Consider the following 71,824-nt stretch of genomic DNA (forward strand, 5'->3'; position numbering starts at 1 on the left):
TGCAACAACATGGAGCTGTTCAACAACAGAAAAAAAGATTTGAATGTATGTGGCCAGACTCCTGCCTTATCCCAGCTCTGGGCTTTGCAGACATCAAGGGCTATGGAGAAGCAACTGATGTCTCAGTGCTTGGTGCTCCAAGTGATTTGTGGCAGTATATTTGAGGCAGCAGTTGCTTGGAAATACCGTGGTTATTTGGTGTGGAGTCATGACCCATGCCAGTTTTAATAGTCAGTGGTGCACAAGGAATATTCATAGCCATCTCCAGAACCAAGCTAATGAGAGCTTAAATTGTAAAGATTCAGTGTTGAGAGAGACACAAGAGGACTGTCTTGCCAGCTAATCACAGCAGCTTTTCTCAGAAAGGTCCTCTGGAAACTCGATAGGGGTCAGATTGTCAGGTAAGCAAGAATCAAGTGATGGTCATTGTGGAGGACCACAAAAAGGACAATCTTGCAGTAAGCTGAGAGATGAAACTGATTTGAGCTCATAAGAAATGGACGCACCCAAGAGAAACAAATGGTCCAAAACAATCTCACACCCCAAGACAGATGTGGAGCATCTCAACAGCAAGCATGGATCTGCAGGGAGAATGGGTACAGCACCTGCATGTGCCCAAAACAGCACCAAGGAGCCCATGAGATCAAAACACTCTTTGCCATGTTATTTATTTTAGAACAGTTCCAGCTGCTATTTTTTCATGTACATGGGGGAACAGTCTTCCAAAGGACTAAGATTTCCCTTTGAAGCCCGTTCTGATTCAAGCACAGGATGAGAATCCCACTCCCAAGCTCTGGCTGCTGTCCTTTCTGCAGCCCTGGTTCAACCAGGATCACTGGACTCAGTGGACTGTGAAGAAGGCAAACGGGCCTGTTTCACCCCTTGGGAAGTCAGATGTGTTGGACTATAAGCGCTGAAGAGAAAAGCAGAGAGCCGCTACGTTGCTTCAGAGCCATGGTGCCCCAGCACGCCTTGAAGATCCAAAGATCGTCCACTTTGCTCCACAAGTGTTGACCTACCTTTAGGAAACCCTAATTTTAAATCAACAGCTGAGGTGTTGGTCACAAAAGCTCATTAGAAAAGGTAAGTAAATTGAAGTCAGCCAGCAAAATAAAATGAAGATCAAAATATATGAATGGAGGGGAGGTATCACCTCACTCCTGTTCTCCCTTTCTGTAACACAATATGTTTTCAGTTTTAAGGATTAAGAGACACAGATAACATTCTTGAATTTACTACAGAAGCCCTTTTTTATCAAGTCTCATGATAATTTTCTGGTAACAGCATGGGAAACTAAGGTCTGGGATCCTACTCTTCTCTTTGTCTTCAGCTTCCTGAGGAAACGTAGACAAATCACTTACCCTTTGTCCCCATTTCCAATCTTTAACATCAACTTACTGACCATGCCCCCATCTAGTTTTCAATGTCCTATGCATTGTTTTGGAGAAATTCCTTCAACATGGATGCGGTGCAAAAAGAAAATTTCACAGCATGAAAGTTCATTACTGGTAATCGTGTTACCATCCCTGTGAGAAGCACCGAGACTGAATGAACAGCATGTGCTTCTGAAACCTGAAGTCAACAAGTAGAACACTTCACCCTGAGAGATATTTTGGGATGTTTAGAGAACATGTCGCCAGGAAATTGTAATTCAGCTCTTGTCTGGTTTCTCCGCCCCCGATCTCTGTCCTGCTATTCCAAATGCATTTTAAATGTGGGCAAACAGAATGCGCAGATCCCTATTTGGGATCCAAATACGACAAAGTCAGCAAATGGGCAGAAAGAAGACTATTTAAAAAGTTGTAAGCATCATTATGCATCACCTACTGCTCTTGCAACACATACATAAGGGGAAAAAAAGCTAAATGTCTCAGCTAATTTGATAAAAGGTCCTAGTTTTCTTTCAGATTATTTACTCGATTAAAGGAAATATATGTCCTTCAGTGGTATTTTTCACTGTATTCTTTTTCCTCCCCATTGAGTACTGAAGTCAGGCTCCAACAAAACCATTACAGTGCTTCTACTAGTGGCCACCCTGTCCAGAACCAGATTGAGAAGAGCAAGGACATCGTGTTTCCTCCTGCAAGGAACGAGGGCTGCAATTTCTTCTCTCAGATGGCCACATACAAGTTAAATGGTCTGGAATTGTTTCCTTATCCAGTAGGAACATCTCAGTTTTAACAGATAGAAGTCATAGTAACTGATACAAATTGGGTGGCTGTGTGGTTTGTGATTGACAGGATTTTCCAAATCTTCGCAAAAAATCTCAGTGACACTCACAGGAAAAATGGGAATTCTTTGCAGAGAGTTATGAAGTTCTGAATGCTTACTGAAACACACTGGCCATCCCAAACTCTGAGCCACATAACGACATGAAGCCATTATAATCCACACACAGGGTCTTGTCTTTCCCAAGCAGGACAGCAGGGATGAGAGACGGGCTCACCCGAACAAGCAGTTAAACTCACAGCTCCATTGCTACAGCCAGAAACTCAGGAGAGCGGGCAGCGAGGAGACTGCCGCTGCTCCAGCTGTGTTTCTGGGAGCACAAACCAAACCAGCTTCTCGAGCGGTGGCTGCACTGCCCCACCCCAGTGCCTTGCACAAAGGGCAGTGGGAACAGGAGGGAAGCCAGAAGAACGCTGCCCAGAGCATCATCCCAAAGATCATCTGGAGAAAGTAGCGCTGCCTTCAAATGGGGAAGGTACTTCGCAACAAATTGGTAGTCTGTGTGTTTGGTAGAAACCAAAATAGAAGTCTCTTGCTCTCCAAAGACTAGGGCTATCATTTAAGATTTAAATTAAAAGCCTCCACAAAGCTGCTCATTTGATTTTATTTTGCCTTGGTTGTTCTGCAGCAAGTTTGACAACACGAGCACATTGCAGGCCTGCGTGTACAGCACATGTAATTAAAGTCAACAGGAGTTACGAAGTCTTTAAAGCCAAGCCAGGGTGGCTAAAGCCAGTAGCCCAAAATTAGAAGCAACATTTGAAAATCCAGGTCACGTTCTCTGGGTGTTTATGTTACAGCATCACCTAGGGGCTGCGGCTGAGATTGGTGCCTGATTGTCCCAGACCTTATAGCGCTACGTACAGATTTGAGTGTTTCCAAATGTCCAGGCGTACAGCACACATTGTCACTGAGACTACACTCAGCCAGGCCCTGAACATTTTGATGAGATAGTTCATCTGGTAGATATATTTGTACATATATTTACACACGAGTATTTTATGCTTTTTTAAAGCAAGAACCACCAAAATACTTAACTGGAGGGTAAAGCGATCGTAGAACATATTTTGGATCACAGCCATAGGAATGCTACTGCCATAAATTCCCCTACTCCCCTAAAACATTAAATAAGCCATCCAGTTATTTCATGATCATCTGCGAACTGAGATCCATTAAAACTATGAAAATTAAACCCATGTGTATGTTTAACATAGTCTGGCACTTATATCGTTGCTGATTATAGGAATTCAACGTTTACAATTCGCATTCTTTCCCAGACTTTTTTTTTTTTTTTAATTATTTTCTGAATTGAAGTTAAAACTCACTTGTTCTTACCATAATATAACTGGGAGTGCTGAGGGCAGACGGACGGCTCCTTTGCAAGGCACACCTGCAGCTACAGCACCAACAGACAAGCGAGCAGGCTCACAGGTAACAGACCACACATCTCGCTGGGCACAACCTGGTTGTCTTTGTGCATTCAGCACAGAGTATGAAGAGTTTGTGGCCACCCAGTCCTACTTCCTTTAAATAACAATGTACGTTCTCAATTCCTGACCAGCCACACAAAAAGCAAAAGCAAAGTGAGTAATGTGGGGTGTGTGTGTGTCCAAAACATGTTTTCAGATGATTGTGAAATTGCACCTTTCGGTAATGTAATTTGTTAAAGTAGGAAAAGTCCCTGTCAGCGCTCCAGAGAACAAAACTATGTGGTAGTAATGGGTTGATAATGTAGACTAGACCTAGAGATGTAGACAGAATATTGCAGGAGGCATTGGGAGCATATGAGGCTTAAAATAAGCTCAGAGATCTCCAGTTAAACCCCAGCCTGTGATCGTGCAGTCCTTAGTACTCCAGCATGGCCATGTTTCTCCAGAGACACCGGTGGAAAAACAGCAGCACAGCAGAGCAGTGCCCAGACCTATGGGCATGTTGTCTGTGTGCAGCTGAATTGAGTGCTCAGGTATCTGAAAAAGAGAGCACTGTGCTCCTCCACCTTTTCCATGTGAAACAGCACACTGAATGAAGCAGCAGTTCCTCAAACACCGTGTACAAGGGACAACTGGTTTAGTGCTTCCAGGGTAAACGGCCATTACAGCGATAAAAACTGAATGAGCTGCAGATGACACAGTAGGCATGGACATCAATACCTGTTTCAGTCAGTATCATACCAGCTTTTGGCTCTATAATCTAGTCTGTGTCAAATCACACTATCAAAAGGGTGGGCAACCTCTGCTATGGGACAACAGAGCAGAAATGCAGCTGGTCACATCACTCAACCCTACTCTGATCTTGAAGTCAATAAATTAATTTCCCCAAGTTGAGTCTGTTTTGCCTGTGATGGTGATTGCTGAGTGATAAACCCGTAAGCCTTTCATTATATTTTCTCTCCCCTGTCCAGCTGAGGAGGGGAGTGATAGAGCAGCTTTGGTGGGCACCTGGTGTCCAGCCAGGGCCAACCCACCACACTCAGCTCTCCCATCCAATAGAAAACAAATCCAAAAAGAATTATAGAATAGTTTGGGTTGGAAGAGACCTTCAAAGGTCCTCTAGTCCACCCCCTCTGCAATGAGCAGGGACATCTTCAACTAGATTAGGCTGCTCAGCCTGGCCTTCAATGTTTCCAGGGATGGGGCATCTACCACCTCTCTGGGTAACCTGTTCCAGTGTTTCACCACCCTCATAGTAAAACATTTCTTCCTCACATCTAACATGAATCTCCCCTCTTTCAGTTTAAAGCCATTACCCCTTGTCCTATCTCAACAGGTTCTCCTAAAAAGTCTTTCTTTCTTATAGGCTCCTTTTAAGTACTGCAAGGCCACAATAAGGTCTGCCTGGAGCCTTCTCTTCTCCAGGCTGAACAACCCCAACTCTCTCAGCCTGTCCTCACAGCAGAGCTGTTCCAGCCCTCTGATCATTTTTGTGGCCTCCTCTGGACCCGCTCCAACAGGTCCATGTCTTTCCCATGCTGAGTGCTCCAGAATAATTAAGATTAAGACAAGACAGATCCCGTATACTAGAGAAACTTCAGAAGGCATAGTATAACTGTTTATATTATCAGATCTGCTGCTCTGAAATAACAAACTACAGCAAAACCTTTGTGTGCACTGTGGGCTGTTGGGAACCACCACATTTGTCAGCATGCAATTACATAGAATAAAATGTAATATAAAGGCAGTATGTGATCATTTCCTACACCTTGCAGGTACAGACAAACACACATATGGTGACATGGGTTGATTTACTGAGTTATTGCAAAATACAATAATTTGCAATCAGTACAGAGCAAGTCTATTCAAAAACTATTAAATAGATGGTAACATCTGTGTCCTCTTGTGATAACAAAGTAAAAAACACAGTTTTAACAGCTGGGACATCAAATGATGATCTTCACAGAAGAGTAACAAAAGCACTGGTTGAAATCACACTCCAAATATTTAATTAGACGCAGTGTATGATCTATGAGGCTGCTCTAGTACTGGAATCCAGTACTGAAGGCTAGCTCTGGTTGGCTGTATACCTGCATTTGAAAATACCTGCATTTTTATTTAATCCACTAGTTAAAGTTCTTGCCACTACCCTCTGCTTACACCACACTGCCCCAAATCAGCCTCCCTTCAATGGCTGACACCACTGATGGGCAGCCTCTGGAGGGCCAACTCTCACCTCTGCACAGCAGCAGGGGAGATCACCAGAGGACAGAGACAGGAAAGAGCATCAGAAGCAGGAAAGTAGGAATGAGAGGCTGTGAGAGAACAAATACTTAAAACCAGGACAGTGCCTCTGTTAGAAAACACTGTTCAAGCAGCAGAATTTGTACACGGATGCTTGTTGCTCAACAGCTCAGTGATTTGTCATTGTAGGTGTTACACACATACAGAATTCAGCAGGAGCGCACTAAATGATAGAATTGGGATCACTAGTTTTGCAGCAGCGATCAAAAGCACCTTTCCAAGGCCTGCCCGTGCAAAGCTCACATCCAGACGATGGGGCTGAAAATACAGTTGTCAGTCAGCGGAGGACTTGCAAGAACACATGTGAATTCCAGCCAGAACCGCTGACAGAGGACACAAAGTGCCATTTTCCAAGCAGCACATTAATAGTTTACTTAAGTTTCCCCTCTCCCTAGCCATCCCTCTTCTAAAGTATCAAAAACAAACAAACAAACAAAAACCAAAAACACAACCCAAGCAAACACAAAAAAATTAAAGTAAAAAGACTTCATGGGAAATATTTTTAAAGGCGTTGTTAAACAACATTTCTTCAAGGCCAAGCTGTTGTAATAGCATCCAGAACTCAGCTTCAAACAAGATGACGCTTTATATTTGCCTTTTCAATATTTTTAGGGTGCAATTCCACAGGGTGAGCACCAGGTCTGCATTTATTATACAAAATGTGTGCTTGTCCCCACAGGCAAGTAGATATTGTACTTCAGCATCTGCTTACACATGTAAGCTTTGTATACATAGTGAGTGCATATACACCTTGCAAGTAAGTACAAAATAGGCTCTCACCTTTGAAAACAACAGTACTTAACATATCTAAACCATTAGATTTCCAACCTCTTGCTTTGGTATTGAATCAATAGAAAATTTACAATGCCATTCTTCAGCCTTACACAGACTGAGTTATTAACAAAAAAAAATAAAAAAGTAACAAGTCTGAGTATCCAGAGAAATGTACATTCGTCAACATGTAGTACATTACGAATAAAGACACAATACATGGAATTGCTATAGTATGAGAAAAACAAGTAGTTGTAGGAAAGCCTGAAAGTCTTTCTAACCTTTTTTCCCACATACCATTTGATGTCACTGTAGCAATGATGATATAGCAGCTTCTACTAAGTTACTTCCCAAGTTGTAGACTTTATGTTTGATTGAAAGCGGGCTGAGAAATTAAGGGCCTCTGAGGAGTTCAGCAGCGACACTTAAGTGCATTGAAAACATTGACAATCTGTGGCACATTGGAATTAATGGCTTACACAGGATACTTCTTCTATTTACAGTATCATACACTTGTATAAAGTCTCTACTGCATTTTTGTTAGTACTTAGTCTGTGGCAAATCACAGTAACATTATCCATAGAAAAAGGAAATCCCATTTTCTTATGAAGACTAAGTAACTAAATAGGTGTTAGTTATTCTTGCTTGAGCTACCTACCCCTCTGAGCCCCATAAATCCCAAAATCTAATTGGCACAAAAACATTTTGATAAGTTAATACGCGGACTGATTCCTCTTGATTGTTTACCTCCTCACTTAATAATTACATTCACTGCTGGAGAATTATCCACTTTGCTAGATGTCAGAATTAATACATTAAAAAAAAAAAAAAAAACAACACCCAACAAACACCACCACACACAAAAAGCCCCTGCAAAGAAAGAGTGACTTTGCTGTTGAGTATCTGACTGCATGACAGGAAATACCAAAGCAATAGGGTATATCACAGCGATATCATGCTGCCTTTCAGACACCAAAGACTACAGCAAGCCTCACAAATAACTATGTTTATGGCAGTAGTGAGAAAAAAACTGCCTTATCACCAGGCTTAGTAGGGCAGAGCCTTCAAAGCAGTTTCTGATACCAGTCTGAAGACACTGGGATTTCTGGTTCCAGCTGAGGCAAAGGCAAATTACAGGGAAGTAGGAAGGAACATTGTATACAATGTGACACAGCTGAAAAAAAAAATACGTATTTCCTCTTGAAGATGTAAAACACACTGCAGTAAAGAAGGAAAAACAACTAAATGACATGACATTTGTCTCTGAGGGCAGAAAGCACGGCCCTCTACTTTGTAACAGGTTTTTATGTCAGTATTTTAAATAGGTTAAAGAAACAGAATACATAGCAATCAAGCAGAAGGACGATGCAGAACAAAAGAACCATGTTTGAAGGTCAATTTCAAATACTTTACAAGAAACCTGGACTCATTTCTTCACTGGTAAAACCCCGTCACCAGGTCTAAAGAGCCTTTACATAAAAGCAAGCAGCTGGATACAAATATGGAAATATGAAATATTTACTAACTGTTGTACAGAAAAGTTTCGTTGTGAGACTGATAAAGGGCAGTAGCTCTTAGTCAAAGGATTGTGTACTCTTCTAGAGAACAACAAAAACAGTAAAAAAAAAAAATCCAACCAACCATGCCAACTGATTATCAGTTTACTAACTTTTGTGTTTAAGTCCTCAACTGAGATATTAAAAATGCACTTGCAACACCTGAACACAAAACAGGGTGTACCTGCTATGACAAAATTACTTCTCTTTCCAGCATACTCTTCATTAGCTTTTGGTGCCACATGCTGAAGAAATTAGGTTTAAATCAGTGAATGGCAAGTGTCAGCAGGCAATGATTTGCACTACACTGGTGGCTCCACCTTGATCATCGTTTTCTTCAACACCTCCTTTTTTTTAAATTTAAAAATCAATCTTCCATGTGGAAATTCTGATTTTCTTTGTCACCTCTGGTCACACTGTAGGCTGTTGTCAGAGACCATTCTTATTTCTTGCCAATGCCATTTGTTACTTTTGATTTGGAGTGCCGATTCCTTCTTCGTGATGAATGGCTTTCACTATTGGCTGTTTGTTTGGCTGGACTATTGTCAGCACCTGCTGAGAAATAAATATATATTTTTTTACATATACATATTTGACACTGTGAAGCTCTTGTCTAAAAGACAGTAAGGCTTTCTAGAGCTATAATGTGTTTACAGTATGGACTATTTCAAGCGAATACAAACTGGCTGATACTCGTACGCCACCTAGTGGCCTATTCTACTTCTTAAAAAAGCAATTCTTAGGACTACTGTAAAATTCTTTCTCTTCCAAAAAATTCAGAGGTTTGCTAAGACAAAATATAGTGGTGAAACATCCTACATTTTAAATTACATCAATAATTAAACCTCTACATTTTTATTATTGACAGGCACCACTATCAGAAGTTAAGAACAATGGAAAGTCACAGATCCTTGTGAATTTCTTCTTTTCATTCTTTCATATGACAGACCATGTTTGACTCTGAGAAAGAAAAGGGAGACAATGGGGACTGAAACAAGAATACAAGAGCAGAACACAAAGGAGGATGAAGTTTGTAATTAATGAAGTAAAAGATTAGAGAAATATTTGCTTGGCCAGATTTCACCAGCACATATAAATAGGAAAAACATTTTGAGTGCAAGCATTTTTTCTCCAAAATATCAAAATCCACACATTTACTAAACTGAGAATAAATTAATATCAGCATCCAGGAAAATAATGTATGAAATACAAAGAAGCTCTGCTGTAGGTGTTTCTCGAGACTATGACAAATAAGAAATATTTTTAGTGATACAAATACCTGGAGCACAAACTCTGACTGAGATTAACTTCCAGGTGTGAGATGTGGATCTTGATATTGGGTCAACAAGCAAGAACCCACTCAAGAGTTAACAGATGAGGTGGGTAACTTGACTGACCTCTAGAGTAGGGAAAAGAGGTCAGAGAATGAGGCTGCCTTTGCTTATGACAGAGAAAGCTGTCTATGACCACAAGCACTGCATTGACTAGGCAAGCATCAGTAAGAACACAAGGTCCAGGGCACATTCTTGAATGTTTCTTAACAAGTAAGAATAAAGGCACAATTCACTTTCATATGCTTCAAATCAAACATGCACTGTTCAGACAGAAAACCTATCCGCAAGAGTTACGAAATGCATAATGTCCTAAACTCACAATAATGGCCTGGAAGAGAGGCAGAAAAATTCAGGTGCTTCATTGAAAAACAAACATATTTCCAAGAGTTAGAAGAAAAAACATGGTAAATCCAAATAGCTTTGCAGATGATTTATCTGTATAGCTCCTGCAGGGGTGTTTATATAAGTCCAGTTGTCGCCAAGATAAGTTTCTCAAGCACCATTTTCTAGTACTGAGCCACTTCAGGAATATAGGTACAAAAGTGCCAATACCTCTACTGAATTTAGAATGAAGCCAGGAAGCATCTGGACTGTAAGGGCTGTCTTCACTTTCTGATAAGGTCTGCAAAAACAAGAAAGACACATGTCATTGGGATGCTGATTCTTGCGATCAGCACGTCAGTTCAAAATTAGACTTGTAAATTTAAACTGTGGCAGAAGTCCCCATAAAACTCAGCCACTACTGAGGACTTCTCCCTTTCCAGTTAGAAGGTGCAACGCAGATGATACAGTAAGAACTCACCCCTTGCCATGTGACCTGTTGTGTAACCAAGTATTCTTAATATTCCCCTAGCATTCCACCTGTACAATGGGAACATTAGCTAACCATTCATCCCTGAATGCTTTGCTAAAATTACAGCCTCATTTTGAGTAACTAAGAGGACAGCATTCTTTAGAAACCACAGTGTAATTTGGGATCTGTCCAAGGCCTGCTGAATTCAGAGTTCTTTCTATTGACTTCAGTTAGACTCTGGACCATCCCCCTTCACCCCCATTTATACTACTTCTGGTAAAGAATTCTAATATCTAGGAGCATTGCAGTTTTAACACTGGTATTAAACAAAAACAAGCTTCCTAATAAAATACCTTTTCTCGGTGGCCGTAGTATTCTGCATACCAAACCATACCATATAAACACAGGAAAGTTGTAAAGGCCTAAACAAAGGAAGAAAAAGAAAAAAAAATCTGTGAAACTTTTCCTATATTCCTTGCTGGTTCAAGGTCTCAGAGTACCTGGAGATTTTGCATTTGGAAACTTTCATGCTCTGTTTCTCTCTGCATCTTTTGTCAGGATGAGTAAGACTCATGTTTCAACTCCAAGGTACCCATACACTTTGCCACCATGGGGTGTGCAGAGCAGTTCTCACTGGGAGCATGAGAATACATACAGAGGATACATGTCAGTATGATTCCTGTCATCACCCTGTAGATTCAAAGGCAGCTGGCAGGCATTCGTAGGTATATTACGAGGAATAATCAGTCTGGGAAAAAAACAAATTCTCCTTTTCCCTGCCCCATGCTTCAGGCTGCGTTACGTGTTTGGTTTTGTGGTGCTCTGATCTGGGAAGCAATTCAACAATTTTCCTCTCTGAAGTTTTTGGAATAAAATCGTCATGTGAAATAGGAGAACAATAAATTCTGACTCCCTATCACCTGTTTGAACTGTGTTCCCAGCTAAAAAGGAGAAGTATTTATCTGTCAGCCCATTATAAATGCCTTATTTTTCACTGACCATTAAAAATGTGTTTGGCATCAGAGCTACAAGTCTGGCAAGACAAACATGCATTTACTGTTATAAAATGGGCATTTCATGCTGCATTTGCAGTAATCACACTGAAGTACAGAAAGTAGCAGGCTGAGTAAGAATGATTTGCCTGATAAAGCAGGGTTGTGTATGTAGTTATAAGACTTCAGTGTGAAACAACATGCATTACTTACTAATGCTATTCATTAACTTCTGTTCCTGTCAGTGGGCACTATAGCGAGCACCACCAAAGTCAGCCTCAATTGAACTGACATTTTCTCTCATAAAGCTCCCTGTAACTAGTGTTTGTTTCACTGTTAAGCACTGGTTAAGTTGCTATATTCTGCTATGTCAAGTAATAAGAAAAAAAGTAATTTAGTCCCTTCAAAGCGGGTTCTAAACAATCTAGCATTTGCTTTTCCGAGGTCATGCACAATGCTCTTCCCCAGCATTCCCACACAATGATCCCCTGCTGCCAGTGTTACAGGGAGGAAGCTATTGAGATGCCTTCAATGCTTTTGCCATGCTTCATGTTTCACATAAGAAATCTCACTTACCACACAGAGAAGCCAAAACACAACATACAGTATTTGTGTTTTGGAAAAAAGATCCTGTCCAAACTTTATGCACACAATAGCTTCAAGGAAAGCAATAACCCTGTGGTTAAATGAAAGAGAGGGAGGGAAAATGTGGTTACAAATACTAAGGATTTAACTCACATGTTCCCAACGCAAGCTGTTAGCTCTAAACAAGCACTACTCTCTAGCCAGCACACACCTCCCCAACACCACTGTTAACTGAAATTTATTTTTCTTTCTAAACTTTTCTTCAGCATAAACAGCATACAAGAAGTGACCAACTGGCAGTTCACAATTCCACAAGCCTTTGCTTGTCCAGGGAGCAAGCAGGAGCATGTGCCAATAGCTGAGAATTTCTGTTTATACCTATTACTGTGTTTCAGCCCTCACCAGATATAAATTTCTTTTCCATGCTGAACAACCAACAGATGCCCTGTTGGGTAAACTAAAACTGTGCTTTGGGTGTTTCTCTACTGGATGTAAATTTACTAAAATTCTAGGTAGGCTTGCTTCAAATAGATTTTAATGAGAAAATTAACATGAAACAGCATTTCAAATCCTCTGAGAATCCATGCATTTGCTCTGGTTTATGTGTAAACTTAGGTCCACGCCACAGCATCAGATAATTTAAGGAGAAATGAGAGAGGAAAAAATGCAGTATTTACTTTCCCTTCTGGCATTTGAAGAACAAAATCAAGTATCCCCAGCTCCTTCCCTGTAACCAGATGTTTACATCTTTCCAGGCTCAAAGCTAAGAAGGCTTGTGCACCACTTGATGTGGAACAAGGGATTATGAACCCAAAGTTTCCATTACCTTCCATGGAAATATATTTAGTTGGTATAGGTCCTGGACCCAAAATTACATATTTCTAACAAATACAAGCGTAGAAACATGACTAGTGGAGCAAAAATGTAGAAAATTGACTCTTCAAGCTAGAGCAAATAATGAAGAAAACTATTCAATTTCTGCAAGTTTAATATTAAACTTGTTCAGTAGTGACTTTGAGGCTGTGCGTATGAGCACATGCATGAAAACTCCTCGTCAAACACAGGTACACTTAACATTGGGTGAAATGTTCCAGTCTCCCAAGGTTGATGCTGCAGAACACATTCCCTGCCAGCACTGACCACAACCAGGGAGTTGTTAAAACCAGCTCTACTGCCTGACAGACAGGACCCTGCTCCCTCCATCAAAGAGGGAGGAAAGATGGATGGAGGACTTAACCACTGGCATTGCAGAGATGGTCCTGGTGTCAATAATAAATTACAGCTTTCTCTGTCCCATCTAACAGGGTGCTGAGTGGGCCCAAAACTTAGAATTGTGGAGTTAACACCTAACTGGACAATAACGCAAATTAACAAGGTACATATTAGTAAAAACTTGAGAGCAGTGTTACTCTGTTCGGTCACTGACTATTTTTAATTTTGGTTTTGTGTTATTTTCCTGATCCAGCTGCAGATTAAAAAAATAGTTAAACTAGAAGTACAGCAGTAGGAACAGAAAGGCCACCATCAGGAAACAAACATGGGTATGAGGGTATTATATACTCAAAGGTCTAAACAAAACAACAGGCTGTTTTCAGCAAGCACTCAAAAATCATACAGCTGTTTGTGCTGTATTTATACATTCTTACCATTATTCTTGTCAAGAATACTTGGGTTAAGTGCATTGTACAATAGGACAGCTATTACAGCTAAAGAAGTGGTAAATCAAAAGACAGAAGATGCCACCAGTGAAAAGTGTTGGTGTCCTACTGAAGGGTCATGAGAATACTAAACAGAAGACACTGTAAGCTTTTATTCAGTCCAAATGGTCTTGTAACATCCTAACGTATACTCCTTTTTGAAAGGCTTCATCTTAATGAAAATGGTGCAATTTCCAGCAGAGCTGTTGCACTGGCCTTGTTCATGCCTTACATCACTTACTGTCCACCTACTGAGAGGGATTCTAGAATATGTGAAAAGTCACAGAGAACAGAGTTTCATGCTAATGCAAGGCACTAATTTTAATTATTCCCATGGTTTTGCTGTTACATAGTTAATTTGTGCCTTTATAAGTGTTTCTTCATCACCACAGATAGGAATATTCTATATACTTGCTTTTAATTGCTTCAGAAATTAGATTCTGGATAGTTTAGTTACTGGTAGAGTGCTGCTTTTCCAACAAACAACAGGAACTTCTGATGTTGCTCTTTTTTTTCTTGCAGACTACAGATGTAACCAGTATCAAGGGGAATACTTCACGCACATTTCCCACAATTAGATTGGGCTATAGATTAATATTCTATCGCAGTTCTTGTTATATGATCATAAAGAGATATTTGGGCTTCTATTTATTGACAGATATTACACTAATGTGTTTAGGGAGAGCTTTAAACCAAGGATGATTGTTTCTGTAAACTGTAACAATTTTTTAGAGCCAGAAGGCAAACATTCAGCATCGTATTTCCCTAAGAATACATTCACATTCTTTCTCTCAGATGAAACAGGTTACTCTGTCGTGATAATAAAAAAAATCCAATGCCCTTTTAATGATTGTGTACATTACAGACTCTCTTTAGGAATAATAATGCAGGAGGTTTAGGCCTACGGAAAAATATTATCATCTCCTACCCAGTAGCAGTAAAACTAAACAGAGTTACTACCTTTTGTATGTCCACTGGGTGTTACGGTCATGAGTTGAAGACAGTAACAGATCCATTGAGGAAGGTGTTAAATCAGTGAAAGAGGTGAATATTTAAGCCTAGCCAAACCCAAGGAGACACGTGTCATGTTCTCCAGGGTAGATCTAAAACAAGAGTAGAAATACCTGCAATTACATTGCAGCATGCTCTTCTCTAACCTCAAACACTGAGATAAGGGTATTCTTTATGATGGTGTACTGCACCTGGAAACATGCCTTCCAGCCCAGCACTCCTCTTAAAACTCTGTAACATCCCTAAGCCTAACAGTAAAGGTGAGATAAGTTTGCCAGAGCACTGTGTCTAAATTAGATCTGAGTATTTTATGGCTCATTTAAATGCTATTCCAATTTAAAACAGCAATAGATTCTTCTATTCAAGATGAAAAAGCTTCAGACAATTCTGGAAATAAGACAGACACTAATCTTGACAGAGAGAATGAAATGGCAGTTTTAATTTAAAATCATTGCCATCAAACATTAACTTCTTGAATAGTTTCTTAAAATACATATTTTTTTTCTTTAATATGTGATTTAGGATTTTTTATGTTTTCCTGTTTGTAAGCTTCCAAGTCACAAATCAAGAGACACTATTACACTGCTTATTTATAGAAAACTTTTACAATGCCACAACGGGATATGCTTCAAGTTTCCAGAACAGTACATTTGAGTCAAGCCATCTAGAGAAGGAAGTTCTCGACAGAATCAATCATGCAAACTCTTCATTTAAAGGTCTCCTCCAAGAGACTTGTTGAAAGATATTATAGCCCAGGTAACCATTGTTCATAGCGTTACTCTTTTCCTTCTTTGAGAACAGAACAAAAATAGTTGATAACTGCGGTTTATTTCACTGTCTTCGGTTGTGATTCCGCTAACAGTGTCAATGCCCACCTAGATGGCCAAGTAAATATTGCCCCAGTGACAGCTAAGCGGTAAAGGCAAATTTTTTATCCCTCTCACCTGACTGAAAATATGGGCTACAAGACTGCAGCAACACTTACCCGAACACCCAGCACTGAGTTCCCACCCTCTTGCACTGTGTATCTGTGAGGTACGCATAGTATTGCCTGAGAAGGGAAACAAGAAAATTCCTCAGTCACCTTAAAAGTCCGCAGAGTATTTACATTTAGAAAACAAGTTTAGGTTACAAATCTATACCTATACTGAAAATGGTGTGCTGATGGTTAAAATCACATGCAATCATGCTGGGTATCTACCAGATGGCTTCAATTTTAGTAGGACAGATTATCACATAGATCAAGTAGCTTGAAGCAACACAGAAAACAATCCTGAGAGCGAGGACTGGGAAAGTACCCAAACTAGTAAAATAACAAAGTGAATTTGTCTCCTGTCTCTCCACTGAATCTCCAATTCTTTCAGGCAAAGTGCAACAGCTTTGAAAGAATTAGAGAAATTCCCACTTTTTCCACAGTTTGTCTTTAATTTATTAGCAATTGCATTTTCTTGAGAGATGTAGGTTGGAATCTTCAAAGAAACTGAATATAGCTATTCCATATCCTGGCCGAGTGCTCTAACTTCTGGTATGTTTTCCTCTCAAGAACAGAGGAGATTTTCTCACTATTTTGGAAACAGTCTGGAGACTGTTCTGTTCTTCATGTTCTTATGCTCCTAAATTTTAACGGTTTTGAGTGGAATTCTGAAGAATTGGGACCAAAATTCCTTTTCTCAGTCTCTGAATTCCACTAACAGATGGGGAAGACAAGTGTTATTAATCTAACAATACAAGGATTGTTTCAGAATAAAGACTTCTACAGATTAGCAAGTGCCATAAAAATACTTAAAAGCTCATCTATACAGGATCTTAGAAGACGTTTAAGGTGATTTAACTAACAGTGTGGAATCAGCGCACATAACTTCAGACACTAACAGCTGTATTTCAGGAATAAACCAAGGCATGGTTGCCATTTAAGTGTCCAAGGTAACATAACTTTACTCATGAATAGTAAATTCCCTGCCTCTGATTTCAGAACTATGTGCATTCTGTCTACCTCCTGCTAGTTCACAAGAAAATGGAAAAAAAAATAAATTAAAAAAAAAAAAAAATCAAGGGGACTCTGCTAACAATGTGAAACAGTGTGCATGACTAAAAGCAGGTTAATATTTCTATACAACTGTTAACACTGCATATATGCTGTTCAGTCATTCAGAATATGGCAATGCTCTGTCTTTTCCTATAACACGCTAATAGTGCCTGTAGATAAACAGAATAACGGTTTCAGTCAGAAAACCCAACAGTTATATTTTTCCTCATCTACACTTTTGTGAACATCCAACTCATCAACTTCAATACCTTCACATATAATCCTTAGGGGTAACATACGCAGTGAACCCACAAAACAGGGAGGTGCTTTACAAACAGAAGATAGAACAGACTGGTTCTGCATCCCTATGGAAACACAGATGTTTATATACATTTTACTTTATTAGTTCACTTGTCAGAGAATACACTCTATTGAAAAGTGATAATTGTTTTGCTTTTCATGGTAGAGAAAGCATAAACTTCTTCAGATGTGCTCTACTTACTCACAAACTAGTATATGCAGTTCTTGGGTGCCTAGAAGTCAAGCTACCTTAAACCAAAGAAAAAAACACCATGGCAACAAAATTACCTTACAGTGGGTGCTGTAATGATACCTATGAAGAGAATTCTCCCCCAGCTTAAAGGGTGGCTTGCTTGGAACACAAAGATATGTTTCAAAAAGAAAGTGTTCAACTCAGTCAGCTAAAAAAACCAAACCAAAACAAAAGTTAGTGTTCAACTTTGTAACTCTTACGTTCCTACAGTAAATGTGCAAATATTAATATGAGAGCTAAAACACAGAAGTAAAACTATTTATGCTCTACTATAGCCCTACTGGTTAGATCAAGGCTTGAAAGAGTCTGAGATTTCTGTTCTAGGACAAGCAACAAATATACTAGTAAAACAAAGAATTCTCCCCTACAAACCTGTGTTAAAGTATTTGCTCTCCTTCCAGAAACCCATTAAGGGATCAGACACTAATTCACATTTCAGAGGTCTTCTGATAGCTTTAATATCCTAAATCAGGTATGAATGACTAAGGTAAATTTATTAAAAGAGTAGAAAATATCATATTAAAAAAATATATATACCAATATATGTACACTAATGGTTCTCCTTTTAAAAACTAAATTTAGCAAATTAAAAAAAAAGTTTTAGTGAAGTCTGCTAGCATTTGTATGATGAAATACTGATGCAGTTGGGACATATTATGGAGTCTTGCTGGATCAAGACCAGAACTCAGACTACCAGTGACCCATCCAACAGTCACTGGGAAAGAAGAAGAAGAAAAAAAAAAAAACAACAAAAAACTCCAAAACAAGAACAACAAACCCACACACCAAAACTCAACAGAAACAAAACAATAAACAAAAAACCTCCCACCAATGAACCAACAAAAACCCTCATACAACAAAACAAAAAAAACCAAACAAAAAAACCCAACAAAACAAAACAATTAAAAAGCCACTGTCTAGCCATTTAAAAAAAAAACCTATCAATTGCAAAGAGCAATCTGCCACATTTGGTTTTTTTTTTTTTCCCCACAGATTCTGTAATTACACTCCTGAACTATCACATAACTGCCACAAACAAAGCCCTGACCAATCCTGTATTATCAATTCACTTAACTGCGTATTTCAATGATGGACATACATTGCATTAGAATATCTTCCAGCCAAACACAGCCAATAAGTAACTGAGCTGATGGCAGCTTTGATTTCACAGAATTTCTTACCTGCCAAATGATCATGAAAAGGTAGATTCCAGCCACTCTTTGAAATGAAGACTTAGGGTCAAACCAGCGGACATAGGTCCAGCTGGCTGGGGTGAATTGTAACACAGCTCTTTTGATTTTCCCTGTGGTTGTGTGAATGTCCCTAGAAAAAGAGAACGGCTGGAATAAATAAAACGAATATGCAAGAAAAAAAAAAAAAGCAGCACAATAGTCATGTTACTGATGTTTCAGAACAATCACACTTTTCACTGGACAGCAGACATCTTCACAGACGCAGCTGTGTAGCAGGCAAGGGTGAATTAAGAAATATAATATAATCTATTAAGCACTTCAGTCAGGGTGCATTCTGCTATGCAAGTCCACCCTCTGCTATCCTCAGCCAGTAAATAACTACAAAATGTATCTATCATTCTCTCCATGAAGGAAAGAAACAAGGATTGTGATTCTGCACCTCCCTTGGAAGATGTAAAGGATATTTCTTCCTAGTCTAAGCTGCTATTGCTCTTATCCCAAAGACTCTTTGTTCTAGAGTTCACTGACATCAATCCTTCAAGAATCTGTGAGATTAATTATTCATTAATTGTATAAGGGGCTGGCTTCACAGGTTTGAAAATGATGCACTTCCAGCACACACAACACCCGCTGTTCTGATACTAGACGCACACAAATCTTCTGGAGAGATGTGATAGCACTGTTAAAAGCTAGAAAGCTTTTAAATTCCCTTTTGAAAGGGGATATGAATGGAGGTTCATCTGACAGACATGTTACTGGTTCTTGCTTTTGATAACATTAATGCAGATGAGCAACAGCATCCAAAGGACAGGGAATGTAAGAAAAACTCAAGTTTGCTTTTCTGAAGGAAGACTAGCATGGCTACAAGTCAGTTTTCACCCTATTACTTCCACAGCCCTTCTGGACAAAAAAGGAGATTCAGATTTTATTTCTGATACTTGCACTCTTTTAGGCTACTGTGATCTTATGTCAGGAGGAACCTTCTGATCTTTAAGATCTGTGCTTATTCAACAAAAAAAAAAAAAAAAAAAAAAAGAAAGAAGAAGAAAACAAAAGGACAGAAGTAAAACCTTCTAATTCTATGCAGCTCCTCTTCATATTAAAGGACAAAAAAAATCTACTTTAAAATAACATGAGGAAAAATTATTCCACAAAGACAGTAAAGACTAGTCCTGACATAGATATTCTGCTGTTTTAAGTGAACTCTCTAAAAACAGAGGGACCATCAACTCTTTAATGTTCATTATTCTTCCTGAACTGAAATGCAGGAAAATTGAATTAAGACTAAATGTTGGATGTTTCTCAAAGCAAATAACAAATTTGTGAGTAATAAAACAAAGCAGTACTGAAGTTAATGTAGAATACAAATTTGGAAGTCAACATTTGAGCTCCTTTTCCATCTCTCAAGACAACATCCTTTGGCAATTCATTGTATTTGATCCTATTTGATCTATATCATTGGTAACACGCAGATAACCATGCTCGCCAACAGCTGGCAGGGAAGGAGGCAAGATGGGGACAAAAAAATATGGAAGAAACCATATCTGGACAGCCAGGACCTGACACTTGCTAGGCTGCAAGCCGTTGACCTTTTACACAACAAATGCTACTTTATTTTGCAATTACTCCATTTACTTTAGAAGGTCAGCAATGGGGTAAGGCAATTCACAGCACAGGTACAATCAGCCTAATTCCTCTTCAGCAATTACAACTAGCACTGGCAGATTGCCATGCTAATGCCTCAAAGTGAGCCCAAATCTAGTTCAAAAGCATCGTATAATGAGATAACTATTACAATTTGTATTTTTCACAGCCTTCTGCAAACTCTTGCTCATACAAAATAAACTGACAAGGCAAATAGCTTTATTACTTTATATTTTCATTTGGCATCAATGCTTGAAACTTAGATTGCAAAGGAAAATTATATATACATATTTACAAATATATGCTGTACAGTCACATTACTATGAAATGGATTTTTATCATTTAACGTAAATTTACAGCATTGTTAGCACATGTAGATTGCATGCTATTTCTATACCACATGAATTTTACATATTCAAAGAAGAATGTATATTAAATTCATTTCCTTGGGAAACAGAACACCAAACAATGTTTATCAAGCTTTAATTTAGACCTACTTGAAGCTTGCCCAGTGATAGGTCCTCATCTCCAAGAAACGACAAACTACCATGCCCAACCAGATGCCACCCCCGTTACAAAGCAGGATGTCCAAAATGACTTGATCCCACCAGCATTCAGCAAAATTAGGCAGAAGGTGCATGAAGAAGAGCTACAGAATACAGCAAAAAGATTCTGGGTGAGGAACAGAACAGAATTCATATAAATAAACTTTTAAAGTACACATTAAAAAATCAGCTTTTCAGTACTTTTCATACTTCGAGGACACAAGCCACAACCACTGAAATTTGATGGGGATCCTTCCATTAACTTCAGGAGGCCTTGGGCTGAACCACATGAGACAGAGGTTTCCTTCTCATCATTCCCTGTTGGGACTCTGCTGTGTATAAGGATATCACGCAGCTCTTAGCTTCTCAAAGATGCTACACAGAACATTCATAGAAATGCATGAAACAAGCAAAACTACAGCATTTCTTGGAAAAAGGAAGATATCTTGTGCTTTAAAAAAAAAAAAACAAATTGAAGAGAATCTTTGATTTCTGCTAAGTAGTTTTAAGAGGTCTGTTTTCTAAACCAGCAACAAGATGCAGTAAGTAGAATGGATGCATTTGTCACAACTGTCAGTACTAAAGCATATTGGAGTTCATGAGTTAACACTTGCTCTATTTCAAAACCCTTTCTTTCATTTAGTATTCTTAGAAAATTTAGTGACCATAAAAAAATAAAGAGTTCACCAATATTCCAGACACCACAAGCTTTGCTGCTGTGCTTGATCCAGAATGGCTCAAAAAGTTAAGAGGATATTTCACTCTCTCTTCCTACTTGGTCTCTCCTAAGCACTAATGATGAAGGTACTTTAAGGAAGAAGATAATGAAAACTAGGTCAGAAACCAACCAACATCAGACTGAGAAGCTGAGACCATCTGGATATACCAAAACGTATTCAGTCTCTTAAAGATTTCCCCTGGAAAGTGCACGTATCATTTACCTCTGAAGCAATCTTTTCCTTTCCAAATACTCAACTAAGACCATAACAAGGCATTAAGTAAGGCAATCAGATATATTTATAGACGCATTTGACGACTTTACGCTTTTGATAGAGTGAAGGAGGACAAGTGGTTAGAGCTAAGGCAAGATACAAACATAATTTAACTGAGAGCTAGAAATGGATTCAGCACCTCTCATTCTCCTTTACAAAAAAATTGTATTCTCTATTCTAGAAGAAAAATCACAGCAACCCAAAAAATAGACCGAAAAAGTTAGCTGCAGTCTGAAAATCAAGACAGCCATGTGTTAAGCAGTCCCTTTGGAATATTCAAGGAGACACTTAACAAAACACATAGCAAGCTTAAAAATATTCATCCCTCCACAAAAACAGTGTAATTTTTGTCAGTTAATGTACATATGCTGTGTCTGTTGAAGATTATTGGTATAATTTTGTAAAGTATCTTCTGTTAACAGATGTGTAAATAAAATAATGGAAAAATCAGATGTGAGAAAAGGAACAAGAAGAATGCTGTCTGTATACAGGAAGAATGAATACTGGTCCATTTATAATAACCATAGTTGCTTTGAAAACTCTTGCAGAAGTATATCAAAGCAACTTGTTTTTCTTTGACAACGCTATGGGATTTTCAATGTGGAGAAAATTTGAATTTCTCTTCAGGACCCAAGCTCATTACCCTGCTACATTTTCATGTTTTAAATTAATTTAACCTGAAAGGGAACTAGGCTACGAATCTCAATCTGCAATAATCCAAAGACACCAGAAGTTACAAATAATAAGGCAGCAAAAGCCCAAGGACAGGTGTTAGCCAGCCCATCTCTAAGGTGCTAGCTGTTTTCTCAGCATGAGAGACCAAGGTCTGTCTGCATCCCAACTTTAATCCGATAGCATGGGGCACGAGCCAAGGGTCCCATTTCAGAATGGGGAGCCAGCTGAAATCCATTAATGCTAACAGTAGATGCACAACTAAATCCCTGTGTAACTGCCTTGATAACTTGGGTAGGTTTCTAATGACTTTCTTGAATTAACGAATTCATTAAAAATCCATTTGAGTGGTGATAACCTTTCTATATGTTGAACCTTACCCAATGCACTATCTGTTCCAATAATATGCCTTTCAACAACAGGGAATACTAGACACCCCATGCGGTGTCAGGTTGAAGATGATGGTTGTGCGATGATTAACTGAATGATAAGAGTGCGAGTGAAACAAATCCAAATTCATTCTTTTCCAGAGGGAAAAAATGAGTACAATAACTAGTAAAGTTGCTTTTTGTGGATGGGTACTTGTGAAATCCCAATCTTAAGCAGTTTCAAAATAGCTCAGAAAACAGCATAACCTTCAATGCCACAGAACAAAAACATGTTTTGAAAAGGAACTCATGGCACCAGTATTTTCAAACCCTGAAGTTTAATTTTAGACAACTAAATCCTTATCTATGTTCCTGAATTATACATGACTTGTCAGATGAGCCAAGCATTCTCAAGACAGCAAGCTCTACAAAAAACTATGATTTTAAAGACTAAATTCAGGTGTCCACATCTACACTTAGTATTTTAAGTGTGACAAGTCAGTCTGCACTGCTCCAAAAGCGGATACAAATTGGACTTTTTTTTTTTCTCTGAATTGTCCAATCAAATAATGTAATTAAATTAAACTCATTTTTATAGAAACATATCCTTTGATTTTAGGTGACATATATCCTACTAATGAAGCTCTAGGTTACATCCAAATGAAAATATTTAGAGTAGCAATTAATCATCTTGAATTCTTAAAACAGATCTAACAACAATGAGCAGCAGTCCAAGCAAAAATCAGCTAAGTCAAGTATCTGTATTTTTAAAATCCAAAATAGGATTCGAAAGTCCCAACTGTCAAATGACCTAAGCACATGCTTGGGAAAACTGTGGTAAAGCTGGATAACAACAGTAAGTCAGTGGTCCCCCAAAACATGATGCAGGGGACTACACTGTGTGTGAACTAGCTTAGATCCATGCCTAGTAAAAATCACATTTGTATACCAGTGAACATGAATAAACTAGCCTTGTGCAGTACAATTCAACAAAAAAAAAAAAACCAAAGGGGCCTCATGACAGAAAACAACACACCAAATGGTGTCTTGCCATTCCATTTGGAATTCTCCTCATGGGTCCTTACACCTTCCTCAGACATCTCTTAACTTCCTTTCACCGTACAGTATGTACAACTATACACAATATGTAATACTGTTGTATTTGGGGTAGGAAGATCGTGACAGTAGATCACAGATACTGCAAAGTGGAAAAGGAGAACAACTGCTCTGAATCACGGAATATCAGTCAACTTTTGAAGTAGCACAAGCATTGACTGCTATAACAACAGGCTGGCCTAGACTTCCCTCCTATTTGAGTACTAGTAAGTCACTTAGCTAAACCACAGCTTGCTGTTGTCCATTAATGCAACTGCGTCAATTGCTCAGCATCTGATTTATAAGGTTTAAAATGTAAATCTATACCAAGAACTAGTGAGTCATCCTTCTAGTAACGTGCACACTTCCCCTGAAGAATAATTCAAGTCTCATACATTTGCTTAATTAAGATAAATGGGTGGCCTACCTCAGTGAGTTCCCAGGTGATGCTAATAGTCCAGCACAGCCCATAGCTGCGGATCAGCAAAGCCTTCATAGCCCAGCCCCAGAAATGCCCAAACGCAAATATATCAAAGTGGCTAAGGATTCTCTCCCAGGTGATAACATGACAGTTGACAGCATACTCCTGTTAATACAAAAAAAACCCACAAACAAAACCAAACCTCAATGAAAAGGCATCTTCAGAAACACTAGAATGAAGAAACCTCTTTCTGTCCAGTGCAACAAGCCTGAAATTATACAGATATTAAAATATGTTATTCCACTTTTTGTTCCTTCTGATCTTTGTAGAAAAACTTCCAGTGTTAAGACCCAGTGTCTTCGCAGTACAGCTCTAATTCAAAAGGAAATAGAATAGACCTTGGTTCCTGAAGGAGCACGTATTTCATATGTGACAGAGGAACAGCAGGAGCAATAAAATCAATAACAATAAAACCAGCAAACAACACTCCAGAAAGCAGTTATTTGTTTTTCTTTGGAGTCGTGATTTGAAATAACCACCTTTCCTCATTTTCATGCTGTCTGGTGTTCAGATGTGGCTCATGAGTGACTAATTCTCACCAGTTTGTGATATTACGTTATCATCTCAATGCTCATCTGAGTATATTTTGTGTCTCATTTTCCTCACCAAAGCAATCTCCCAGATCACATTCGTACTGCGTAAGTTTGGACACAGGGCTGAAGCGGGGTGGGGGGAAATCAAAGGGAAATTGCAGAAGTTCTGTTACAGATGAGTAGCAGATTCCTTAGGAATATTAATTAGTATTCTAGTCATCAATAACAAAGGAAACATGTTCATAATGTTGTACAGCAAGTGCCAGAAATCACTGCCCAATTAAAAAATATCTGTATGCCATCAGGAAGCTGTACCTGTGGGGCATCTGTGTCTCATTACTGGGCACAAACTGAACTATGCCCAACTGGAAACACAAATTTCTAAAAAATCCCTTCTAAAATATATATATTGCCACCTGCAGGTGACAACACATCACTGCTCAGTGCTGTTGAATTAAGAAAGGATTCTCTTTCAGGCCAGAGCTATTGCTAATCCTGTGTAAATGAACCATGAACAAGTTGAAAAGGAGATGGCAGAGAAACATTTAAATCCTGGTCTCCACACAGAGAAGAATGCACAATTTCACACACACACTCCTCTTATCTCTTACGCTTCCTATCAGGAGGCAGTTAAGTCCTACTGTGAAAATGTTAAGTACCCCTTACTGCTGGTGCTCCCTGAAATGAAAGCACGGTACTGCTTCTCACAGGTGCCAGTGCTGCTGGACATTCTGAGAAAGATGTACCACCTGTCCTAGGGATGGCAAAGCTGCAGCCCCAGTGCACATGCCCTCAGAGATCTGAAACTGGCACGTTTTGCTGTATTCCCAGTACAACTGGGAACACCTTGGCAGAATGGCGGACAAATCCCCACACACTAGAGCTTCCTTCCACATTTCTGCTTCTTTTATCTCATATATAAATGCAGAAAAACATCCAGGTTCAAGTCTCAGGAAGCTCTGATTTGAATTCACTACAGCACCTGGATCTACATGTACACAGTGTTATAGCCACTATGTTCAATTTCCTAACAAAGGCATGAGAAGCACTGAATGCACCATGGAAGGTGCAGGCTCCTAGCTACACCATGATACCTGAAATTCTATGATGAGTGAACACAATGAGGTTACTCCAAAAGTAGACTTTTTTCAGGACTCTTGCTTTTTTGTTTCATTTTTACTGGGGCTTTTTTTCCTCTCTATCTCATCTTTCCAGCTGCAGCTCTTTCAGTCATACAGTGAAATATGTTAAACTTTGTTTAATACTCAAGGAACTTTGCCAGCCCTGTGCAAAAGATCAAGCTGCAGTCTTCATTACAGTTGCACTTTAAAAATTTACTCCAACTTTAAGTGACAGTATCAGGATGGCAAAGTAGTACAACGTGCTCAGTGTCAGGAAACCTGCTGCACTTTGGTTCTGTGCCAGTAGCAATACCAGTCCTCCCCTGACTTGAGTCTACGTATTTCTAACTTAAATGACAGGAGAGCCAGGTGAATCTGACTTGCTTACCAACCAACTCCTCATGTCAGCTCGCTTTTGTTGCTCAGCAACATCACTAACCCCCCTGCTCATGCTCTACTTAGCAATGTGTCCTCCTACCACCTAACAGCAGGCTGCCCACGCCTCACCACCACTGCACAGCTCCTGTAGAACAGAACATCACAGCCCAACTCTGGATGCTGGAGTTGCACAACACGTACTGCTGATCAGCTGAGGTACAACACCTGAAGTATCCAGAGTTTTCCAGGCAGGGAGCCCTCACTATCAATCAGCCAATGTAAGCTTACTGCACTACAAAGATTTCCATTCACTTTTAGGTGCTACACGGCAGGAGTTAGAAGCCACTGGTGATTAGGTGTTGTGTAGGAGTTTGCATATGCAGTAAATTGCTACTTGCCAAAGATAATCAATTATATTTCCTTCCTCTTGAGGCATGAGTCCGATAACAGCACATACTACACAACAGGTGGCCACAGTGCACTGATGCACAAACCCAAGGGCAAGGAAGCACACTGGTCAGGTGTTGGGCAGTAACTTGATGCGATAGAGAAGAGAACAGGAATGGCAACTCTTGCCTTACCCTCTTCTGCCTGCCTTCCAAAATACCCCACATACTTCTCCCAGCCTCCTTTCACTACCTCAGCTTCCTGTGCTGGGAGCCCCTCCTTAAGGGGAAGACCAAGCCTGGCCTTCCACACCACTCCAGATCATGGTCTGTGGAAGTAACTTCCCAATGGTAACAGCACCAGTGTTTAGCTGGGCAAATGGAAGGCAGCAGAGCCCTGCAGTTGCTGTACCTGGATTTCCACATACTCAGTAGGATGCCAGCCATGTACTAAGCTCACAGCAATAAGGCAAGACCGAAGTTATCTGAGTACAGCATCGTGGCATCAAAAAAAACCAAAACAAAACAAAACACACAACTGATCTGGGAGACACATACTGTACAGACCTCATTTAGATACTACCTTGCTAAGTCTATTTTCAGTATCCAGGCTCATATCTGTTAAAGGAATCCAAAGCCATCCCAGTGCAAACATATCTCACACTCCTGACTGCACACTCATCTGAGCCATCTGCATTAGAAAAAAATAGAGAAGACTGTTTTCCACACCAATTGATTTCCACGTAAAGAAACAGCAACTGATACAAAAGGCTCATTGACTCTGTCAAGTAGAGACACAAACTTGCATCACTTATGATTTACCCCTTCCTACTCATGTAAAACATGCCTAAAGGAGCCAAAACCTCCCATAAAGTGCCATAGATACATACCATGATATCTGCTTCCCTTGTGGCATATCGAAGATTAGGATCCAGCCAGTACATCACAGCTTTTACCTGCTCGAAGTTAAGGAAGAGCACAAACACCAGGAACAGAAAATAGAGCACACTGAGACCTGCAAAAAGAAGACCCTTTTAAATCATGTTCACTCACAAATGTCCTTGGGACACAGAGAGTCCAAAAAGCTGTTTTCAAACTGTTGCTCCATACATGCCTGGTTTGCACAAACAAGTTTTCTACATATAGTGGCTACATGCAAAAATGCTCAAGAGACGCGAGTCACATGACAATCTCTGAGCACTCAGCCCTTCATATCACCTCCTGTTTCAAGTGATATATGCTCGACTGCATGAACTCAATCAAAACAAACTCAGTCGTCTTAGTTTAGACACGGTAGTACAGGGCTGTGATCAGGAAGCTCTTTATTAAGAGATACATTAGGACTCTAGGATTGCATTAGATCTTTCCTTTGGCTTTAAGAATTCTTCAACTCACTGATGCAAGTGCCTATGCCTATATGCAGATTTCAACACAAAGATCAATTTAATAATCCCTCCTGACAATAAAGAATAGTTATAAATATAAACTAATGCATGCTTGAATTACTTGTGAGCTAGAATATTTACTGTTGGAAGCTTTTAAAGAGAAAGACAATTATGATTTGTTTTCACATCATTATAAATTATGAAACACTACTGCATTTGGGATTACTGCCTCTCTCCTCCCAACATCTGATTATGGATTTTTTTTTAAAAGAAGAACTCATTAGAAGATGAGTAGATGAAACTGCTGTTGGGAGCATATCTTTATATTATTCACAAGTTTACAGATATCTAAGACCCCATTTGGAAGAGGCATGTAAGTACTTGTTCCATACTCTAGCACTCAAACCTGCTTGTGTCCTGCCGCAATGTCAAGGAAGGCAGAAAGATTAATGTGAGTAAACTTAGAATCTGCCATCCAAAATAAACTACAGCAATTCTAAGAAGTTATTTTAAACTATATCCAGAACGCACATGTTATCAATCTACAGTGTATGCTAGAGAACAACTTCCGTTCAACTACACACACGAACAGGAAGTATATATAGCGTACTCGGCAGTACATCCTAAAAACACATCAGGTAAACAGATGCCAAACTACTACAAGTACAGCCTGCGGGCAAGGGTACATCCTGAAATGTTGAGAACACACTGCTCCTGCCTTCCATCTACTGAACAGGTCCAAGACCTCAAGCATGGCTAAACAAGCAATGCCAGAAGAAGCAGAATTACACAGGGAAAACGTGGCTCTTGATTTTGCATGCAGCCTTTGGCTGAAAGTACAGGGGGGTCCAGCTCTAACAGTATCAACATAGAAAATGACCTTTTAATTTACATTTGCTGAAACTTGAAATGAGCAGTAGGACCTTTGTTTCCCAAACTTCACAAGGAGCAGGAATCTTTAACACGTACTATCTAATCAACAGTATCTTCTCAATGTCAACAGATGAGTAATCAGCTACTTTGGGAGGCTACTTATTTTTAGCTATATAAGGTGGCGGGAGAGAGAAACATTCAGTCCTCTTAAAAAGAAACAGATCAGCTTTTAAATCAAATGTACCTAGTTCTCTGTAAATGTACTTGAAGCCTAGGATATGCTCTGTGAACCCTGAATTACTTAAAAATAAAATTCCTTATGTTTTTGCAATGTAATTCAGATGTCTAAGAAGCAGGATTTACCTCCGTAAGTTCCGTAGTTAATAGAACTGTTTTCCAAACTATTAATGCAACTAATATTTACAGGTATTTCCGCTGAAATTATAAATTACGAATATGAATATATACATTGAGAATATCAATAAATGTATGTTAAGCTACACAATGATACAATTTAATACACAAGCAATAGCATATTTTGCCAATAATGAAAAGAAGCACCCTGCTAAACTGGATTTAGTTAGAATTCAGACAGTAAATGCAGTAGCTATAAAAAATTTTTGGGGTGGGAAGAGATGACAGTAGGAAGGGCACGGGGGAGGAGATTAGGCAGCATAAACACAAAACAGAATTAAAACAGGGTATCAGAATGAATGATCCCTTTCTGCTGATTTAATTTACACCATCCTGACACAGTGTAACTACAATGATATTCTCAAACATAATTAAAAACAGATTATTAGCAACTGCTCAAAAGTGGGAGGGAAGTGACATTCACATAAGTCTGACACACAATTATGTTTCATGACAATTCCATTCATCTGAAAGTTAAAATGGTCAGTCTTGCAGAAGCACTGAAAGAGTCAGAAACACAACTTAAACTTACCAAAAACCATTCTCCATATTGCAGGGTGGGGGCGTGTAAAGGGTCCTGTGGGCAGTAAACAAAAAGCCTATTACAAGACAGTCACTAAGAAACACATAACCTATTTTTGAGTATATCTCAGACAAGGATTTGGCATGGATCAGTTCTCCATCAAACTATGTAATACACCTGAAGACTGGGGCTCTCTTAAAAAAAATATATATATGGCCATGGCAGATTTCAGAAAGGCAAAGAAGGCTGCCTGTTAGTAAGATGTAGACAAAATTCTCCATTATTTTGATGGAGTTGTTTCCAGAACAGTAATATGCTGTTTGCTGAGCAAACAACATCTCAGTTGTCACCTAAGGATCTCTTGATCTGGTTTCTGGCCCACAGCTCACACACATCTTGCTTTCAACTAAGTCATAAAATACAAATTTCCGTGTGTGAGCAAAGCAGCATGGTGCTAAGCCTTCAGGTGACCATGAAATGTTAGCAAACAGGCCTCCTAAAACTTCCAAACTGAGTATCACATCTGACAAGAAGCAAGAAACTTGTGCTCTTTACTTTAGAGCCAGTGATTAAACTGACTTTTTAGATTAAAAACCTCTCCATTAGTGTGAAGAGCAGAGAAGGTAAGTCTGGTGAAACTGGAAAACCTCTAAAAATCAATCATATATTTAGGTAGCAAGAAGTGGCTGAACAAATATTTTCAGCATACACTGTACACTGCTCTTTCACCACTGTGTGCATAAAGCTCATTCTTCTCTGACACTCTTTTCCAGGGATTTCTTAGTGAAAAGTAATGGATTTTTATATTTTTTTAAATGATTTTTAAACTACGAGAAAAATATGTCCCAGCTCTGAACTACAAAGCTGACGTGAGCACCATCACTATTTTTTCCTGAACACTGCCAATCCTGATGTAGTTCAGACTTGCTGCCATCAATAAGTCAAAATTAAAAATGAATAAATAAATGAAAATAGGAAGACAGCATTTTCTCCACGAAGTGTCACACATGGGTTTTTACCTTTTTGCACTTTCTGCTCCTCACACAATTACCAGAACTTTTGTTCAACTTAAATTTCTACTAAGCAACTGTGGGTTTACATTGTAATGCAACTTAGAACATTTCTAACTATCATTAGCTTCTGGTAAGGTGATTTATGTAAGGTGTCGCATCTCTCAGCATTTGTAGAATGACACTTTCGTTAAAACACACTGAGGGAGACTCCTTTTAAACATAATTTAAGGATCTGGCAGTATCATTACTTAGCAACCTGTGCTGAAGCTGCTCACCTGCAAATAGAGACACTGATTTGGAAAACCTGACTTCCTTTTAGACACAGACAAGCTATAAATAACTCGCATTTTACTGTTATCTCTGCTCAGTATGATTGCAGCCCATTTTTAGACTGCTCCTTAACATAAAGGAATTCAAAAGCATAAAAGAAAAAATACATTTAAAAGTGGTACTTTAATAAAAATAAAAACAAATATAGTGGCAATATAAATTCAAATGAAATGAAGTTTAAACAGTATAAACCTTACTTACCATTAGGAAAAGCTAGAACACTGATGATTAGAAAGAAGAAAATCACAGAAAGGATACCCCTCCAAATATTATCCTCCGGGACAGAATCATCCCTGAAAAGAGAGACATCAAAGTGTTAAAGACCACTATAAAGATGGAGTTAAAAGGCTCTGAAGATATGATGCTATTTAAATAAAGACTATACAGAAATAAGTATAAGAAATGAGCATGCTGGTTGTATAACAAGTCAGGATAGTAGCTGCACTGAATTATTTTCATTCTGCACTTCTGGGTATCCCTTTCTTACCAGAGAGATAAACATATAATCAATACACGTAAGCCATATGTATTGTTAGAGGTCACAGAATGTCAGGGATTGGAAGGGACCTCAAAAGATCTAGTCCAGTCCCACCACCAGAGCAGGAACACCTGGATGATGTTACACAGGAATGTGTTCAGGCAGGTTTTGAAAGTCTCCAGAGGAGGAGACTCCACAACTCCCCTGGGCAGCCTGTTCCAGTGCTCTGTCACCCTCAATGTGAATAAATTTCTTCTCATATTTAAGTGGAACCTCCTGTGCTCCAGTTTATACCCACTGCCCCTTGTCCTATCATTGGTTGTCACTGAGAAGAGCCTGGCTCCATCCGCATGACACTCACCCTTTATATATTTATAAACATTAATGAGGTCACCCCTCAGTCTCCTCCAAGCTAAAGAGACCCAGCTCCCTCAGCCTTTCCTCATAAGGGAGATGCTCCACTCCCTTAATCATTTTGGTTGCCCTGTGCTGGACTCTCTCCAGCAGTTCCCTGTCCTTCTGGAACTGAGGGGCCCAGAACTGGACACAATATTCCAGATGTGGCCTCACCAGGGCAGAGTAGAGAGCGAGGATAACACCTCTCGATCTACTAACCACCCCCCTTCTAATACACCCCAGGATGCCATTGGCCTCCCTGGCCACAAGGGCACAGTGCTGGCTCGTGGTCATCCTGCTGTCCACCAGGACCCCCAGGTCCCTTTCCCCTACACCGCTCTCTAATGTATCATTCCCCAACTTAGACTGGAATCTGGGGTTGTTCCTACCCAGATGCAAGACTCTACACTTGCCCTTGTTATATTTCGTTAAATTTTTCCCTGCCCAACTCTCCAGCCTGTCCAGGTCTCTCTGGATGGCAGCACAGCCTTCTGGCATGTCAGCCACTCCTCCCAGTCAATGGAGAAGTAATGACTAAACTTAATATAAGGTGGGGAAAAAAATCTTCCTGCTTTAACATTCACATAAACATCATCAAAAGTACTTTTACACAGCCAATGAAGACCTAGACCAAAAATTCTGGAAGCCTGGCTTCAATTCCTAAGTTTTCCTCTGTTCTTTCGGTGCTACTTGCAATCCCTTTCCCTTCCGTTGGCTTGGTCCCAATGCCAAATACCTGAAGTGAGTGCAGAGAGGGGAGAAATAATGATTACCATCAGCCTTTGGAAAGTATGATTACACAGTTTAGAATCCATGTGTAACAGAGAAGCCAAAACTTAAAAGAGCCAGGGAAAAATACCGACTTGCTTTCAGACCTATTAAGCTAAAGCTCTGAATAAAATATAATGTATTATTTGTGCTGCTGTCATATTATGGCCAGAGGAGAGACCTAAGAATTCAGTTTGGAATGCCAAGGCAAACATGACTGAGCTTTCTTTTCAGGCAGGTAGAATATAGTGCACAATGGTGAGATTAACAAAAAAGCCCAAACAAGTCTTCTAACCAGCAGTCAGCTTCTAGGGTACTTCAGTAATACAAACAGAAACAAACTTCAGACTACCATAATATGCACAGCTAATATTTCATAATGTATCCCCCACTACAACTCCAAGTTTTACTATCTCGGTAATCTTCACCTACTTAGGACCAGTTTATCTATTTAAATATATTCCTTTATTTATTCCCAGTCCACGATACCAAAAAAATCCCATCAAACTTCAGAGGGATAAAGCTCTTCCTGGCACAGTATGTCACATTTCTGGATGGTTCAGTAAAGAATCTGTGACAGCACAAATGCACTCCACAATAGATATTTGCTGCACTTACAAAATATTTCTCACTCTGCCAAATTATTTCCCTTTCCTTCAAAATTGAACCTTAACAGCTTCACCACAGACTTTCATCATTGAGAAGCATTTAAGCACTGTGTTAGCTTAACTGTATGGCAGGAAAAAGTCCACTGAACACGAATGGTTTTTCTGCAGGGCTCAAGGGTTCCCCACAGCATTTTTTTTTAAACCAGCTCAGCACAGATTTACCAATCATTTCCCAGCAGGTGTGCTGCACAGGCTGACACTTTACACCAGCTACGAACCCCAAGTTCCAGAGCTTGACTGTGGCACCCTTAGCAACCACAAGAGCCTCATGCCATCCTGTGCACTTCCCAGAGAGAGCCTCAGGCTGTGATGGCTCAGACAGCAAAGCCACGTTCCTCTTTTAACATGTGCAAATAACACACACGCACATGCTGCCACGAATGCTACCAAGTGCGCCAAGAAAGAAGACGTTGTGATCACATCACCTAATTGTCACACCACCTGATGTGGGTCCTCACCTTTGCACATCAGGATTCTTCACTTAGCTTCAGGAAAGCTGTCCTAGTCACATCAGCACCAATCCTCCGCAAAATTAACAAGTATTAACAGTGGTTATCAACAGTGTTAAACAGCACTTTATGCCAAGTGAGTGGTGAAGACATTTCATTTTGGCTTGCAGATACCTTTCAAAAAGGATAAACATCCAACCTTCTTGCCAGAAGCAGGTAAAAACAGGTTGGGGCAAGAGACTCACTATTGTGCCCTACTTAGGATAAGAATTATAGTGTTTGCCTGGAAGAGCTATTTTGGGAAATGCCAAAAGAAACATGGAAGCAAAATAACTGTTGGAGGAAAGACACCATCACAACAAGCTGCAATGAGGAAAATGTGCTAAATCACTCACTTAGCCTTAGGAACTTTGATGCTGACTTTGAAATGTAAGCATTCATGCAGTAAAAAGATTTCTAATGCTTGCATGGGAGGACAGATGAAAATTCTCTCAATTTAAACTCACTTTACTAGCACACTTTTCAATTCTGTGGCGTTTTGGAGAAGAAATAATAAAAACAACAAAGCACATAACTGCATAACCTTTTTCTCTCTCCTGCTCCTCTCCTTGCTCCAGAGCACTACATTACTAGTTTATATTTTTGTAACATGCCAATGTAAGTTATTATATCATGAATAAAAAAATTAGGATAATCAACTGAGGAAAAAAATAGCTAGGACACCAAATTTAGAGTGTGTTTGGGGAAAAAAATGTTCCATAAACTCCCCAAATCAAACCTAAATGCACAATAATCCAGTTTAATTGACTCTATTAATCAGGGGATGTGAAAAACAGCCCTACATCTTCATAGGTCTTACTCCTGCATAAACCCCTGCAACTTCACACCAGAAGTTACCAATCTGTCACCCTCCTCGATCCTGTTGTTCGCTGCACAAAATATCCCCTCCAGCACCCAGCTGCCCTCCTGCTGGCTGCCTCGGGCTCAGAGAAGGCCACATCCCTCTGTGTGGGAAGGAATAGGACACGGAAAGCTGAACCCGCTCCATGCCTCTGATCCAGGGCAGCCTGGAAGCAGAGCAGCCTGCGTCTGTCTCATTTAGCAGGAAATAACCAAGGCAGCTGCAGCCATTGACAAAAGCACTAGAAGGATGTGCTTTAAAAAACAGAATACCCTCTACCACCCACTTTAACATGGAGAAGTTAAACACATTCACGTTTCTTTTTCTGGATAATTATTATTACTGCTACTTGAAGATTACTGCTATCTGAAGTTCAGCTTCACCCTTATCTATCAGCTCCAAGACAGCATCAACTGCTCTCAGTGATCCCAAGGGAGACCTCACCTTCTGGTTTGGTACTTCCATGGGAAAAGCATTTTCTAAGTTCATTTGAACTCCCACATATTTCTGACATAAAACAATTATAGAAGAAACAATAAAGGCTTTAAGGGAAGTAGAATTTCCTCTGCCTATGCTGAAGTTCCTGAAAAAAAAAAAATTATTTAACAAGATCCGTATGAATGTATCATAGAAAACCCCCTGATTAACAAATTGACCAGCCACGGAACAACTGACAGCACAGGGGAAGAAAATAATCACTTCTCACACCTAACTGGCAAGCCTACAGCACCTTGTGCCCAGGAGGTAGAAATACAAACCCAGTCCCTAGAGACTCAAACAAATAAACTGATGTGAATAGAGAGACCAGACCTGGGAGCACACACTGCAAGCATGTGGGGAACTAGGTCCTCCCCCCAGCTTCTCAAAGGGTACATATGGTTTGGGTAGCGTCCCAAATAAGACAACAAAGGCAGCACTCTGGTATCACCCAGGAGACTTAGGAAACTTCTGCAATAGTTGGAAATAGCAGAAGGCAAGTGGGTGAGGGGAAAAGAGTAGGAGGAAAAAAAAAAAAGTAAAAGTAGCTTCCACAACCTGAGAAGAAGAGAAACCAAGAAGTTGAAGAGAAGTCTACCAGTACTTAAACACAGGAAGTGATGTAGAACAGAGGCAGTCAGAGGGAAGAAAATGAAACTGAAGAAGTCAAAGTCAGAAAGCCAGCAAGACAAATGGAAAGAAAAGCTAGCAGTCCTCCTGGAAAAATGCAAACAAATGCCTCAGAAGTGAAGCAATGTTGTTTGGGCCTAAAAGACCCTGTAATTCCTGAGTTGCTGCTTGGATCATCCTCTGCTTGAAAGAATTAACAGCAAAATTATTTTCCACCCCCAAAGGTGAGCAATCAATTCCATTAATCCTTTAGAACCATACATGGATGAGAATTCCTTAGTAACTCACAAGTTTGACCTAAATTAGCCCTATGATGACAAAAGTGATTGGGCACCAGGAGACAGGACAAGAGGAGCACTTGTAGCAAAAGTCTCTAATTAAACATTGTACCACAAGCACAGAAACACAGAATCGTCGAACTGTTTTGGCTGGATAAGACTTTTGAGATCATCAAGTCAAATTTTTAACCTAACACTGCCAAGTCCACCTCTAAACCATGTCCCTAAGAACCTCATTTACACATCTTTTAAACACCACCAGGGGTGGTGACTCCACCACTTCCCTGAGCAGCCTGTTCCAATGCCTGACAACCCTTTCCGTGAAGAAATTTTTCCTAATATCCAATCTAAGCCTCCCCTGGTGCAACTTGAGGCCATTTCCTTTTCTCCTGTCACTTGTTACCTGGAAAAAAAAGAGACTGACACCCTCGTCACTACAACCTTCTTTCAGGTAGTTGTAAAGACTGATAAGGTCTCCCCTCAGCCTCATTTTCTCCAACTACAGAGTTAAGAAGGGATCCCTGGGATATTCTACCTTAGCTTAGATCTTGTTACCTAAGTAGAACAAAGGATGTGTTCACCAAAAATATCTTCCTTGAGGGTCATACACAAGTTGAAACAAGCAAAGTCACACTTCAGACCATTTGCAGCTACACTATTTTAAATTTTCTTATTCTCCTTCCTCAGCTCAAGACAGGCTTGACCACTATTGTCATAACGGTGATAAAAACCATACGTTTGGATTTTCAGAATAAGATAGAAGATTACACACTGAACTGTATATCAGGCCTAGGGACAAATAATGATATTCTTCTGTCAAATGCACAGTTTAATCAACAAGGATGCTGAAATCTGTCATTGTGTACAGACAATATCACAGAAGTGTAAACAAGCCCAAAACACTAGCACAGCTCAGCTAAAACCTCTCAAGAATCAGTTTGCTCAAGGACTGCATGATTTAGCCTAAAGGAAGATGATGTCATCATCTTCTTCACAGCCCTTTTCAGCAGAAGGCAAAACAGAAAAAGTATGCACAACTTAGCAAAATACTGCAAGATACCATTCAGACTGCACTGCTATACCCTTTGTTTAAAAGTAAGGTTCATGGAAATAACTGTGCCCGTTCTTAGCTTTATTTCCATGAATGACTGCAGTGGCAAAGTCCACAGAGTTGCTCCTGTGGTGGGGAAAGGATGTGGCTAAGCACGTCAACACTGGGGTCTAAGCCAAGGTGTGATGGGCCTCACAAAGTGTGTCGTAAAAAAACGATGACAGAAAACAGTCACTCCTGGTAAATTATCTACTTGAGTGATGTCATTGCTAAGCTTTTTGATAGCCTAGTAAGAGCCATTGTTGGCAACTGCTTGAAACACACACTCATTTTGGTAATACCTTTAACAGAGAGCCACAGAATGATCAACAAGTTCTCAGGAAAGGCAGCAGAGGAGGACAACGGCTGTCCGAAGGGAGGGCGCCCGGGCAGGCTGTTCCCCAGCCCGCAGCGATGCAACAGTCCTGCCCGCAGCGCCTACAGAGAGTCACGGCCCCACACCGGCCCTGCTGTTAACCCGATCCCAGCAGGAACCGCCGCCCGCCAGCGCCGCGCTGCTCGTCCTTGACCCCAGGGGACCGACCCCGGCCCCAACCCCGCCCCAAGAACCCCCTTCGCCCCGGGCCGCTGCGGGCAGCGCGGCGGAACTCCGTGGTGGCGCCAGAGGCCGCGCACCTGGTGAAGGCGAAGGCCATGAGGCTAAGGATGGTGAAGCTGAGGAGGGTGATGGTGTGCGGCCGGTAGAAGAACTCCAACGTGATGTCCTCCACCTGCTGCTCATTGATCATGCGGAAGTGCAAGCGGTAGTTCACGTCGTCCTTGCTCAGGGTCCGGCTCCCCACGCACGACGCCATTTCGCCCCCTTTCCCCTCAGCTCAGCTCTGGCTCGGCTGGGCTGGGGTAGGACAGGACGTCGCGGCCCCGCCGCCCGCTGAAGCGACGGCGCTGAGGGGAGAAGCGCCGCGCCCGCCTCGCCGGGGGGCGGAGCTCGCCCTGCCGCTCCCGCGGCGCCCTGCGCCCACGCGGTGAGGGAGGATGGAACGGACAGAGGGCGGAGGGGGGAGGCGGAGCCACACCGCCCCTTTCGAACAAGCGGTGGGAAGGAACTTTTTCAGCCTGCTCCTCCCTGTCTGTACTCCCGAATGGTCTCGCCTGAGTTGGGGCGGGGAGACACGCATGTGGGCTGGGCCGCGCGCAGGAGCGGCGTGAGGAGCAGGTGGGGCGCTGGCGGGTCCCCAAGGGCTGGACGGAGAGGCCTGGCCTGGCCTGGCGGCCGCGGTTGCCATCGCCTTCCCGCGGGCCGGGCTAGCTGCCTGTGGAGCGGCACGCTCTGACGCAAGCCTGTACGCAGAGGCTGCCGACCTGGGGAGGCCAGCAAGGGCTGGTGAGCACTGCGCGGCCCTGTGGCGGGATGTGAGGTGACGGCTCTGCGCGGAGCGCCCCGTCCCTCCGGGAGGGTTTGGGTCCCGGCTGGGCTTTCCCCGTGCTCCCAAGGGAAGGGCTGTCGGACAGGGCAGCGAGCTGTGACGTTCAGAGCCGGCTCCTCAGTTACGACTTTTCTGTTTATTTAAAGTCTCAAGGCAATTACTGAACGTTTTGAAGGGAGTAATCTCCGCTTTAATGCTCGGGGATTTGTCGCTCGCACGCCCAGCCCCGCGGGCGCGGTGGAGCAGCGCCTGTGTCACCCCTCAGCAGTTTCTCTCCCGCAGGATGCTGCGCTGAGGTGCAGGATGGCGGTGTGGGCTCGGCACGTCTCCCGCTGGCGCTGCCTGCTGCGAACGGGATGTCCGGGGCGGCCGAGGGGCCGCAGCCATGCACAGGCGGGTCGTGGGTTCGCCCATTCGGCTCTGCTGCCCTCTAGAAGTGACGTTCTTCCGTGGAGACTGCAGGCGTGCAGGCTTGTGTCTGGGGGAAGCTGTTCTCCACCTGACAGTGCCAAAGATGGATCATTTTCTTCTCCTGAAAGTAACTTGCCTTCACCAGTAAAACAGGAACAGGCAAAAGCAGAAACGTTACCTGATCTGAATGCAAAAGTACTGTATGAAGGTAAGAGGCTTTAGGGATACCATTTCTCACAAATCTCCAAATCATGCTTTCAGTATTTATATTGGTTCTCCTTCTGTGGCCTGCCTATCTAAAATATTTATCTGAAGTTCCTGACTTTCACTTGATTTTAGTCCCACAGTTAAAGCAGAATTCCTGTGGTCACTCTAGCATATAAACAATACCTTTAAGCCAAGATAACGACATAATGTTTTGGGTAGAAATGTCAGTCTGGAGCTGCTGTTTCAAGGGTTTTCATAACTCTACCTGCAGCAGGCGAGCATTTGCCTTTACCATCATGGTTGCACTGGTACAAAATAAACTGATTTTTTTGTTGAGTTTTGGGGTGGTATTTTTGAGTAGGGGTGGGGAAGGCCACCCCTGAAGCAGCTCGCAGGACACGGCAGTGTAAACGATCGGGGTGAACAACAGGAGGCAGCAGAGTGTGAAGCCTGTTTAAGCACTGACCTGATGAGAAATGCCTGTCAAACTGTCTTCTGAGAAAAGAGATACAAGGTCACCTGGATGTTGTTGCTTTGAGGAAATTGCCTCACTTTTCTCTATTTTTATATCTAAGGGAGAATAAAAAAAAAAAAAAATCACCCTCTGAAAATAATTCTAGTATGCTGGGGAAATTTGCTCTGGATTACCAAGCAGTCTTGTACATTCAGTTTCATCTTTGAGCCCAGCCAACTTGGATCCTACAGAGCTTATTTTTGGGGTGGCTCAGAGCTGCAACTGATATCTGTGTGTTTGTGCAGCTGGTTCTGGAAACAGTGCTGCACCAGAACTGACAGGTCAGCCAGCTTGTATGTGTGTGCACCTGCGGTGCTTGTATGTGTTTGCACACACCAGATTTGTAGCTGCCATCAGGCTTACTGTTGTATATGTGTATGTGGAGCATTTTGCTCAGTTGGCAGTGTATATAATGGAAAAAACATTATTGCTAATTTTTTTTTTTTTTTTTTTTAACTTGAGGTATGTTTCCTGATAGTTGTAAAGAACTTAAAGTGGCGAAAGAAGGGCATCTATGCCTCTGGAATGGACATTGGTATATATTGGTTTCAGTCCTCAACAAGTGGAAAGAAAATACTTGATATCCATATAGATTCCTAGAGAGTTCTTATTACTGTTTAAGGTGTAAATGTTGCTGAAAACATTTTCTTGTGCTTTTGCTTCTGACACTTTGTGAAAAAGAAGCGGCAAGACCTTCAACAGCTATTGAGCTAGTCTGTGCAACTTCCTAAAATATTAGGATCATCCTACTTATTTTGGAACCAGACTTGGTAGTTCTGGTGTGGCTTTGTTTTCTTGACATGGAAAAATGTTATCTTAGTTTCTAGGAAGTCATTGTGTGAAGGTTCAGGGCACAGATCCCCATGCTGAAGAGTTTATAACTAGGGCTGTTGATCAGTAATCAGTTTGATAATTGAGGTGGATGTTAGCAGCCAGCCTGCAAACAGTAATCTTGATCTAGCTGCTGCAAGCTTCTATCAATGGAAAAAATAGGTCAGTTTAGAGAAATATTTTTTAAAAAAGACATTGAGCTCTGTGACTTGGAACACTTAAAGGGAAACAAGCATAATGATGTCTACTGGGAAACCTTAATGAACAGGAAATGGAGCTTGATTTCTTTAGCTGTTAGAGGTGGTGGCAGTCAGCAGCCATTCTGTAATGGATAAGACATGATAGTTTGGTTGGAGCTGGCTGTGAAATGCCTTGAAAATTAAAACAACTGCAGTTCAGATATCAGATTCAGAAGATGCACAAAGTAGTGGCCTTGTCTGGTTAAGAAAAATAGTCTTTGCAGTAGCCTTTGATCTGGATATGATCAGGCAAGAAGCATTTGTGAAGACATGAAAGCAAATTCTTTTTCAAGAAGGTGATGTGATCTGTTGTCTGCAGCGATCATGGCAGCAGACTGAAGGCAGGCTTGCTGAATTCTGTGCTCAGGTTGACCACATAAGCAAGAGCTGATGTGCAGTGAAAAGGAGATGGAATAGAGACAAAAACTGGGAGCAGAGTTTGTTTTCATACATTTTCAAATAATAATACATTGGCTGTTCATCTCATGCACAGTGTTCGTGTGGTTTTAAATGGATTTTAAGAGATCTGTGTAGCGTTTGGTGGGAGCAACTTTGTCTTTCACAAAATGCATTTGGGTCTTCTATATTTGTTTCTTAGACTGGGATGATGTCCCACCTTCATCTGCTTTGGAGGAGATTTCTGAGGAAGAAGCTGTAAAGATCATTGCAGAACCGCTTCTTCCCCTTCATTCATCCACGCTCCGAGATTATGTTGATCACTCGGAAACCCTGGCAAAACTTGTCCACCTAGGTATGTGTGATTTTTGTTTGTGTGGTTTGCCTACATCTGGAGCTTTGTAGATTCTGTAACTTGTGTTTTGATCTTACTGGTTGTGTTGTAAACTTGAAAATAGGAACAGTGACCAATGGCTAAAAGAAGTAGAATGTTGTCCAGGGTAAACAGACAAAGAGAGAGGACTGCCTGACTCACGTGCAGTGCCATATTACTTGAAGACGAAGCTGGCTTGTTTTACTCCCTTAGTGCTGTAGATATTAGGAGGAGACATCTCACACAGCTTCCAGAGATGGGAAGGACTTTGTGCAACTTTATTGGTCTTTGTTCTTTTGTGCTGGTTAAAGATGCTTTAAGAAGGAAGGAAAGAGTACAGAACCTTAGAAGTGGGGACAGTAAACTGGAGAGGCAAGAAGAAAGGGATGGAAGAGAACCTTCTCATCAAAATGCACTTGGACTGTGCAGGGGTAGCTGAGCTTCAGCTTGCTGGCCACCTTGTTTCCCAAAAGTGCAAGGAACACTAGAAGGGGATTGGAGAAATAAATATTTCAGAGGAGATCTGGCCCCATGTAGTAACCAGTTGCTATGTGTGAGCCACTATCCAAAGGCACTTCACTGCAAAATTGTCCCTTTCCCATGTACAATGGAGCTGGGAGTTCCTTGCATATGGACTTCTATGCAACAAGAGCAGGTCTCTATGTGTGGCACTAGCTAGTGTACTTGATTCCTCACATGCAGGATTAACTGCAAATGTCTTCATTCAAAAAATAAATGCAGCAGAAGAGTGTAAAATGACTGCTTTTTTAATCTGGAATCTTTCCACAATATTTAAGGTGTTGTGACCTTGCTGTGTTGAGCAATTAAAGTATGTTAAATCAGTCCAAAAAAGTAGTAGTCCTATAAATATCAATGTGCCTTCGTGAAACACTTAGAGGAAGTAGGGCCTGTGTTTAATTAAAACAATTTCTAATTTTGTTTGTTATAGGAGTTGACTTATCCCAAGTGGAGAAACGTCAAAAGGCTGGTCAACTCTTACTGACCTTGGACTTTGAAAAAGATATAAAAAAGATACTTCTGTTTCTTAAGGATGTGGGTGTAGAAGACAATCAGCTGGGACCATTCCTGACCAAAAATCCATACATCCTTGGTGAAGATCTAGAAGCTTTAGAAACCAGGTAAGCCTTTCAAACAGGACTTCAAATGGCTTGAAGATCTAGTTTCCCAGTTGGCTTAACCTTGTCTGAACCTGTGCTGCTGCTCCCTCTTTTCTCACTGGATCCTTGGCTCTCTGTTCCTGTGCCTTCCCATCAGTCAGCATTAACATGTAATGGTGTCATGAGTTGACACTAATACACCTGAAAACTGACCATTAACAAATTTTACTACTCATCCCTGTCTCTCTGCCACAGAGGAAGCAGTTTGCTATCCTAAGCCACTTGCTTTACTTGTGTCAGCTTAGATTCCAAAATGTCAGTCCCTGAGGCTTTACCTAAATTTGTAGAACAATATTAACCTCTTCAGTCATGCTTTGAAACTGCTCTTCTAGGTGATATGTCTACCCGTACTTTGTGAATTCTGCAGTAAAAGAAGTGGAACAGATCTCTCCTGTGTTTACATCTAACAGTAGCAGAATGTTTTGGTGACTCTTTTGTTCCCTTTTGTCCAGCTCAAACTGAGCACAAAACTACAATGAACTAATTTTTGTGTGTGTTCACACTTGTATGGACCTACACTGTTCCTCAGTCCATAAAATGGACTTTTATTCTTGAAATTACTCCAGGCAGGCTTGCATTAATGCAACAGTTCTTTTACAAATCTTATGTGTGTGTGCACACTTTGTAAAGAACTCAAAATGTCTTGGTATTTAAAAATTCCAGAAAAGAAAGTCTTGTCTGCTTGGCTCTTGCATGTAGTAGCTGTCCAAGACAGAAATGTGAAAATATGTCTTTTTGGAAACAGGCATATTACTAGACTCACGTCTAACACAGATCCGATTTTCTTCTTTCTCCTCTCTTCTTCCATCCTCCTGTTCAGTAAGTGGCCTTTCAGAAACAATATCTAAAAAGAACTTGTGTCATTTTTCAGCAGTAGTTTTGAGTCTAGATGTCAGAGTGACTTGTACTCTTCTGAAGAGACTGATGTTTGCTATGATAAACGTTCTAACTCTCCTGTGAAGTCAAATTAGCTTTTCAGTGACTGTCTTGTGGCACTGCCTGGTTAGTGAAGTAGAGGCTGAACAGGACAATCCAATTTCTTCTTCTTTTTCTGCAGCTTGATTTTTCAGTAAATTTATCTCTGGCACTGGTGAATGGTTTCCTGCAAGCTTTAAAGTAAGTGTGCTGCAGAGGGTGAATGGCAGGCTGTGAAGTGAACGTGTCTCAGATAGCTGTCTTCTGAAAGCCGAGTATCACCTTTGCGTAAACACTTCGGTGCAGATGGACATGGTATTGGTTACATCACTCTGGAATGTTTTATTGGATTCCACGTTGCCAGGAAACAAAACACAAATTTCAATAGATTTGGCATTTGACTTCAGATAAACATTGTAAAAGTCAAAACATTCCATAATTCATAACAATTCTGACAGTTGCAAATCAGTGTCTGTACTGCAGCTGCACCAGATGCTTTGTTTTACAGTATTGTTAATGATGACTTAAAACTGTTAACATACCGCATAGAACTGCTGACCCCTGTAGTAGACCAAGGGCTAACCTTGTTGCCAACACTCATAAATTTATGTCAAACTTTGATCAGGTTGGATTATTGTATTTCTTTAATGTACCAGTTTCTAGAGCCAATTTATTACAAATTTGCCATCCCTCTTTTAAGCTTCTTTTATTTCCAGGATGCAAAGAAATGCTCCAGGTGTGAATCTTAAAATGACTTGTTAACAGAAAACAAGTGGAGAGGAGTCAGGACAACCAGAAGGTTTTGTTTTTATCTGCTCAGTTAGCTATGTTTCTAGGATATTTGGCAGTTGTGCCCTTGAAAAAATGTGTCAGAAGCATAGTGTAGCCAAGCTGCAGCATGCAAAACATGATGGGATAATTTTTGAAGGGCCAATTGTTTATTGTTGTGTTCTGCATTTTTTTCTCTCTCCTAACCTCTCCTTGTCTCTGAGGCTCCTGCAGCCAGTTCCCTCAGTGCTGTCTGGCACCAATGCTGTTACCTTCTATGTTGGCCTACCTGCTTGGTTAGGAATTAGTCCTCTAGAGTTTGTTCTTGCATATTCTGTCTAGAGGTTTTTTGCTTGTGGTGACTTCATTTTCGAGAGTTTGTGGAAAGAGAGGAAGGTTGTAGTGACTGGAATGCTTTTTTTTTTTTTCTCTCCACAAGACATGATTGAACACCTATAGCTCATCTTCTGCTGAATATCTGCTTCTGCAGGATATTCTGCAGTCTATTTGGTGTCTTCCATACCATATCGGCCATATAAGTCAGTTCTTGTATACTCTTAAGTTCATCTGGCAGCAAATACTTTGCATATGCTTATCTATAACCAAAGGAAACCTCTTCAAATTGTAGTTTAGTTTTGGATTTTCTTTGTAAAAGGTGGTATGTGGGTTAATTATGTCTCTTTTTATTTTGTGTGCCATATTTCTCCCCCCATTCATTTTTCTCAGAGCTGTGGTAATATTCTACTGCACTTGAAATAGGATTTCACTTTCACTAAATTCAGCAGAGTTTGGGAAAAGTTTTGAGATGGAAGGAAAGAAAGCTCTGTTAAACATAAAAACTTTAGTGAACTTCTTCTTCTTTCTGACAACCAGATGTTTTGTAATTAAATCCTTGGACCAGTGACTAAAAGTAGGGACCTAGTAACAAAAGTATCTTCAGCTGATTTAGAAATGTCTTTTTGGACAATGTTTCTACAGATGGCATTCTTGTGTGATATTTCTACTCCAGTGCTATTGGCAAAACAGGGATGTATGAGGTATAGTACTCTGTTCTTTCAGCAGTAGAAATGGAATTCATTAAAATAGCAAAAAGCTGTGTATATCTTCTTGTCCATACCCTGTGATGATCTATTAATGTGTTTGCAATCTAGGAGACAGGCTGGTAGTTAAATATAAGTTAACATAGTTATCTGCTTAAGTACAGCTGGAAGGAATTAAAATCTGTCTTCAGTATTGACATTCTGCTCTGAGGTTTATTTTACTTCTAATTAATTGGAAGGGATGGTATTTTGCTTTTATGATAACTGCAGATTTCCCCCTAATTATTTTTGGCAAGGTTGCATGTTAATGCTAGAACATCTGTCCGTTTATAAGATATCACTGAGGAATTTAAGCAAGTACTGAATAAATGGAGGCAATAAAATTTTCATCACTGGATTTTATTTTGTTTTTGTTCTCTTTCTAGAGTGGCTTACCTAAAATCAAAAAAATTTGGTGAGGCAGAAATTGCTCAGATGGTCTCAAGAGCTCCATATTTGCTGTTGTTTTCAGTGGAAAGACTGGATAACAGACTGGGTTTCTTCAAAAATGAACTTGGTCTCAGTGTAAAAAAGGTAAAGACACTGAAGTCTTTAGGTACTTTGTTAGTGACAACCATAAGGCCTTGGAACATGAATACTTAAAGTATTACCACCAGATTACTGGTGGTAATACAGAGGGTTACAGAAGGACAGCTTGATTTTAACTTTGTATAGAAGTCATATGGACATCTAACAGTCAGAGGTCCTGAAATACAGTTCTTGAAGATCTGCTGCAGGTTATTGTCAAACAAGCATGTGTGTGTCCAGTTTTATTATCTGAGGTGGATCAGGGGACTGAATCCATTGTTGAAACAGCAAACAGCGTTTTTAACTTTTAGAAAATCAATTTGCTCTCTTCATCTCTTCAAGATACTGTAACATACTTAACTCATTGGTGAAAAATTGTCTAATCTGCAAATATCATATCAAACTAAATGCCAAATCATACGCTCAGCTCACCAAGAGTAACCCCTGGGTTTGCTTGAGAGTTCTTACCATGTTACATGCTCGGCAGGTATTTGGCACCACACTTCAGGATCTTCAGAGGAGGTAGTAGCTAGAATTTCCTGGAATAAGTGAGGAGTGTTAGCTGTTTCCTACAGTAGCTGGGGATTTTAGTAAATGCCAAGTTCCAAGTGGAATCTGGTTGTTCTTCTGTTGGCTTCTGTCAGCTGCACAGTCATAGCTGTCACAGTGCCTGTTGCTGGCCTTGCCATGTTTGAGGTGAGAGATCTCTCTGGAAAAGGGTTTTAGTCACTGCCGTGTACTCAGCGCAGATTACGAGTGATGACGTAGCTTAGAGGATATGGAGTAATTTCTTGTATTACCATAAGACTATGGCCTAACCAGATCCTGAGGTAGACAAATTTCTCTGCAGCTGAAAAATCCTTTTAAAGCCTCTATCAGGTAGTGTTCTGTTTACTTCTTTAAAATAGGCAGGAAGAAAGAACTTGAGCACCAAGAGAGACTGGGCACTTGAGCATGCTTTCTACTTCTGGGGTGTGCTTTCACTCCCTCTTCCTGTCTGTTTCACAATAACAGTTACTTTTTGTTTTCAAAATGAATATTTTTGAGTAACTTTTTGTATCTTAATATACTGCTGCTTCATGCAAATTCATCTTTGGGGTAGAGATAAAATGCAAGTGACAGTGCATCCCTCTTCCAAATGAGGAAAAAAGTTTATATGAGATCTCTGTCTTTCTTTCACAGATGGATATACAAACAAGCTTTCTGTAATAATCTGTACTTTGTGTGTTTTCCCTAATTGTAGATAAAGAATCTGGTAATCCGATTTCCAAGGCTACTGACTGGCAAATTAGAGCCTGTAAAAGAAAATCTTCAGGTGAGCTTACTAGTAGATATTAAAAGTGTATTGTGTATCTACATAGTTTAAGAGTTGTCAAGAGATAAAATGCTTGGAGAATCCTGCACAGAAATAATTTAATGATATCATTTTAGTGGAGATAGAAAATAACTGAGGATTTTGTTAAACAATTAATTTCCCTCTATAGCTTGCAAGCTTACAGCATACGTGGAGCAGTATCTTTTTCTGTCTTCTACTCTGATGTATGTTAGAAACTGCATCTGGGTCCCTTCCTGCCAAAAGTTGCTATCTGATGACACAAGTTGTTACCCATTTCTTTACAACAAGTGAAAAATAGTGCTTGCTCCCTCCTTCCTGCTCCCCCTTAATTATTATGGTTTTTTGCTAACTTGGATTGTCCGTGAGGATTTAGGAACAAGAAATGTGCAGTTGATTATTTTCCTCTTGGCAGGTAGCTAGTCTGCCAAAATGTGCATTTGACACCTATTGTCTGATAGCAGATGGTCGTTATTAACAACTGTTGAGTAAATAACTTCAGACCCACAGGGACTCCTTTCCCTTTTGAAAATGTAACTGTGTATTGGTTTAATTATTGTGCTGTAAAGGCATCTAGGCCAAACAGCATGATGTAGTGTAACAATTTGAAAAATCCCATTATCCTATAATACATAACTATGAATTAAAATATATGATTTTCAGACAGACTCACTGCTCTCAAACTATTCAACACTGGGAATCTTGCAATCTGAAATGTGTGTGTGGTAAGGGAGGAGACTGGAAAGTAGCAGACTGTTTCAATTAATAGTGCTTTCTTTTTAATGAACATTGTTTCCATGAGCTAGGGATTCAGTATATTATAATGGATGTGTTTTTAAGATCTTCAGTTCTATGTGACTATCTTGTCTAGCTACCAAAAAGCATATAGTGTAGCATCCATATCTTTAATGTGTTCTAGAGAGAGAAAGGATTTTTAGGTCCTCACTATTAGAATTTACTGATACTTAGATGCCTCCAGCTTTCAGGAGGTTGGATGCCTGGGTTCAGACCTCTATGTCCTAAGCTGGTCGTGGACAAGTAGTACTCAAAGTGAACCATGTACCAGCAGTTCAGAAGTGATCTGCTGGTATCTGTCATTCTGAGTGGGCTGTTGTTTAGAAATGACTGCTGCAGCTGATACTGGTTGTCAAAAGGTACCAATCATGGACTAAATGAGCTAAAGGATGGCTTGTTCCATCCTCTGAAGGTTTCATCAAGCACAATTAGAGATTCACTTATAGGGTAAAACTGAAAAGCTTGCATTACCACTGCCTATTGAGGGAATCATACAGGGTACATTGAATATTGCTTGGGCTTACACAGTAGGAATATGAGCATATGTGTCCTGGAGAGTTATTGAGTATTAAATGTTTGCTGTCAAACTGAATGCAGTCAAAGCAATTTACACTTGAGCTCACCGTTCATGTCAAGAGAGAGCTGTTCCACTTCACAGAGTAGAAAAGAAAAGCTCAAGATTCTTACCAGAATTACCTCTACAGCAGGGCCAGCTATACATCTCCAATGATTTAACATCAGATCTTACTCTCCGCTGTGCATCCTAATGCAGTAAGTTAACACTGCCAACTCAGATCTGTGGAAGACACCACTATAGTGCAAACACATCTCTTCATACTTGAGTGCTGTCTTAGTTGATTAGTATTTCTTGTGATACACAAATATTTATAAAGCAGATAAGGAAGAACCAGGAGTTGAAGGACCTGATTATAGACACCTCTACAAACAATTCCATGTAAGGATCTGGAAGTCCTGAGGTACAATAGCTTCAAAACGCAGATTCTAAGCTCTTCCCTTTGTATTTACCAGGCAGTTTTGGAAAAGAACTGCAGTCTTAGGACTTTAAACTAGAAAAAATACCACCTTTTTTACCAGCTGAAGAAGTACCTGATTTGGATTTTAAAGTCTGGTTATGTTGACTGGCAAGCACACCCACTTCATGAGTGAAAACAAGCTGCTTGTAAATGTCACTGGAGGACAGAAGAAATGGCTGAATTACCAGACACTCTTGTATGCTGAATTCCTTTCTCAACAACTCAATGAACTGCTTGTCATTCTGCACTTTGGGAGGAGTGCTCATGATTTTATTGAAAAAATGTGCTTTGCTTTCCTTTTGGGAAACCATAATTGAAGTCAAAGCAGTCTCTGAAAAAGACATCTTACTTTAGACATTAAGCAACTGTGAAATAAATTGGAAACACTACATATTCTACACATCTTTCAGGTTCAACAAACTTCAGGTGAAGACTACAAAACTGAAATTATACTCCCCAATATAAAAATATAGCTTGGATATGTTAACAAATAACACATTAACAAAAGTAATCACTAGCTATTTGATTGCTGTGTTTTACAGAGCTCAACAGCACCACAACTAGAAAGTCAGTCTCTTTTGACAGCTTGGTTTTGGGGAGAATTTTTACACTTGTAACTGCCATGCATACAGAGACACAGCTTTTTTGTTCATATCTCAGACAAGCTGAAAAATATGTTGCATTCACAGAAGTCATCTTTACTTCAGGGATACTGTATAAACAAATTACACTTTAATCCTGAATGATAAATAATTTGCACTGTCTGACTTGAGAAGAACTGGAGTGGCAGATATTATTATGGGTTGCATTCTTGTTGCTGTGTGACAAAAGATAGAAGAATTTTGCATTTGTTTATTTCAGTGGCATGTTAAAAGAAACTAAGTTTGCTGTAGCTGACTTTTGAACATAAAATTGTGCTCTTTTTCAGGTTTGTCAGATTGAACTTGGTTTTCAACGTAATGAAATTCAACAGATTGTATTTAAAACCCCCAAGATTTTAACTGCAAGTAAAAAGAGGCTCAAACAGACATTTGACTACTTGCACAACATAATGGGCATTCCCCACCACATGCTTACTCGTTTTCCTCAGGTGAGCTGTTAATCTGGGAATAAACTGTAGGTGCTTTTTGCACAGCTGCTTCACTAGTTTGGTGCTGAAGGTGGGGGTCTCATGGAGTTTACATGTGAATTCTTCAACTTGTCTGTGTCTTTACTGTAACTGGGATAACTTTTATTAGCAATTCAGCAACCATTGAGGATGCCAGTGTGGAAGTGCCCTTCTTTTCTTTCTGGCATGTGTGACTCCACTATACCCAGTCTTGTGAATTTTTAAGTTTTTCAATGAAGTAGTCATGCTCACCTCTTCTGGAGTAATGCAAGAGAGATGACTGCCTGTTTAAGGATTCCTTGTCCTGAAATCTTATCTAGTTAAGAAACACATAGGAAGACAGTTCATGCAGGAGATCTGTTCACTAGATAACATACATTTAAAAACATTTATGTCACATTTGTCTAGTTAAAAAAATAAATGTTATAGATTCTAGGATCTGAAAATGTCTTTTAAAAGTAGAAGTTATGTCCATTAGGTAATCAGATTGTCATTGAACTTCATCTTGTTGCTGCAGCAATAGCTAAAAAATCAGAGAGCTGAAAATAGATTAATTTCTTGATGACTATTTTGCTTTTTCCCTATCTCCTTATTTCTGTTATTTCCTCACAAGTTCAAAGTTGAAAGCATTAGTCACATCCAACACTGACATGCAGTCACACCAGCTTCTTAAAAGGCTAAAAAAGAAAGCACATATTACAACTTCAGAACTGCAATGATTTTCTTTCTAAAGCAAGTCTAGTAGGGAATCTAACTTAACTTAAAATTTTATGGGGAAATAAAACTAGTCCCCAGCATTTTGCTAATTCATCTTGCTATTTAATATATATTTTACTTAAAAAGGATGCTTGCTATAACTCCTGTCTATATGTCACTTTTGCCCTTCTTGACCAGTAAGTGACCACAAGTCTTATTCACTTCCTTCTCAGTTGTCATATTGTTGGTTTTGTGGTGGTTCACTTTGTTATTTCTCTTCCCTTTGTGTAGAAGCGGAAGTGGAGAGTTTCCTCTGTTACTTGTTCTTGGTGCAGTCACCTCTTTTCCCTGTTCTTCCATCCTCAAAAGCTCTGAGTTCCAGGATATGGCTTAGTGCAACTCAGTCTGTATGTAGTCTGACCATTAACTGGCACATTCAGAAATGCCTACTTGTCTCCATCTGTTCTTGCTTCTATCCTGAATTACAATAATGCTGAAAATAGGAGCCATATAGAACTTTTTTGTCAAATCCTCTGTGATGTTACAGCTGCTATTGTAACTACCCTTCCTGTCAGCTAGCTCCATAAATGGTGGTTAAGGTTTTTTCCCATCTTCTGACTCCTCTTTAAAATTCAAGGAAGGCAGAGGAGGGGAACAGTAGGTTTGCTTTCTGCCCTAGTTCAAATTAATTTGTATCCTTATGAAATCCTTCAGTAGTGTAGTCTCTCCTTTTTAGTAAAAACTCTGCTCACTTTTATTGCTTTAGCATTAATGTTTTCACTATTAACTTCTCTAAAGCATCTCTCTTTTCAGTTGTACTGCGCAGAAATGTAGGTCTCTGTTTTTAAGACTAGACTGTACATCTCTTGTTTTCCCTACTTCTCTTTTTAGTTTTTAGGTGTTCCAGTGATTTCTTTCATGTTTGCCTTACCATTGTTCTTGCCTTACACTGCCTAGAATTGTTTTTGTGACAAATATCTTGAAAGGCAGGCATTGCTGTGCAGCAGAAGTGGTTGTTTTGAACCACTGCGCTGTGCCTTTTGGCTTTGTTAATGACAGGAGGTGCAACCACTCACCTTTTCTATTGCCGTTGTGCAATTCACTTGTTTGCATTACGCCATGTGGTCACCTGCTGGTTTCTTCCTTGTAACAATGCTCAGCTGAATCTGACTGTGTATATAAACACTTCTGATAGTATAGAGAAAATGCTTAGGTATTCCTGCTCCCTGTTTCTGAATGTCTCCTCTCCACTTTCTTCACTATGGTTACTCAAAAGCAATACAGTTACATAATCAAAAAACCTAACATGCTTAAGAATTGTATCACTCCCCAATTTCCCCTGTGCGTGTACCTCAGCATATTGTATTGAAGCATTTATTTAGAATTTAGATAATTTATATATAAATGTAACCCTACCTGGTGTTTGATATTTAAATGAGAAAGAATGCAAATCAGTTGTTTTCTTCCTAGATCTTCAGTTTGTCTAAAAAATGTTCTTCTTTTAGATTAATGAGAATCTGGAATTTAGGCAACCTAAAACATTCTTCCCTTTTTTCCTTTCTTTCTTAGGTTTTCAACTCAAAACTATTACGAATCAAAGAGAGACATATGTTTCTTACGTTCTTGGGAAGGGCCCAGTATGACCCAGCACAACCCAGCTACATCTCTCTGGACCAGCTAGTATCCTTGCCTGATGAGGTGTTCTGTACAGACATTGCCAAAGCTTCTGTACAGGACTTTGAAAAATTCTTAAAAACACTTTAATTAGTAACACATGTAAAAAGGAATAAAGTTATGAAATAAACATATTTTATAAAACTACTCCCCTTTATGGTCTCCTAACTTCTTAACTACTGGTTTAAGAAGTTGTTGCTTATGAAACATTTGTAGGCCTTAAAGGCTCACAGTAATATTCTTTCTGGTTACTTAAAAATGTGTTTCAAAAGGATTGAGTAAATACGTTGATTGCTACTGATGCAATCCTTGTAATTAATTGCTAACTTAATTCAGAGTGAATGATGCAGCACACTAACAGAAAAGTGGATTCTTCTTTTATTTTTTTTTTCTTTCAATAACTTCAGAGTTTTGGGAAATGGAAAAACCGGCTTGTGACTTATTGCCTGTCTCGCCCTCTGTCTTCTACCCTCACCCTCCCAAAATCTAGAAAAACAAGCTAATGCAGTAGCAAAGAAGTGACGTGTTTACCTGCTTCTATCTTAAGACAGAATGTTACTCTTGTATGGCAGAATGAAGTACTCTGAGACATGTGAAGCCTCTCATACAACGAGGCATTTTTCAACAGCTTACAAAGGAGTTTCTTTGTGAAGATGGCTGCTGAAGTTAATATGCTAAAAGCTTTGCGAGGAAACTTTGTTCGAAATAGCAAAGAAAATCAGAAAACTGAATCTAGGCAAATTACAAAAAAAGAAAATAAAACATATTATACATGCCCCTGAAATCTAGAAGGAGCTCATTTTAGGTAATTTTTTGCTTTTTTCCCCACCCCGATGAGATTTGTATGCCTTTAGTATGCAAGTAACCATCTGAAAAGATGCTGTAGTATATACTTAGTTGACAGTTATCTTGCTCAGTTATAACAATTGAAATAAATTTTAATATTAGGAAGTGTGGGATTATTGAAAGTCACATTACCAAATGCTTCACAGTGTATTTGAGCAAAGTAAAGAAACTGACTAAACCCAAATGCAAACTGTCTGATAGTTTATTGTTTAGAAGTTTCAATTCTTTCAGTTAAAACAGTTCAGGAAACTGAAATCCAGATGTTTTATTTGGATTTAATGAAAAAGCCTCAATGTTTTGAAAGCTCAGTGTTGGAGCTTAAAATACCAATTTGTATGCAGATACCAGAATAAAATTGAAAACATTAAATTCCCCTTATATAGGGAATTTAATAGGTGGGAAATGTAAGTAAGGTTAAGGTGACATTTAAAGAATGAGAATAGTAGTGATCTCTGTATTACAACTTGGATCTTTTATCCAAAATAAAAATTTGGAATTCAGATTACAACACCCAAGAAAAAGGAGCGTTGTCAGAACAAGCAGGGTGCAAAATAATTTACTGGGGCATCTTCACTTGAAACCCAGTGAAAACCCACATTCATTGTCTGCAGTACATATCTGAGATGTTCTCTTTTGTCTTCTGTTCTCATGTTTCCCTCTCCATTGGTCTGGGAAGATCACTTGAAGTCCTCTAGTAAGTCGGATGTTCTTGGTGGAGATGCATAACAAAATTTATCTGAAGTGGTGTCTGAAATGTGATGGCTAAGTACTTTCCCCCATTCCCTCATTTTAAATAAAAATATCTAATACAATATACTTACTTACATTTTGACTGTATTAGATGCTAATAAACTATAATCTTCAAACAATCTGATAAAATTAACGCTTACAGTAAAAATTAATGTTAACAGGAAATATGCCAGTTAGTAATGCCGAAGTAGAGTTTGTTTTTGCAGATTTACTCTGCTGTTCTTATGATCTATATTACTATGTGACAAAACCATTATAATATAAATTATGTGATAGAATGTGTGTATTTTGAATGTTTCAAACCTTGAGCTTTTAATTCCTTTAGTATTTTTAATGCAAAATTGGTTTCTTTCAAATATTAAATGAATGAGCTTATGCCAAAATAGCTTCCCAGAAATACCGTGAAGAAAAGAAGCAGAAGATGTTATGGGAGTGTTAAAAGGGGAGAGAGAAGAACTTCTTGAGGATCATGCTAAATAGTGTTTTGGATTTAAGATTTAAAAAATCTTTAGATGAAACATTTGGCCCAGAATTACACAATGTACTGTAGTCTGCTGTTCTTGATAAGGGCTAGCAGCCTTTGGTGGAGCATGATGATTAGCTGAGGCGTGCTGGGTATGGTATGGCCAAGACCCTTTGCGGTCTGCACACACGCACTCTGAGCTGTGCTCTTTGCCTGTGTATCACATTCAGCTGCATGCTCCTCTGATTGAAATTCCCTACTGTGACAATATTTCTAGAATAATTCCACATGTTTTATTTATTTAAAATCGCCGTGGTCTGTGTGCAGAGGGATTGCTGGGCAGAGGCAGGATCTGTGCCTCAGAAACCAGCCTTTCACCGGCAGCTGCGGTACCTGAGCGAAGGTTCCTGCTGCTTTCTGTGATTGACTTTGTGCTTTGCTTACTGTGCTTCACAAACGTAAAATTATTTTTAGCTACTATTCACTTTTACCCCCCAGTTTGTAGTTGCTGAAGACTCCTCACAGCGCAAACAGTTAGGCGGGTTCAGCTGCTGTGATTGACAGTGATTGACAGCAGGATGACCTTACGCTAAGCCAGTGTTCGCATCAGCTCTCCGGGCCCTGAGCTGCAGCCGTGGCCGCGCAGGGGACAACACGGGCACCGGCAGCAGAGGCGGCAGCTCGGGCTATGGTGGCAAAATATGTTGACGTTCGGGTCCCTGCGGGGTGCTGGTGCTGCGGAGAAGCCGCCTTCGCCCACCGCCCAGGGGCGCATGCGCCTGCGCTGACGCGGCATTGGCGGGCGGGCCCGCCTCCGCCCCGGGGACGCCGCGGGTTACCCAGGAGGCCGCGCGCCGCTCCGAGGTCAAAATGGCGGCGAGGGCAAGCGGTGAGGCGGCGGTGGGTGGTCAGGGTTATGTGTGGGGTCGTGCCACTCGTATCTGTGGCTCTGGGCTCGCCTTGTCTTGTGCTGGGAGACGAGCCGGGCCGGGCCGTGAGGGGGAGCCGGTGCGCGCTGTGCGCCCTTGACGGGGGCAGCGCCCGCAGCTCCTGTTCCCCCCGGCCCCGGCGGGCGGGTGTCCTCTCACCCTTCCCGAGCGGTGCGCTTCGGCCTGGGCCTCAGCGGAGGGAGCCTGGCTCCGGTACCGACGTGTTTCAGGAGCGGGAGGGCAGAAGGTGCCCGGGAGCACTGGAGGAGCCCTTGGGCTGCTCCACACAGGCCCCGGGGATCGTTGTCCTGGTACTGGCTCCGGGCTTAGTTGGTTTAATATTCTTCCTTCTCAAGTCCTAAAGCAGGGAGGAATAAGGCCTGACGAGGCAATGTGCCAGTGGGGTACTGGTATCGCACGTAGCACTGGTTTTGTGGGGTGACCTAGTAAGACAACTTACTTAAAGTCATGTTGTGCTGTTTTTGGATTTCTACCACCCCTTGTTGAGTTACTTTAATGATATTTGATACTGCATTTTACTTGACTACATATAAAAACACCTTTGCTATCCAAAATCACAGTTAAGGAAAGATGAACATTTTACATGTGGTGTATTTATTTTTTCTTTTTAAGGACAGTGTTTCTTTGGTTTTTGTTTTTGGTTTGGTTTGGTATTTTTTGAGGGATCAGTGTTGGCTTTCCAGTTGATTTTGGCAGTTCTTTGGAAAAGGAGGATCTGAAATAATATTTAAGTGACTGGAGAGGACAGTAGAAGGTTGACAACATAATAATATGCTGGTCTTTAAATCGAATTAACCCGTAGTGGAGCTGTGGAACTTAGATGAGTGATTTGAAAAGCATGATGGTCTTGTTTATCGTAGAACATAATGTTTTTAGTTTAAATAAGAGTTATGGAGACTAAAACTGCTGGTGCTGCCTTTGACAGTGAACTGCTAGCATTGTTCCAAGTCTTAAAGCAGTCTAATTTTCAAATTGAGTGAAACAGGTCAAATTATTGTATGTAATAAGCACTCCTTCTACCTGTTCAGTGTCAGTTCAACGATACTGGAAACCAGAAAGGCCAAGTTATGTATGTTCAGATTCAAACTTGATGTAGTGTTGTAATACTGCATTTGAAGGAGGCCAGCAGATGTTTGTGTACTGTCATAATGTGAAAGTGTTGAATTTTATCTTGTTCTGCAACTGATGATGGTCATGTTCAGTTGCAGGAGGTGGTCGCCTGATAGACAGGATTCGCAAGTGGTATTATAACGCAGCTGGATTCAACAAACTCGGTAAGTATTTAATTGAGCTTTTAAAACTCTGCAAATGTAACAGTGTTCAAACTGGTTATGGTTCATAACTGGTGTATGTACATGCGGTTTGGCATAAATCTTTTTGATCAAAATTAGCTACTAGTTTTGTGGGGAAAAAGTCAACAATAGCTTCAGGCATCATGATTCCTACCTGGTAATTAATCAGTGGCTTTTCTATTATTTCTGTGTTTGCTTTTGTTTAGAGTGTCATAACTTCCAACAGCTAAGTTAAGCAGGAGCAGATTAAAAAAACTTTCACAACGCAGCCCTGGAAGCTTGCCTATTTGCCCTTTCCCACCAAGTCACTTTCACTGGCTAGTATCTTCTAACCCAAAGGCTGCCCTTGAAGCTGGAGAGATTCTCACTAATAGCAGCCAGTCTGTCTCCAATACTTATGCAAAGTGTCCAAAGTACAAAAAAGGATTTAGTTAGTTCTGCCCTTTGTATCACCATAACTTCACTTGGTGTCTCTCTGGCCTGCACAATGGTGAAGTAGGTGTAAAAATAGTGTTTCCTTAAATAGGGGAGGTTGCCTCAATGATACTGTCTTCATTTTGTTCAGAGTTGTTACCAAGTTTATTTAAACTACTTAGGTGGCGGAATTCTTCCTTAATGAGAAGAGAATCTGCATGTTCGGAGGTTGTAATTCACTGCTGATCACAATATGAGCAAATCATTTAAAGAAAGTTAACACACCTGCCCTGGGGAAGTTAGGAAAAAAATGCAAGACAGCTGTAGAAGAATAAGCTTGAGTCTTTCCTCCAGAGATGCAGTGCTTACCCTCTCTTTATATCTATTTGCTGAAGTTCTTAAAGGCATTAATACTTTTTGCTGCTTTTCTGGTAATGTAGCTAAAAACTGAAGAGAAACACAGAATTTAATCTATTGATTAAAATAGCAGCCGTATTCCCTGTGCTTTTGAAAGAAATTACAAAACTACATTCAAGAATATGGGCTCAAAAGAAATTTCTGTTTTATTGAGACACTACTGCCAACTGAGTCACGTGAGATCAAAACCTTTAACCACAAGTCGGGAGGTATAGTCTTGTAATCTGCATCAATCTTGGAATGTTACAGAAGTAACATTTTGTCCTGTGTTGTTAATACTGAAGCTTAGAGCAGGACTGGTTGAATTTCACAAACACTGTGTGGATGTCCTTGGCTTTGAAAAGATGAGGTACTTCTCCCTGGTTTAACTTCTTATTTGGGACAGCATTGCAGGGAACGAACTTAGGCACAAACATCTAGCTTCAGGTTTCCATAGCTTAATACAGTCAGTGGAGATCTAGTAATTATACACAGTGGAGTTTAGAGAATAATTCTTCATTACTGAAGTAGCCACATCTGTGGTTGACTGACTAGTGGATTTAGAGCTCTTAAACATTTTACCTAGACAGTCATCATGAATACAGATGTAAAATTAGATGAGCGTAAGTCCACTCCTCAAATACAGAATAGTTATTGTTCTGTATATATATGTATATATGTGTGTGTATATTCTTGTGAAACACATTGGATTAAATACAGATTTTTCCCTCTTACTCCTTAAGAAAAGGTGTAAAACCAAGTAAATAGAGTATGTGAAAGCCAGTGTTTAGTTTTTGTTCTCCGTGAGCAATTAGTGGTTCTCTTCTGGATTTTTTTGTTGTTGTTGCTTTCTTCATAATTTTACGTTGGAAATGTTTTGCCCATGTTATGTAGAAACACTTGTCTCAATCCTAAATCTTACTTAAGAACTTTTAGTCATCATATTGTAAAATCTTCTTGATACAGGGTTAATGCGAGATGATACATTGTATGAAGATGATGATGTAAAAGAAGCACTGAAGAGACTTCCAGAACACGTTTACAATGAAAGAATGTTTCGCATAAAGCGAGCCCTTGACTTAAGCCTGAAACACCGCATCCTTCCGAAAGACCAGTGGGTGAAGTATGAGGAGGTATGTATACAGTGTTTCCAAGGTGGACGTCTTAAATAGTGTGGCTGTGACCGGTCTTTGGCTTTTACAGTCTCTGAAGAGATACGCGCCTACATGTTTTTTACAACAATTAAATGAGCTTTTGTTAACTGTTTGAAAATCTCTGGGTTTCAGTGGAAATTACAAATCTTTCTCAAGATGACAACAGCTTAAACTACAGCTCAGAGTACATTGTATTTAGACATAATATTTCTTCTAAGCTCTCGGGTAAAGAAATATGCTCTAACTAGCTAGGAGATTCTTACAAAGGCTCTCTTGTTTTACTGATGAGTTTCTTAATTTTATAGAAAATCTAGAGCCAAATCTTTTATTCATGAAGATGCCAGGAAGAATAATTTAAAGAGAAGTCTTGCATTAAAATAAGTGGTGTCTTGTAATTTGAAAACAAACCACACCTTCCTTTTCAGATGTTATTCAAACTTTTTTTTTTTGGTAGGGGATTGATTCACAGACTTTACCATTCATCTTGGCTTTCTCCAAGTTACCAGGCAGAGAGGAATTTTATCACTAAACTTTTGACTATATGTTTCAATATGTAGGCAAAGGCTTTCTTGTGGTCTTATTAGTCATATTTAGGTAACTGGTGCTTTGAATAACTGGTTGCATAGTCCCTTAAGCAGCAGGGGTTTTTTTAAAGTGTTAAATATGGTCAAGGTGTTCCATTGAATCCAAGTTTACAGAACTGCTTAGGAGTTAAGATCAAAATGAGTTGCTTCAGAGTATTACAGTTGGGCTTTAATCTAATTAAACTGCATCTTGTACATTTGAATATCTGCCAAAATAACATAATTTCTAAAGGTATAGCTGGAAGCTTCACTTTGCTTGTTCACGTTGGTGACACATTAAGAATTAGTGGTTGCTGTAGTAAATAACTTTTCATTGTGGAGTTGGTAAATAAAAAGTTTTCTTCTTTAGAGTAAGGTGTTAGGTTGGATTTCAGTCAAATCAGAGGAGGAATGAGAGGTAAGTGATCTGTAGGAATGGCTTGAGATGTTTCTGAACTTCCCTATAAGTTTAAATATATTCTCTCTTTTTTTCAGGATAAGCATTATCTTGAACCGTACCTAAAAGAAGTAATCCGTGAAAGACTTGAAAGAGAAGCATGGAACAAGAAATAACTGTTGAACTACTTCATGCAAATATCCACATACTTCTGATTTTTTTAAAACATTTGGTCATAGAAGTCTACAGGGAGGCAAATGCGAGGCTGAGGAATACTGTTTCAGCTTGTTCATTGAATCTATTCATCCAACTAAAATAAACATGTCAAAGTATAAAATCTACTTGGAAGAGTTCTTTGTAAATGTTAACAAGCTAATGTTCAGATCTTTCCTATGAGCTTATGCATTACATATTAGCTTAGTGGTATGCAGCCTTCATTCCAGGTTTTTGATTCTTACTATAGTACAGCTGTTTTCTGCAGTTTTAGGGTTAGGTAGGAAACACACAAGGCTGTTGGTGTGTTTACTCTGTTAAATTTAAAAGGGGTTCTTTATTTCATTCATCACTTTTCCCTGGAGACAGCAACATGAAACCAGTACTTGATGGCACCATGAGACAGTAGAATGTAATATTCTGTTCATCTAAGCACATACATATTACAATAATGGAAAATATAGATGATTCCTTAATCACAAAATCAGGGAATGTTTTTATACCATATACATTGTTAGTCCTTAAAACACTATTTTAATATAAACCATAATGACTGTCTCACTTAAGCTTTTCAAGGGTTTTTTGAACTGTCATGCTAAGGACATTAGCGATACACATGCAATTCAGGCTCTGCTTAAAAACAGAGGGAATTCAGTTGTATCTAGAAAACACTGGTCCTTGCTGGCTGAAGACCTTGAGTTTAGTCTGACGTTGTAATAGTTGTGTTAATTTGAGACAGGCTTTGAATTTTGCATGAATACCAAAATCTATCATGTAGCTCTCCATATGAAGTACACAATCTTGAGTGATAGTCCCATGGTTTGGTTTTTTTCTTTTTGCTTTGCATGCTTGCGGGCCAAATACAAGGATCCATTGACCAAAAGCTCAAGCAGTTTACGAAAATAAAAAAACACATCAAAAAAACCCCAACCAACTAAACAAAAAAACCCCATAAATATGGAGCAAACCATGTCTGTACATTGAATTGGTATGACCAGGTAAATGGAATACTGGATTGGGAGTTAGAATGGAAACAGTCTTCTAGCTTTGCTCATCACTCTGTTATTCACCTTCAGTTGTTTGCATCTGTAGGATGGATACAGTGATCTCTAGGTGAAATATTTATTTCAAAACTTCACAGCCTGATATGGTAAAACACAATGCTGCAAAATTATCTATATCACTGATATTCCTTAAAAATCTGTGGAGAGATTATATTAAGAATGTGAGGTTTTTTTCATCTCCAATAGTAAAATCTTATGATTGAAGCATGAATAATTTGTTGTATTTTTGAGAAGTTTCTTAATTTTCTTCCAAGAGACAAATACAATCTGAAGTTTCACGCTTCTGTTTATGGAATTATTAGAATACTTAATAAAGTAGTTCTAATTCCATTAGAAAAAGTGTGTTAGAATAGTATTAGGAGACTTAGTTAGATAATGGAAGCAGCACTTGAAAGACATAGCTATGATTTTGTAGAAAGCTAGTGTCTTCTTATTTGACCATATGTTTGGATTAACATTAATGTGGTTCAAAAGTCTCAAAAACTACTTGGTTAGAGAAAAGGGTTTTGTTGGGATCAGGTGCTTAAAAATCAGCTGACCTTTTGAGTGGCATGCAAAGCAGTCACACTCCAATTGGGCTGACACACCTGAAATCACTGGTGTCTTTACACTCAAATTTAACATCTTAAGAGTCAGAGGCAAGTAGTAGAATAAAAGAGTCTTTCCAAGTGATGTTTATAGCATTTCAAGGGGAGGAAAGAGAAGGAATCCATGTTAAGAGCTTGACAGTTCACAGAGGTTGTTTGATAGCTTTCATTTAGACTTGTTTTCAGATGCTTCTGACCTGGGTTGATCATTTTTAATTTCAAGTTCCCATAATGTGCAGTAGTCTCCTGTTGAAGTGTTTTGAAAAGGTTTAATGAATACTGTTCAATTGTATCACAGAATGTCAGGGATTGGAAGGGACCTCAAAAGATCATCTAGTCCAGTCCCCCTGCCGGAGCAGGAACACCTGGATGAGGTTACACAGGAATGTGTCCAGGTGAGTTTTGAATGTCTCCAGAGGAGGAGATTCCACAACCCCCATGGGCAGTCTGTTCCAGTGTCTGTCACCCTCACTGAGAAGTTTCTTCTCAAATTTAAGTGGAACCTCTTGTGTTCCAGTTTGAACCCATTACTCCTTGTCCTACCATTGGTTGTCACCGAATCTTAGAATGATGTTAGTAAGGAAAATGTATTGGTTTTTTTGGCAAAGATGGGTCTGTATTCTTTGAGATGTTTAGTAGTGAGAAACAGAGAGGAAGGAGGTGAGTGTAAGAGAGGGATATCTGCTGCGTGGGAACCAGGAACTGTAGCAGCTTTGTGTTATTCATATTTCACCCTCTGGTCCTCCCCTCTGTGCACACTGAGCTACTAGCATTAATCTGTAGCTAGAGGAAGCAGGAGTTTTCTTGTATGAAAGATCTGAATCCTGCTGCTAACAAGTTAGTGGATCATGTGATTCCTTTTTTTTTTTTTTTTTTTAAATCTTTATCCCTAAAAAATATCTGGATTGCAAAGGAATGGACTTGCAGAAATTAGAGATTTTCAGATCTGTAATTTCTTTGTGATGCTTCCATCCCGCCTGTGCAGGTCTCTGTGGCATCCTGCCATGTTCTTTGTACAGGCTGTGTGCTCCTCTGTGAATGATTCAGGACTCTGCAGGCATGAGCTTGCTATCTGCAAAATTGCCACATTTTGAGGAAAAGCTTAGTAACAGTAAAGGAAGTTAAATTGCCAGAGGTGAAAAGATAGTCCGATGTTGAAGGAAAGACCATTCTGGTTTGGAGAACTGTGGGTTTTTTCTGCTACTGTCATGAGGTTCTTCTGTAAAACTGAGAGAGACGCTTGGTTCACAGAAACTCATGAAGTATTTTGCGAAATGCTTAATATGTGGTGCTTGGGGCTACATGTGCAGAAGTGCAGTGTAATCACATCTATGTCTAGGTTCAGTAGATCTGTTCTGACAATATTAGGTGAAAGTGTCAGTTTTCATCCATGCACACAATGGATACTACAGGTGGTGATACCAGGAGCAAATCCCACAGGGACTCTCACAGAGACCTCACAATCCTTATTCCTCTGATGGTGAGTGCAGAAATACCTATGGAGAAACTGATAGATTTGTGGTGTGTATGAAGTGCAGAGAGCAAGTTTGAGCTGTGTACTAAAGAGGATTGAAAAGAGTTCCTGAATCAGAAAGGGCTTCCTACTGGGGAAAAATGTAAACCTGCAGTTTAATATCATAATGCACAAGGCAATGGTGCATCTTGCATTTCCCAACTTGACTTCAAAACTTTATCTTGATTAATGTAGTTCTTTGGATGTAAATTCTATACAGATGCCATAAATTACTGAGGTCTTTTTGTAGTTTGAGTTCACAACATCTTGGGCACATCTAAATTATGCATGTCAAATTAAGAGAGAGTCTGAGTTGATATTGCTAATCCTGCAGTTTGATGACAGTTTTAGCTTGAGCTATTTTTCATCACTTTTAAGCAAACCCACACTTCACTTGAAGTTCTTTTATTAAATACATAGTGAAATATAATAATACATTTTGATTTCTGAAGATCATATTTGTTATGGCAGACTGATTCCTTTAAATTTTGAACCGGTCAACCCAGAAACAATAGATTTTTTGCAGCTCCGTAACAAGAAACATATGCTTGTTTTACATCCAACTTCCATCTGAAGGAAAGCTAGAGCAGATATAAATTGCTTAAGAATTTTGATGAAATATCATGCTTGTCATTATAATGGAACTGTTTTAGCATTAATATGGTAAACACATTCCCATTTGAAGCGTTTTCTCTCTAGACAGCAAAGGTCAAAGATTATCTGCAGGATTTCCCCATGGTGCTGTTGCACCCTTGCAGTCAGTTTTCATGGACTGAAGCTTGGGCCAGGGTCACGGCTGCCCTGGCTGTGCTGAAGAGAGGGAGGCAACCTGAGCCACTGCTGCTCCAGGGCTGGAACTCGGCATCCCACCTGGGATGCAGCTGACCTGAATGCCCTGAGTGTCTTCACTCCTCTTTTAGCTTCTCTAAGGCCCAAAGGGCTAAGACCTTGGGAAATCTCTGGGTGAATATCTCCACTGTAAACAATTTGGGTTAGCATCTAAGTACCCTTGAAGAACTGGGCCTGATAGCAAAACAGGGATGTTTACTCAAACATCCCTGCAGAGCTGTAAGCTCCCTTAGTGCGGTTTTGTAAATCTTTCAGTGCCAAATAATCCTTGGTTCATCCAGGGCCTTGGTGCTGGGACTAGGCAACAGGCTGGGGTAGCAGAAATCAAGTACACTTCCACTTACCTGGCAAGGTGGACCTTCTCCTGGCGTGTCTGGAGAAGGAGCTTTCAATGCCTTCTGCTCGCTGGTGATTTTACCATGGGCTCAATTCTTTTTTCTTCATAAAAAGGTGTGGATTCACAGTTCCCTTTTCTGCAAATGCTTTAGTTCTCTCACATGTTTTCCAAGTAGGGCCATTGATCCCTTTGGCTGAGTCTGTTCTGTTTTGAAAGGTGTAGTTAACTGCACCAAGGAGAGACTCTGACTTGAGTAGGTTGGCTAACGCTGTTTCCTACGCTGCTTTGGAGTAAGTGCAATGCCTGACACCACGTGCCTGGAGGCACATGCCTGCTTGGACAATTACTGCCCACCAGCTGATTGTCTGCAGTCACGGCTTCTGTCCTGCTCAGCTCTCTCCTGTGGTATCTGAGCCAGCCCTGGCATCTGAACCAAGGAGCTAAGCCAAGGGCTTGAGCAAGGAACACAGGATATGTGAGAGACTGGGATACACCCAGGGTTAGGAAACCATGTGCATGGATTTGGAAGAAATGTAGGGAAAATAAGTTAACTTCAGTCCCCTTTGCCTGCTTTAGGGGTGCATGGTAAGGATGAGATGAGATGAGATTGAAGAATTTATGTGCAAACAAAAGGTGGCCACTGGGAAGGGGGAGAAAAATAAATGTGGTTGAACACATTTTGGGAAATGGGAGCACTGAGTAGGATGGTGAGGAAGGAAAGGTGTGTGTTGGTTTGGCAAAGGCCAGAGTGCTTTGCAGGCCACTGCAGAGGGTGATACCCATGTGTCCTAACTTTGGGAACCCCAAGTTCACAGCATTGACTGAGACTTAAATTTTCCCTAAAGAATACTTAGGTATCATCCATTGAACCAGATCATGAGTGGAGCCCAATCTGTCCTTGTCCTGCCTTCAGAATGCCTGGGTGTGACCTAAATGTACATTTTGTCTCCCTCAACTTCATCTGTTCCTTTCCATAAAAAACAGAATGGTTACCAGAGGATGCCCTGACAGCTACAGGGCAGGTCTGGGGTTGGGGTGCTCACATCTCTGCAGTGAAAGAGCACTGGATCTGTCTCTTCTAAAGCCTAAGCAAGTGCTGGAATTGCTGTTGCTGTTTTATGAGAGTGTGCTACTCCAGTTTCTGCACTGGGAAGGGATCTGGGGCTTGAAACCTGATCAGAAAGAGGTACCTCGGCACAGCTGGGCTATGCTCTCCTTGGCAGTTCCTAAAGTGGTTCCCCACTGGCCTGTGCAGATCTGGTTCTTTGTGTCTAAATCTTCTGGATTGCACAGGAAGGCTGGATAGCGAGACATGGAGTTAAACGCTGCTGCGCTCAGTATTACAACACCTAAGCCCTTTTATGAAGCCTCATACTCCCACTGCGGCCCAGCAGATTGAAATGATTGTTTATAAGCAGCAAAGTTCAGAGTCCAAAGCTCAGATCTCTTCAAGGCACTTCAGAGGGGTTTTTTGTCTGCAAGTTGTGCTCCCCAGTGGAGTATTAGCTTAAAAAGATACTGTTATGAAATAGTCATAAAATCAGCTAGATATGTTTGGTTTACTTCAATTAACTAAAAATTCTTCAGATTCTAAATGTTTCTCAGCTGCACTCTTACCCTGAAGAAGATAGATGGAAGAAAACTCCTTCAATTTTCCACCAGTGTATAAGCGGGCCTCCAGCGATGCTCAGCGCCCAGCCTGCCTGCTGGAGCTCACCAGACTGTCACAGCAGTGTGGAGGTGGCTCTGATAAAAAGCAAAATGTATTCTGCTGCCAGGTGAGGTTTGGCTCAGCTCTGTGCATTGCAAAAGCTGCGGTACCAGAGGAGGGGTGAGATCAGCATTTCAGAGCTTTATGGAGGCAGTTGTCCCTTTCTAGGATAGATTAGGATGTAGCAGGGGCAAAGCTGGGACCTAGATCTGCACTGGCAGCAGCCAGAGATGCTTTATTTTGTTCAGGAAAAAAAAAAATCCAGGGAAAAAGCAACACAACATATTTCCTTTCAGAAGTACAGCTGTCTTGGAGAGAGACTGCTATTTCCATTATAGGACTGGTGATGTAATTATGACAGATTAGACATTTAGATCTGTAGTTTAGTGTTTGCATATGGTAGCTCAGGTTCGCCTGGTTTACCCCAAGGAGCATTGTTGTTCCATGAGTCCGTTCCCCAGGTTTTGAGGACAACTTCTGCTGGGAGCAGCATCTTTTGCTGGACAACTTGTAGGTTTGCAGCTGTTCATTAGTGCTGATCTTCATGCAGAACTTGGGGTGCAGGGTGCCTGACTTTGCACAGCCTTGTTCTTATCTGAGCACAGGCTTCTGCTGTTTCTCATGGAAAGAAAGGGTGTAGCCACCTCCACCTTTGGAACTTTCAGATATTTCTTTGATTCATTTTTATACTTAGTTTTTCATATGGATATCAAACTCATTGGTGTGGCTGGACACTTTCAAAACAGCTGTTAAAGCCTTGATACTTTATAGTAATTCAACAAGCTACTCCAAAAAGAACATGAGGGGGTATGCTTCAAAAGGGGACTTCTCCTCCAGCTCTTCCATCCAGCACTTTAAAAACACATAAGACACAATAAAGCACGTGTTGACATAAGTGAGCTTCAAAAAAACCATTGGATTATTTTGAAGGAGTATAAACACACGTGGGGAGAGTTATCATCCTTCACCGAGCAAAACAATTACATCAGTGCAGCTTGGACTGGGATCTGCCTTAAGATCTCCCAGATGTTGCAAACGGCACAGTTGCTGATCAGTTGCTCTGGGTAATTATAAACTGTCAAATGGAGGAGGGGAGGTTTGTTCTCAAAGAAAGAAACATAAAGGCCTTTTGGAGAATCCACTGTTCATAGCTGATACTCAGAGCAATAACAGCCTCTGCTTATGCCCAGCTTTTCCTGTGCTAGTCTCCTGGACATGTCTTAGAGCCTACATTATGCTTGAGCTCTGGTGTTCTGCATGTGGTGGATGAGCCCACCAGCAAGGAATCGCTGCAGGGTGATCCCAGGGATGCTCAGAAATTGTGCTGGTGGCATCTCCCAGCCTGGAGTGAGGGACCTGCCACCCACCTCACTAGCAGAAGCCCAACTGGTCCTGAAGCATGAGATGCCAGCTCTAACCCTCAAGCAAGAAGGGGGACCTAGAGGGAAACAAGTCAGCTGGCCCCAGGGCTGGTCTCCTGCTCAGACCTGGAGCCTCAGATGAGGTATTGGTGTTGTGCTGCTGCACGAGTGTTCAAGACTTGTGGAAATACAAGTAGATGGGGAGCAGGTCCCTGATGCTGTAGCTGGGCAGTCCAAACACTTACCGGAGTCCATCTCCAGCTCAAAGTTGTGGTTTTTTGCAGTTTCTGTGAAGTATTTGCTCTTCAGAGCACAGGAGGATCTGTGGATGTGGGGCACAGGAGACCTGGTTGAGCTCATGTCAGAGAATGAGCCCCCACTCATTTCTTCACCAGGGCTGAGTGTGCTTGGGCCACCAGCAACCTTCTGCTCAGCCCTTTGGAGGACACTGGAAGGCACCAGTGACCTGAAGAGCTGTCAGGACTTGGCAGTGCAAGCATCGTGAGATGCTTCAGTCTCAGAAACAGGAGGGATTTCAGAAAGCCCCTGTGCTGGTGTTTCCGTGGGGTGACCTGGGTTGGTGAGCTGTCTCTCCAGCATCTCTTCCAACAGCTCCAGCCCACGATGCTGCTGGGAGACAGCCATGCCACCCTCACGGTACTCTTTGCCCCCTGCCCGGGCAATGAGGCAGCTGAGGTGGCTCCGCGCAGCCCAGGGCACGTGGCAGAGCTACTGGCTTGCGTCTGCCATCTTGCAGCTGTAGGTCAGGCTGTGAATGGTTGTGGGTGAAAATCAGAAGTTGTGCTGCGCTGCTGCAGTGACACAGTCTCTGGCAGAGGGCATGGGTGGGCAGTGACCCCTTTGGGCACCTTGGCTGAGGCAGTGAGTGACAGCCCCACTAGCTAAAGCTCGCAGGTGCTGTGGCAGAGCAAATACAGGCACCCAGCCCACATCTCTGGCTTCTATTCCTGGCACATCGTTGCTTTACTGGCACTAGCCCAGTGGGACTGCTGACCCCTGGCACAGAGTGGCCGTGGAGCATGGTGCCGATCGGACAGTGTGCTCCTCCATCACTCTTGTAGGAGCTCCCTGGTGCTGGAGACGGATGCTGCTTCATCAGCACATGGGGATAACAAGCTAACTAGCAGATCGGCTACACAAAAATGAATCCCTGGCAACGTCAGTCCCCTGCATCAAGGGGCTGTTTCATCCTGGACACAATGGCAGCAGCAGGAGGAAACATCGCTCATCCCCAGCATCGCCCATCAAGGCCCGCTTACCCCGACACAAGGTGGGGCTGTGCTGTAACAGTACAAGCACCACCGGAGCGTCCTGGCATTGTCTTCTTCTCTATTTTAATTTCATTTTTCAGGATGACAACACTTTAAAGGTTTATGACCAACGGGAGAATTTACTACTAAGTCATATGCTGATGTAATGAAATCTAATATATGCTGTGTAATGAGTTATGAGATGTTATTTAGTTTCAGGGTTTTATTACTTCAATCAGTTATGACCATATTTCCTTTTATATGATTGCTCACTCTTTAAACATACCAGATGACTGTATAAAGAGCACCTAATAAAGTCTGGAGATGTTAAAATATAAATGTTTTAATTTGCCATAAATTTGTTTTAATTCTACCAATTGTGGCTTTTGTGCTGGAAGTGGTGCAGTCCTTGCTAGCAGTGCAGAACTTGGTAGTGTTGTCTCATATCCTTTGTGGGAAGGAGCTGAGCAGCTCTGCTTCATTGTAAAGCACAGTTAGTCACCAATGCTCACCCTTGGTATTTATACACAGAAGTTGAAAGATTTTTAGAATGAAACCAGAAAGACAGAAAACACTGATCTGTGTCTTAATTATCCTCTCATACTTAGCAGTGTAACTGCAAAATACTCATCTTGGTTTCTGCCAGTCTTCAAGAGGGGAGAATCAGGCTTATGATCTTCAGCATCCAAATCAAGTATGTAAATGTTCTGCCCATGTGCCTTTTGGCAATCCAAATTTTTCCACATTTATGCATTGTATTTTAAAGTAATTCAGGATAACGTCATAGCAGTGGAGTTATATAGCTATGAAATAAGATCAGAATCAAGTCTTTAATAAATCAATGTTTAAGTAAGTGAAGGACTTAAACTACTGAACAATTGCAGGAACCAAGTGGTGTCAAGTCCTGGTCATGATATGTTAATAGCGAGTGTTGAGTTCTCAAAAATTATTGTAGAACAAATTTTATGATGGTTAAAAACTCTGCAGTAAGACCTTGTGTCCACATTCATACAGATTGTGGCTATCATGAGGCTTCAAGACGCTGCTGCTATCCAGCAAGCCACCTACTGCAGGCACACCAAGGTCTCCAGCACTGCTGCCTGGGGTCCTGCCTGGCAGTCACCTGCAGCCGCAAACACATCTAACTACGGCTTTATAATTTCCTCCCCATCTCTGCAACAGGCTGTATTTGTATGATTTATTTAACCTGATTGAAGTCCCCGCTGCCTCTGTCGCAGGGGCTGGTTCTCTCCTGTGTCAGGCTGGGTATTTCTGCCCAGGACACGCGCTGGTCCTGGTGTGAGGATGAGGCGCCATTGCAGAGCTACTGCAGCAGGGTGGTGGAGCAGGGAACGGCCCCCTCTACCTGCAAACTGTTATTACAGAGGCTCAAAAGCAGCAGTGAACGAACTGGTTCATCTAAGACCTCAAAAACACTCTTTGCAACAGAGGATGTGTTTCTTCTGTGCTCGTACAAGGCACAGGGCTCTGGTGCCTGGGCTCGCTCCAGCTGCTCGGCAGCATGGGGGAAACCAGTCTGTGCTGGGCTGACTGGGAGGCTGAGCTGGGGCTGCCATGGGAGAGAGGTGAGCTGGGAGGAAAGGAGCCTGGTAAACCTGAGCATGCTGTAGATGTTTCCCTCAACAGAGGGAAAACTACCTTTTAGTTACAGTTTCATCTAGAATTCACAGCAACCAGAAAAAAAACTAACGTTTAGTCTGCTCTGTCTGCAGCTACTGCCTGTATCACGGCCCAAGGATGACTTTGTTCAGAGTAATGATCCCTGCTGCACTATTGCCTGTGACAGAAAGATGCCAGAGGCCAAATTGGGCAGAAGTCCTCTTCCCAGCCCCATCCCAGCATCCAAGCCCTTTTCCTGACCAGCCTATGCCTCGTTTTAGCTGTGGTTAATATTGCTGCCATCTGTAGACTCCTCCTTCTGGTTCAGCAAGGCAGGGTGTCATCTCAGGGTAGTCCCTCTGGACAGTTGTTTATCATTTCAATATTTTTTTTTTTTAATTGTGCATACATCAAGAAGCTGTACTTCTAGTATTTATTCAATTATTGATAGAGCTACTCACGGAAGGGAAAAACTTATAAATGCCCCATCTTGCTTCTCCATTCTATTAATATCTCTGTCACTAATTGGATAAATTTTAGAAGAATTACAGCAAGTAATTAAATAAAGACTTTACTATTCACAAATTCAGGATAATAATTCATCCGAAGAGAATAATATATCAAAGAAATAGCCAAGCATACTTAAAATATGTCTTGTGCACTAGCAAGGCACAATTTAATCCCATTAAGAAAATGTTGGCAGTAGCTCAGTGTTGGGAACATGCCACTGAACTGTCCTACTGTAACCCTGGATGCAGGAAAAGTTGAGACAAAGCAGCGTACTCAGTTTGACACGTCTATGCCCTTTAGGTCCTTAATGATGCAATGAATTACTAAAACATTTAATATTGTTTATCTGCGGAAACTGTCTTACATGCAGAAGCTAAGTGACAACACACTTGCTGAATGTGCCCTAGCTGCTACTTTGTATTCGAAGGTTATTTGCATCTCTGTAAAACACCAATTCCTGAGCTATCTCAAAAGAGCAAGCCCACACATTGTTTTAATTTGCAAAAACCAAAATCTTGTTTCCATATATCTTATTTAAAGAATAAAAAGGTGGGTGGTTATTTTCTCACTAACAAAAATTTAAGAAAAACATTGGAGTTTTTTCTCAAGTTTTAATTTTCACCTGGTTTACTCTGCTTTTACTTTGTCACCAATATTGTCAATAGGATTCAGAGTACTTTTCCCTGGGTACTTCATATGTGGCACACAGCTGCCGAAACAATTGATTTATCTTA

General features: G+C 40.6%; 3 protein-coding genes across 7 annotated transcripts; 2 read left to right on the forward strand and 1 right to left on the reverse strand.

The window, feature by feature from the left end:
• Positions 1–8,732: 8,732 nt before the first annotated feature.
• On the reverse strand, positions 8,733–38,177 carry PTDSS1 (phosphatidylserine synthase 1; the record flags this gene model as incomplete). Of its 2 annotated transcripts, none has more annotated exons than XM_080339025.1 (13): positions 8,733–8,842; positions 10,177–10,246; positions 10,771–10,839; positions 11,986–12,085; positions 15,688–15,753; positions 17,317–17,429; positions 18,463–18,604; positions 20,616–20,767; positions 24,218–24,376; positions 27,580–27,704; positions 29,894–29,938; positions 31,429–31,520; positions 37,999–38,177. In XM_080339025.1, the coding sequence occupies 13 exons, from the start codon at positions 38,175–38,177 to the stop codon at positions 8,733–8,735; spliced, it is 1,422 nt and encodes a 473-aa protein (XP_080195151.1). The 2 variants fall into 2 exon arrangements, with proteins under 2 accessions (XP_080195151.1, XP_080195150.1); XM_080339024.1 differs by having other exon boundaries at positions 8,733–8,845.
• A 211-nt stretch (positions 38,178–38,388) lies between these two features.
• Positions 38,389–52,954, forward strand: MTERF3 (mitochondrial transcription termination factor 3). Of its 3 annotated transcripts, none has more exons than XM_080339036.1 (8): positions 38,389–38,707; positions 39,019–39,369; positions 41,551–41,703; positions 42,671–42,860; positions 46,048–46,195; positions 47,433–47,504; positions 50,280–50,441; positions 52,725–52,954. In XM_080339036.1, the coding sequence occupies exons 2-8, from the start codon at positions 39,054–39,056 to the stop codon at positions 52,917–52,919; spliced, it is 1,236 nt and encodes a 411-aa protein (XP_080195162.1). In that variant the 5' UTR covers positions 38,389–38,707; positions 39,019–39,053; the 3' UTR covers positions 52,920–52,954. The 3 variants fall into 3 exon arrangements, with proteins under 3 accessions (XP_080195162.1, XP_080195161.1, XP_080195163.1); XM_080339035.1 differs by having other exon boundaries at positions 39,033–39,369; XM_080339037.1 differs by having other exon boundaries at positions 38,389–38,539; positions 39,033–39,369.
• Positions 52,955–55,701: 2,747 nt separating this feature from the next.
• Positions 55,702–60,395, forward strand: UQCRB (ubiquinol-cytochrome c reductase binding protein). Of its 2 annotated transcripts, none has more exons than XM_080339309.1 (4): positions 55,702–55,777; positions 57,041–57,112; positions 58,907–59,073; positions 60,153–60,395. In XM_080339309.1, the coding sequence occupies exons 1-4, from the start codon at positions 55,759–55,761 to the stop codon at positions 60,228–60,230; spliced, it is 336 nt and encodes a 111-aa protein (XP_080195435.1). In that variant the 5' UTR covers positions 55,702–55,758; the 3' UTR covers positions 60,231–60,395. The 2 variants fall into 2 exon arrangements, with proteins under 2 accessions (XP_080195435.1, XP_080195436.1); XM_080339310.1 differs by having other exon boundaries at positions 55,768–55,788.
• The last annotated feature ends 11,429 nt before the right edge of the window (positions 60,396–71,824 follow it).

Source organism: Nesoenas mayeri (assembly GCF_963082525.1).
Source record: "Nesoenas mayeri genome assembly, chromosome: 2".
Lineage (NCBI taxonomy): Eukaryota > Metazoa > Chordata > Aves > Columbiformes > Columbidae > Nesoenas > Nesoenas mayeri.

What these genes read in the sequence shown, in the direction of transcription:
- UQCRB (XM_080339309.1), top strand. An exon ending in AGCTGGATTCAACAAACTCG is followed by an intron (nt 57,113 to 58,906) that starts GTAAGTATTTAA and finishes TTCTTGATACAG; the next exon opens with GGTTAATGCGAGATGATACA. An exon ending in AGTGGGTGAAGTATGAGGAG is followed by an intron (nt 59,074 to 60,152) that starts GTATGTATACAG and finishes TCTTTTTTTCAG; the next exon opens with GATAAGCATTATCTTGAACC.
- MTERF3 (XM_080339036.1), top strand. Translation starts at nt 39,054, where the DNA reads ATGGCGGTGTGGGCTCGGCACGTCTCCCGCTGGCGCTGCCTGCTGCGA. An exon ending in TGCAAAAGTACTGTATGAAG is followed by an intron (nt 39,370 to 41,550) that starts GTAAGAGGCTTT and finishes TTTGTTTCTTAG; the next exon opens with ACTGGGATGATGTCCCACCT. An exon ending in TGCTTACTCGTTTTCCTCAG is followed by an intron (nt 50,442 to 52,724) that starts GTGAGCTGTTAA and finishes TTTCTTTCTTAG; the next exon opens with GTTTTCAACTCAAAACTATT.